The 72,089-nt window shown below is 39.2% G+C and overlaps 2 protein-coding genes across 5 annotated transcripts; both read right to left on the reverse strand.

Moving 5' to 3' along the window:
* Nucleotides 1-10,279: 10,279 nt before the first annotated feature.
* On the reverse strand, nucleotides 10,280-59,580 carry sh3pxd2b (SH3 and PX domains 2B). 4 transcript variants are annotated; one of them, XM_023266634.3, is made up of 15 exons: nucleotides 59,206-59,580; nucleotides 56,545-56,625; nucleotides 44,888-44,963; nucleotides 37,752-37,828; nucleotides 33,123-33,214; nucleotides 27,641-27,666; nucleotides 27,185-27,220; nucleotides 24,556-24,687; nucleotides 24,305-24,406; nucleotides 16,402-16,485; nucleotides 15,515-15,632; nucleotides 14,245-14,459; nucleotides 14,114-14,160; nucleotides 13,890-14,015; nucleotides 10,280-13,751 (listed from the first exon to the last, which is right to left on the reverse strand). In XM_023266634.3, the coding sequence occupies exons 1-15, from the start codon at nucleotides 59,275-59,277 to the stop codon at nucleotides 12,213-12,215; spliced, it is 2,823 nt and encodes a 940-aa protein (XP_023122402.2). In that variant the 5' UTR covers nucleotides 59,278-59,580; the 3' UTR covers nucleotides 10,280-12,212. The 4 variants fall into 4 exon arrangements, with proteins under 4 accessions (XP_023122402.2, XP_023122403.2, XP_023122404.2 ...); XM_023266635.3 differs by lacking the exon at nucleotides 27,185-27,220 and having other exon boundaries at nucleotides 59,206-59,578; XM_023266636.3 differs by lacking the exon at nucleotides 16,402-16,485 and having other exon boundaries at nucleotides 59,206-59,577.
* A 1,195-nt stretch (nucleotides 59,581-60,775) lies between these two features.
* On the reverse strand, nucleotides 60,776-70,629 carry LOC118470057 (leukocyte cell-derived chemotaxin-2-like). Its single transcript, XM_055017412.1, has 6 exons — nucleotides 70,457-70,629; nucleotides 70,147-70,229; nucleotides 66,885-67,196; nucleotides 66,386-66,476; nucleotides 65,778-65,923; nucleotides 60,776-61,386 (listed from the first exon to the last, which is right to left on the reverse strand). Exons 2-6 carry the CDS (start codon nucleotides 70,187-70,189, stop codon nucleotides 61,220-61,222), a joined length of 759 nt encoding a protein of 252 aa, XP_054873387.1. The 5' UTR covers nucleotides 70,190-70,229; nucleotides 70,457-70,629; the 3' UTR covers nucleotides 60,776-61,219.
* Between the last annotated feature and the right edge of the window lie 1,460 nt (nucleotides 70,630-72,089).

A 72,089-nucleotide genomic window follows, 5' to 3' on the forward strand; every position in this document is an offset into this window, starting at 1 on the left:
AAAAAAAAACGCCTTACTATACTATGTCGAAAAAAAATGCGACTTTTCAAACATGTTGTAAAAACGTGCCATATGATGAAATAATGTAAAGGAGGGTGTGAAAAACACTCCTGAAAGGTTGTCTTTGAAAAAAAAAACATCATGAATTTTGGCGCAAAAAAAACGCCTTACTATACTATGTCGAAAAAAAATGCCACTTTTCAAACATGTTGTAAAAACGTGCCATATGATGAAATAATGTAAAGGAGGGCGTGAAAAACACTCCAGAAAGGTTTTCTCTAAAAAAAAAACCATCATGAATTTTGGCGCAAAAAAACGCCTTACTATACTATGTCGAAAAAAAATGCCACTTTTCAAACATGTTGTAAAAATGTGCCATATGATGAAATAATGTAAAGGAGGGCGTGAAAAACACTCCAGAAAGGTTTTCTTTGAAAAAAAAAACATCATGAATTTTGGCGCAAAAAAAACGCCTTACTATACTATGTCGAAAAAAAATGCGACTTTTCAAACATGTTGTAAAAACGTGCCATATGATGAAATAATGTAAAGGAGGGCGTGAAAAACACTCCAGAAAGGTTTTCTTTGAAAAAAAAAACCATCATGAATTTTGGCGCAAAAAAAAAGGCCTTACTATACTGTCGAAAAAAAATGTGACTTTTCAAACATGTAAAAACGTGCCATATGATGAAATAATTTAAAGGAGGGTGTGAAAAACACTCCAGAAAGGTTTTCTTTGAAAAAAAAAACCATCATGAATTTTGGCGCAAAAAAAAACGCCTTACTATACTATGTCGAAAAAAAATGCCACTTTTCAAACATGTAAAAACGTGCCATATGATGAAATAATGTAACGGAGGCCATGAAAAACACTCCAGAAAGGTTTTTCTTTGAAAAAAAAACCATCATGAATTTTGGCGCAAAAAAACGCCTTACTATGTCGAAAAAAAATGCGACTTTTCAAACATGTTGTAAAAACGTGCCATATGATGAAATAATGTAAAGGAGGGCGTGAAAAACACTCCAGAAAGGTTTTCTTTGAAAAAAAAAATCATCATGAATTTTGGCGCAAAAAAACGCCTTACTATACTATGTCGAAAAAAAATGGAATTTTTCAAACATGTTGTAAAAACGTGCCATATGATGAAATAATGTGAAGGAGGGTGTGAAAAACACTCCAGAAAGGTTTTCTTTGGAAAAAAAAATCTTCATGAATTTTGGCGCAAAAAAACGCCTTACTATACTATGTCGAAAAAAAATGCCACTTTTCAAACATGTAAAAACGTGCCATATGATGAAATAATGTAAAGGAGGGCGTGAAAAACACTCCAGAAAGGTTTTCTTTGAAAAAAAAAACATCATGAATTTTGGCGCAAAAAAAAACGCCTTACTATACAATGTCGAAAAAAAATGGGATTTTTCAAACATGTTGTAAAAATGTGCCATATGATGAAATAATGTAAAGGAGGGTGTGAAAAACACTCCAGAAAGATTTTCTTTGAAAAAAAAAATCATCATGAATTTTGGCGCAAAAAAACGCCTTACTATACTATACTATATAGTAGACATAGTATACTATGGCGTTTTTACAGTGATGGATCTACTATGGAACCAGTTTGACATGTTCAGGCATTCTTTGTGTGGAAACTCAGAGATTTCAAGCATCAGAAGGTGGTTTTCAACTTTCTTTGTTAACTTTCTGCTTCAACTTTAAGCTAAATTTCCTTCACGAACCCAGCCCTCTGGACTTCCAGGAAGCTGTGTTCCTATTGGCTGTCCAGGTGGCTGCTTGGTGTTATCAGGAACACCTGAGCAGCTTGGTGTTATCAGGAACACCTGAGTAGCTCAGTGTCTTCCTGCTTTATGTGCCTGCAAACATTTCCTCTGTTTCTCTTCACCACTGAACTGGGTTTGGCTCCATTGCCTTAGTTTGTTCTTTAGGCGTTGGCTTGCAGCTTCCAGCAGTAAAATCGTCTTTAATGTGTTTCTTTGTGTGTTTTAGGGCTTTGTACCATATAGTTGTCTTGGTAAATGAGGTTCTTGAGCCACAGTTAGCACATGGTGCTAATGTGTGCAGTGATTAGTGGATTTGGTGCAGCTGAGTTGTGTCTTTATCTTGGCTGTAGTGAATCTTCAGAGGTTTTTGGTCAGACACATTCTATATTCTTGTTTGTGATCCAGCGTTGGTTGTCCTGAAGGTAAGAGTTCCTGTCCTGATTCTCTGTTCTCAGAGGTTCTCTGGTAGGCTGCAGGAGACTTTAGCGTTTGGGTTGTACTAGTTTGGTTTTTGTATGGTTTCATTTGGAGGACTATCTTGAGGCCCCTCCATGTGTTTTAGTGAGGTTTTCTGGAACAGTTCTACAAAGCAACCTGCAGCAGAAGAGGCTTTGAGAGTTTTTAGGAAGTTCTGGAGACCAGACTTTAGAGCAGCAGAAACATTTGTCAGCAGTTTGAGCAGGAGAAGGTGATCTTCAGAGTAGAAATGACACGGAAACCTGCTTGACCCGTGTGGTGAGGTCCTGTACCAAGAGTTTGAGCAGGTTGTGAAGAGTCTGTAGTTCTTTGGTCTGAAAGCACAAGAAGAGTTGTCTCATTAAAGGAGAAAACAGGAGATATTGTTGGTTCTTCTGTAGTTTCCAGTTTCCTTAGACTGAATATCAAGTTTATATTTTAAATGATTTCCCATGTGAGCCCAAGAAGACTTCAATAAACTCCCTCCATCCCCTGGACACAATGTTTTTAAGTTTTAATCATAGTTTTAGCATAGCTTTTTTCTCTTTGCTTGTTTAGTTTTGTCATCTGTGTAAAAGGTGCTAAACAAATAAAGTTGAATTGATAAACTGAACAATTGAGTCCTGATTGTGACAACAGAAGTATTTTCATTGTGATTTAAGGGTTTGTTTCATTTTTTACGGTTGGGGTTAAAATCTTGACAGAAAAAGAAGATTAAAGAAATAAACTACATAACAAAAAGCAATTAAATCAAAAGACAAAAATAATACAATAAAACTTTTAAGAAGTTGTATTATTAAAAAGATTTAAGAAATTTAAGATGTAATTTTCTAATTAAACATTTAATTTTTTAATTAAATGTTTTGTCTTTTTAAAGGTTTAATAATCTAATTAAATGTTTTTCATTTTTTTAAATGTTTAATATTCTTCTTGTTTAATTGTATTTTTTAAATGTTTAATTATGGAAAATATTTTATCTGTAATTTTTAATATTTGTTTTAAAAATTTTGTTTAATTTCATAATGACATGTATCTTGTTGAATTATCTAATTCAATATTTTGTCTGTTTAATAGAGTGAAACATTAAATACAATTAAATTCTATTAAACAGACAAAATATTGAATTAGATAATTCAACAAGATACAATACATGTCATTATGAAATTAAACAAAAATTTTAAAATAAAATTAGCAAAAATTACAGAAAATATTTTCAATAATTAAACATTTAAAAAATACAATCAAACAAGAAGAATATTAAACATTTAAAAAAAATACAATACATTTAATTAGATCATTAAACCTTTAAAAAGACAAAACATTTAATTAAAAATTTCAATGTTTAATTAGAAAATTAAATCTTAAAGACAATACAACTTTAAATAGCAATTAAACAGAAAATACAATGAAGCCTTTAAAAAGAAACTTAAACATTAAAAGGTGGTAAAACATTTAAAAAGAAAAACCTTAAAGATTTAATCGAAAAATTAAATATTGGGAAAGAAAAACAAAAATTCAATCAAGCCCATAAAACATTTGAAAAAGCAATTAAACAAAACATTTCGAAATCAAATCAGACATTAGAAAAGAATAAAACGTGATGAAAAAAGCAAAACTAAACATTTAAGATGAATCAAACTAAAGACAAAACATTTCAAAAGACACCAGTTAGACTTTAGAAGATCAAATTAAACAGAAGACACAATAAAACGATCAAAAGGAACAAAAACAGATAAAGGTCTAAAAGCGTTTTCTAGTCTGAAATGAAAACATCAAGTTGTTTCTTCAAACATTTCCTCTTTCTATGTTCTTGGTTTGATTGTGGACAGATTTACTAACAACTCATTTCAGAAAACTGCTTTCCAGATAAAGTCTACTAGTAGTTGAAGGCATCGATCAAACTAATGTTACCTTCTGATCTCCACAAACTTTACTGTTCAGTGAAGAGAATCAAAGTTTGTTGAGAATTTCTAAAAAACCCACAGGTGAAAGTCTGAGAAGAACTCAGATGGATGGTCTAAATGTGTAATCAAGACTCGTGGTCACAAGTTTTAAGGCTTCTGTTAACCAGAAAGTTCAAACTAACAGAGAAGTACTGAGAAACTTTTAAAACTTCAGTCCTCAGACTGTCTGAAGGTTCAAACTAACAGAGAACTACTCAAGAACTTAGAAGATATCAGTCCTTGGACTGTCTGAAAGTTAAATCTAACAGAGAACTACTGTGGGACTTAGAAAATTTCAGCCCTCAGGCTGTCTGAAGGTTCAAACTAACAGAGAACTACTCAGGAACTTAGAGGATTTCAGTCCTTGGACTGTCTAAAGGTTCAAACTAACAGACAACTAGTCAGGAACTTAGAGGATTTCAGTCCTCAGACTGTCTGAAGGTTCAAACTAACAGAGATCTACTGTGGAACTTAGAAAATTTCAGCCCTCAGACTGTGTGAAAGCTCAGGTCCTGAGGACTCGGGAGGTGTGCAGGCTTTGGAAAGTCTTGGAACTGAGGGTTCCACCCTCCAGCACAAAGGCTGAAGCCCAACCTCCTGAGAAAAACGGTCGAGTCGAGACTCAAGTTAAAAAAAACTCGAAAAACGACAAAAAATAGATGATAAATGCGCAAAAAAAAGAAGAATTAGTATCTGAGCGAGTAGCTCAGGAGGATAAGAAGAGGACTACCAACTGGAAGGTCGCAGGTTCAAGACCCGCCACCGGCCCTTTTCTTTCTTTGTCTTTGTCAGGATTTTCAAAAACTTTAAGAAGTGTCTGGTCTTGAACCAGCGACCTGCAGCTCCATAGGCAAATCCTTAACTCACTGAGCTACAGATCAGATGAAAAGAAATAAATTCGTCGTCCCTTTGGCATCGTAGTTTCTGAAGTGACCACATGGGCAGAGCCAAGGCGGAGTCTGGGTGGAGTCAGGGCGGAGAGTAGGCGGGGAGGTGGGTGGCGGCCTCCCCCCTCTACTCCCCCACCTCACCCCACCACCCACCACACCTTCCCCCGCCCGACGAGTTTTTCGAAAATCTGACTCTCGACAGGTTTTCCCGAGTTTCTCGAGTTTCCACCAGGTTGGAGGCAGAACAAGTTGTCATGAAGAGGTGTTGAAGTCGGCCAGGATGGACTGACTTTTTACAGCGACTAGAAGGAAGATGACTAGAAGAACAGGTCTTTAACCACCATCCATAAAATCCATGGAGTCGGCTCCAGAGAAATCAAAGAAGGTCAACTTTTATCAACCTCCATCCAGATGTTCAACTCGATATCTTTACTTTGAGATTTTTAGCACCACAAACCTTTAGTATCACACTTTATTATCCTTTATTAGGACTTTCATGGAATCCACCAGCGGATTTAGTTTTCGTTGAGAAACTTTATTCTTGTCGTCATGGGACTGCAGTATTTAAAACTGTTCCTTCTATTTGACCTCATGTTTATTAGTTTTAGTGGAGAAATTTTTAATTGTCAATTAGTCTCTTAAAAACTAAATAGTAAATTGGATTAGTCAATAGGTTTAAATTTCTTACTTTGTCATATTTTAAATATGACAAAAAAATATAAAAATAAAGCCTCTTGAGACAATTTGACCTGTAATTGGCATTATATAAATAAAACTGAATTAAAATTGTATGTATCTTGTAATGGAGTAATTCAGCCATATATGTTAGAAAACACATTTTCTTTGTCCATTAATCTGTCATTTTCTCCAGTAATTCATTTCTTGTTTTGGTTTATAAAATGTCAAACCCAAATATATTCAGTTTATGGTCATAAAAACCAAAAAGATTTACATTCATGATGCAGGAATCAGGCAGTTTTTCACTTTTTATCTTAGTTTAGTCAGAAAGATAGTTGATAATGTGTGAATTGTTGCAGCTTGTGAGCTGTAGAAGGTTTTAATCTTTGGGGCCGAGTGTCAGAAAACAGTTAGAAACCAACATCAACAAAGCACTCAACAAAGGGAAATCCAACTTTTGCATGACAACGTCTAATTAAAGGACATTAATTTCCAATGTAAATGTGTGATATTCATCCTCTGGAGCTTTCTCTTCACATCGTCTTCCACCTGGACTGGTTTGGTCGGGAGCATGTGCAACAAACATTTGAAAAACTGCACTTGAACATCAATGAATGACACTGAAGTTTAATCTCTACATAAATGAGACTGAGTCTGGATGTGCTGCTCTGTCATTAACTCCTAAGTTTAGGGAAAGTTAAAACAAAAGAGGACAGTTCAGATAAGACTTGAGAATGAGCTTATTCTGAACAAACATCTCAGACTTTCTGAGCTTCAGCACCTATAGCAAAATATTTTAACAACAAGCCACTCAAGATCCAGAAGTTGGAGAGTTAGCTTTAGCTGAGCCAAAGAACATGTGGGACGCTAACCTAGCAAACATTTCAGATTTTTCTCTGTGAATTCTGAGAAATGATTTACTATTTAATGACAGAGCTACACATCTGAACTCAGTCTCATTAAAACAGACTCTAATTCAGTGTCATCCATCCATATTAAAGTGCAGTTACCCAAAATGTTTGTTGCATGAGCTCCAACAAAACCTGTCCAGGTAGAAGGCCACTTTGACAAACAGGAAGTGGAAGATTCCAAGCAGATTTATAGAAGAGGGAACTGGACTGTACTAAGTGTGGTCGAGTATAGAGGGGTGTTTTGTGGGTTTTTAAGGCTGATAATTATTATTTGTGAGACATTTGGAGTAGACATTCATTTGCAGGAAATGAAAGTATTTAAAATCTTGGAGTTAAACTTAGAACAAAGAAAACTTTGTTGATACATTTTTGTTTTGTTTACAGATGTTAAGTTAAAGGAGTTTTATTCGTAACGTATAACCAATCAAATCACTCCAGAAGACAGAGCGACCACAGGTAGATAAAGGTTCAGAGCCAAAGTAGCACCATTTTTAAATGTATTTATTACTGTAAATCAGTAAAAAATGAAATACCGATAATCAGTAAATCAGTCAGCCCACAATTACTACGATTCTACAATGTATGGCTCTTTCCTTTGACTTGTTATTTGTACAATCTACGATGTATATGATTGTGTTTTTTCATACCAAAGGCTATACTATGATGTTTTCTAAGAGACATACGATGCTACTCTGCTTGTTCTGGCCCTGGGCCACTGCACTCCTCTTCTGTTGTTTTCTGGATTGTACTCAGCTGCATGCCTTCGTCCACCCGGCCTCCGTTGACTCGTCCCGCCTGCCGTCTCTGGAGCTGAAGCTGGATTGGAACAGACCAAAGTACAGTTCAATCACGATGCCAGCTGCCTCTCAAAAGGCTCCTTCATCTGGCAGGTGGCGGCACTTCTTCTGAGGGGAAGCTGAGCTGGCCCGGCAGAACTTTGGAGATGTGTTCCAGTGGTTGGTGGATGTGTGGGGAGATAGAGAGGGACCTTTGAATTGTTCAGAAAGGAAAACAGGGAACCCATTGGTAGTTTTAGTTTACGGTGCTACTGCGGTGTGTTTTTGGGTTTTAAGAGGTGAACAGGAAGAGTTTTTTTTCGTATTGATTATCTTTTACTTTGTTCCTGGTTGGAATGCCCATCAATGTCAACATGAAGTTCACTTTTAGTTCTGTTGATTTATTTTTATTTTACTAACACCCATTTGTTTTTAACTCCCTCACATGTTGTGTTGTTGTAAACTTACTCTTTCAAATAAATTCTCCTCTAACCCTCTGGAAACCAGCGTTTGGACTGTTTTTGTGTTGCTCCTCACCTACTGACAGCTGTGGACTAAAGGCTATACTGTGACGTTTTTAGAGCGACATGCTATACTATGATGTTTGTTGGGCGACACGCTATACTATAGGCTTTTTTAATTGACATATTACTGTGACTTTTTTTGTTTTAGTTTTTCTTGTTTTTTTTAGCAACATAAGAATTCGAACCGTTTTAAAAGTTACTATACTTTTACTTGTGCAATGAAATTATTATTCTATGGCATTTTTTAGATGACATATTATACTCTGATGTTTTCTTGAATTACATACTATTTTGACAATATACTGCACTATGACATTTTTTGAACCACATATCATACATGACAATTTTAGGCAACATCCTATCATTTTGCGCTTTTTGAACCACAAAATAATCTATGTTTTGTTTTGTTTTTTCTTGCCAACATGCTGTACTATGAACTACAGGCCATACTATGTTATTCTTGAGTAAAGCATACTATACTTTGATGTTTTCTGAACTACATCCTATACTATGGCGTTATACACAGAGTGCTTTGGTTACATGTTGATTTATAATCTCGATTTTTTTCTGTTTTGTTTTTTGACGGGATTACCACAGACCTGACCGTGAACACTGTCGACACCCACCTGAGGGAGACGCTGCCTAAGATCTCAAGGCTACTTGGTCGTGGTCTTTCTGGCACGTACTCTTCCAAGATGAGCCGGGAAGTTTAACACTGATGGAATGACACCAGGTCTAAGCCGACAAACTTCCACTTCCTCCTCAACCCATAGTCTCTGGGAAACCTACATGGAGTAAGAAAAGTAGACAGAGAAGTAATTAAGTCTGTAGACAACATATTAAAAAGAAATCATGTTAATAAATTAAGTACAAAGAACCGAATTCGCCAATATACTGGAGACCAGAGCTATTTAATTTGATAAGTATAACCTTGTTTAGTAACATTTCAATTATTTGAGAGCAGTCCTAAAGAACTGCCTGTAATCCCAATCATAAAATGGGTTTGGAGGAAGAACATAGATGGTAATCTGGATATACAGAAGTTAGGCTTTATGACTACTATTGGTTGTATTGGTGGTAGTAATAGCAATGTGACTACTACTAGTAGCAGTGGTAGTACTAACTACTGCTGCTGATACTGGCACTGCTACTACAACTTGTAATACTATTACAAATGCTGATACTACTTCTACGACTCTAACAGCTGTTTATACTACTACTGCTGCTTGTACTTTTAGTATTACTACTACTGCTTGTACAACTATACTGCAGCTACTATTAATCGTCTGGTATTTGGTTGTCAAGCTGCTAGCTCGCCTTAGCGTTTTGCTAGTGGCTAACTAGTTAGCTCTCATAGACTGGAAGCTCTCAACAAGATTTCATAATGAAAAAAGAGCCAAAAAGTATTCTTACCTATGAAAAGTCATTCCAAGTTTCCTTGTCTCAATCGTACGACGCAGTGTGTAATTGTATGCAGCACAGTGAGACGGCATACTTGTTGTTTCCGTTTTCACGCCGTCTACATCAAGGGAATGCACTGAAACTTTGCCCCCACTAGCTTCGCCTCGCTGTAGCACGCAGCTCAAAGGGGCGTGTCCTATCTACTCATTCATATCTATGAGAACAACGATGGCTGCACATAAGGACGCCTGACGTTAATTAGCTGCGTAAATACCATTATATACAGTCTATGGTAAATACGTATGTGAATCGCATCATTGGCTGCAGCAGCCAGTCACCAGTCACTCACTGACTCACATTGAAAAATAGCACAGAATGAATTGTTACGTGTTTATTTTATTTACAATTTAGGTTGGATTTTTTTTTTCGTGTGCAGCAGATTTTCTGTGCGCGGAGACCGTGTCAGCAGTGCGCAATTGCGCACGCGCGCAGCTTAGAGGGAACAGTGGTCCCATGGATTTCAAAAGTCCCTCAATTATATATTGATCCATCTGATCTAATACACAACTGTCAGATACACTCATTATGTCTTCATGGTCTGCTGGCTGTCTGTAAATGGGAAACAAAGTGGCTCAGACTGATCCACACAACATTATTCCAGTGTTTCCTTGTGCCTTGGATGGGATAAGAAGGCGATAGGAACAAGTGGGATGGTAAATCTGGTACGTGCTATTTAAATATGCTAACTGGCTAAACATCAGCCACCTTTCTCAGAATCGCAGACTCCACCTTTAATTTTGAAACACTTTACTGTTCCCCAGCAAGTTGCTAACTTGGTTTACCGTTTGGTTCTAGGCCCACTAAATCAAACTGTGAATTTGCATTGAGCAAAAACAATGGCAGATTTCAACACAGTATGACATCTGAAGTGAAAAATCAGAAGCTTTTATTGACTTAAAGCAAAAAGCAGACTCATTGTAATGAAAAATACATAGCAAAAAAAGTAAATAGTTTACAATACTGAAACGACAACACCATTAAACCAAACATTTGCCTGGAACTGTACTGTACCTTCCTGTCCATTATCACATAAAATTCACTCAGACAATGCCATTTTAGGCTCATTTAAAATTTATTTTCCCCACTAGTTGGTAGCATACTGTCACCTTCTGTATAAAATATGGCTGGAAGGTGGTGTAACATTGCAGCAACTAGAAGCAGAACAGAATCAGTGTTACAGCTTGTAGCCTTGTCTAATTATATCCAGAACCACAGACATACATTTTTTTTGTTATTATTTACTTAGCATTATTACTTAATTTGTAAACCTAACACTGAATGAAAAAATCCTGGACCACTTGATGTAAAATTAGCAGCCAGTTGTATCACATACCTTTCTTAAGTGACCTACTTTTCATTTCTCTCTTGGCAGAAAGAGATTTATTCTTTATTTCCTGTAATTACCAAATCCCATAACTCAACCAACCAAATTCCTTCTTGAACCTTTCGTCTTTTAAGAAGCATAGAGAAAAAAAAAGAACTAAAAGATGGACCATTAAAGAAAAGTGACAAAAGATATGACTCTCATTATTACTGTACAATAAAAATAATTTGCTATACTGACCATGCTTGAGACCAGTCAAGCATTATTGTAAAACATTATTTTTATACAATGGTCATACTTAGTTGTTATTTGAGCACCAAACTTCGGTTAAGAACAGACTGTACACTTACAATTCTGTAAATCATTGCACAAATCACTGTAGAGCTTCAATTTGTTTGGTCAGATGTGCTCTGCAATTCACATTTTACAAATTAATTTACTGTGTGAGATAACATAAGTAAATATGATGTTAAAATATGTAGAGACATAGAGCTTCTGCTCGCCTTCTCAGTTTGGATAGTCTAGCCTTATCTTTACTTATTGTGGATTGAGGTGGATATTTCTGATATAGTGATAAAAAATAAAAACATGGCAAATAAATTGGCTTGTAAAACAATGAAATTAAAATGCACTGTGGCATTCTCCCCCTTTCCTTCAGTGTGTGCAAACCTTAAACTTACCTCAACTGACTTGACTAGAAGTGCACATCTGATACAAGTGACTGCAACATTAATTCTGCAGTCATTGAAGAAAAAGCGTTATGATAGCAGGAAAAAACTAATATGCATATTTCTAGTATAACAAACATCTTTTCTGCTTGACAAAGACATATCTTGTAGTATCGGCTAAAAGCACTTGAAAAGCCCAGATGTAGTCAATGAACTCCCCCAGTGAGTTCATGTGCAGTTTCTATCTAAGGGGTTTGTTTGTTTTGTCTACTGCTGGGAACGGCTGGCAGGATTTGAACATCTAGTCTATACTCCTGTGATGTAGAGTCTTGATTTTTAGTCAAACGATTTCAAGATTCCGACAAGGACTATGTCTACAGTTGCATACAGTTTATTAAGCACTGAAGCAATTTGCATATAATATTGAGGCACTATATCATAAAAGGCAAGGGTGTAGATATATTTACTGCTTTTCTAGTGTCTCGCCTGAGTAATGGCACCACTGACACAGACTGTGACTAGCATATGGCAACTAAAGACAGTAACGTTTTACCTAAGATTTCATACAATATCTAGATTAAAAACAAAAATAGGTAAACATCACAAAACCCAACAAGGTCATGTGTTATTGCTGGTTCAGTTGGTAGGTAGAATATTTTTATCAAAATGAAACATAACAAAATGTGTCAATAAAAAAAGGTACCTATAAATAAAACAATGCTAAGTAGCACGAAAATAGTGATTTTTTTTTCATTTAAATCCTTAGTTTACTTGTTTTTTTTATATTTGAGAGCACGTTGGCTACTTAAGGTTTCTTGCTCAGGTAATTCGAGGGGATCCAGCCCTCGACTTCTTCTCCTACATTTTTACAGAACCACCAGCCATTGCTGTTTTTTTCCAGGACCTCAAACACTGTACCCACCTTGAAGCTGGATGTTTGATCATCCCCTTCAAAGTCTGCGACAGCTAGATACAGCTCATCCTTAGTGGGCTCCTTGAGTAAAGGTGGAAGCTTGTCCCTGGGCGGTCCAGGCTTCTCACTCTTCAACTGGGGCTTGGGAGGAATCGGGACTTTATTTACTTTGGGCTCTTCTTTCTCTTTGTTTGGAGGTGGCTGAACAAACCCTTTGGGTTTCGGGGGAGGGGGTCTGCTGAGTGGTGGTGGTCCGACCTTGGCAACATCCTGGGTTTCCTTTAGAGCAGGTGGAGGTTTGGTTTCAGTTGGGCTTGATGGGTCAGTTTTCTTTGGAGGTGGAGGTCTCCTTGGAGCCATGGCAGGAGGTCTCTGAGGAGGTTCCTTGTGGGGGGGAACTGCTGGTTTTGCAGGTGGTGATGAGCTGTCCTGGCTATGACCATTAATGTGTTTTGGGGGGAGTTTTGGCTCATCAGAGTACTTACCATTATTGAGAGTAGGGATATGAATCGGGGGAGAGCTTGGAGGGGAACTTGGGTGAGAACTATTTACTGCTGCTGAGTTGTCATTCTGGTGGTTCACCTCTGCTGAAGCAGAGCCAGCATCTGCTGGTTTTGATGGCCTCAACTTGCTTCTCAGGTTGGTAATGTCAAGTTTGTTCTCTGCTGGGGGATCTGGCTTGGCAGCAGGCACAGGTTTAGGTCTGATCACTGGCTTGGGCTTCATCAACACTGCTGGGCCCGGTGCCTCTGGTTTCTCTTCCTGTACCTCTGACTTGGGTTTTGGTGGCTGTTTCGGTACAGGTTTCAGATTAAACTTCTTCACCTCTTTGGCAGAGACCTTGTGGCCACATTCAAGACCCATCTCATTCCGAAGGTGAAGAGCTTTGCTCTTATCTTCTTTCTTGGTATCTGAAGGTTTGTCAGGTTTGAAGGGGGTTGCCTTGGGTGTAACCAGTGGCATGATGACCCCAGGAGCTGGGGGTTTTGGGGGCAAAGGCTTGGAATTATCAGATCTTGGTTTCTCTGCCACTTCCAATTCAAAGCTCTTATTGATGGACTCCCTTCGAGGAGGCAGAGCTGGTTTCTCCTCAACAGGAGGGGCAGCTGGGGCTGGGGGCAAAGGCCCAGAGAAGGAAGAGGCCCCCTTACTGGCACTGGACTTCCAATCTCTCAGCTTAGGCCGAGCACAAGACTCAGGAGCTGTGGTTGGCTCATCTGGTAAAGGTTTAGACCAACTGTCATCTGAAACATTGGATGAACCATCATTTTCCAGCCTCAGCTTCTCCATCTCATTGGGCAGCGGGGCAAGGAAATTGGGTCGCAGAGCATTACTGGTCTTCTTGTACTTGTCTATAAATGTGGCAGGTGCCCAGCCTTCTTTTTCGTCTATCTGGATGTACCACCAACCACTTGCATTCTTCTCTATCACCTAGAGGGTTAAAAAAATATGGTAACTTGAGGTTGAAAAGAAAAAAACAAAACAAGGAATAGATAACATTTACATACCTTTATTCAAACCATATTTTCATGTTTTATGATAATACAATTTTAGGGAGTCCTGACCCACCTCGACTTTGATTCCAGCTTGGAAGCTAATGCCATCAGGGATGGTGGTCTGAAAGTCGGCGATGGTGTAGAACTCTTCCTCAACCTGAGGAGGAATGGGTGGCTTGGGTAGGTTTGTACCTCGTGGCTGAGGGAGGTGAAAAAAATAAACACATGTTAAGTAGCTGAAAACATTTTCCATATGAGAAACTAAGACCAAAACTGTAAAAGACAGAATCATCTTACAATGGTTAGATCTCTGCGTGGAGGAGGTCTGTGTCGTGATCCTACTTCTGTGGCGGGAAAAGATGTAGAAGTAATGCTTACATATTTGTGAGACTAAATCCCAATCTGCATATTTTGTTGAGTTCACTTACTGCTTTTGTTGTTATCAGAGAAAAATGAGAGCCTGTTTTCTTTCTGGCTGTTGTCTCGGTTCTCTTTAGCTGCGTTGTTTTGCTGGTTTTGTTTGGAGAACCCGTCTAGGTCATTCGTACTGGCATGAGCAGAAGCACCCGCTGACTGCTTCTGGCCCTGAATGTCGGTCTTCTTTAGGTAGGAGGCTGGGGCCCAGCCCTCACGGCCCTGGTACCTGAATGGAGGAAAGATGTGCACTTAAATAGCTTTAGTTTAAGTAATTTGACTCTGGGAAGGCCATTCTGAAACCTTGAAGCACATGCACTACCATTCAAAAGTTTGGGGTCACCCAGACAATTTCATGTTTTGCATAAAAACTCACACCTTTATTCATGTGCTAACATAACTGCACAAGGGTGTTCTAATCATTAATTAGCCTTTCAACACCATTAGCTAACACAATGTAGCATTAGAACACAGGAGTGATGGTTGCTGGATATGTTCCTCTGTACCTCTATGGAGATACCCCATTAAAAATCAGCCTTTTCCAGCTAGAATAGTCATTTACCACATTGACAATGTTTAGACTGTATTTCTGATTCATTTAAAGTTATCTTCATTGAAAAAAAATGTTTTTCTTTCAAAAATAAGGACATTTCTAAGTGACCCCAAACTTTTGAACGGTAGTGTACACTCCTATTTTATTCTGTCTAGTTGTCTACACTGGTGGCACAGCTTGAGTTGTACTCAGACTATACACCTGTAAACATGAGCCAAAGCACATTTTTCTATTGAAAGACTGTTTTCTTGCATCTTAACTGCTTTGAATTTAATTAACATTTAATGTTAATACAGATGGAGCACGAGAGCTGCGTAAGACTTAGATTTTCTCCTAGATCATTGTCCTTGTGAAAGATCTACTTGCTTGTTGCTTTAATCATTTTTTTTGACTGATTTAAGTTTGCATTCAAATTCCTCCATATGTTTCAGCCTTTCCATAAATAACATACCGACTTTTATGCTTTGTTCTGCCCTTAGTGTAGTCTCAGAATTCTCAATACAAACTTTCTTCCATTAGCTCTATTTGGGTTAACTAAGGAATACAGAAAAATAACACGTCCTTAAAATCTGCCATCTTTCTGCACATGTTCTTATGGAAATTTATTTAGGTGCAAATTCCAGGACTGAATATATATACACCGATCAGCCACAATGTTATGACCACTGACAGGTGAAGTGAATAACATCAATCATCTTGTCATAATGATGACACATACAGATCTGACTTACCTTATCTTCCACCAGCCTTCCAAATTCCTCTGAATAACCTCCACAATCATGCCTCTCTCCAGGTCGATCTCATCCTGGTCCCTGGCGGAGTACGGGTAAATCACTGAATACTTCTCTTCTGGAGTTGGAAAAAGAAAACAGTGTTAAATGTAAGACAATGTCTGTTTTGAAGATCATGTGTGTATGTTCACAAATAGGGTAGCACAAAGAAACACTAATGTAGGGTCATAGCCGGGGAGGCAAAGCACAGTGACATATTTAATTAAAATTGCCATTAATGTTTCAGAGGTAAATTTGCAAGCTGTTGCTGTCCTGAAGTCCAAACAAAAACAAACAACATTATTATTGTTGATATGCACTAAAAACGTCAACAACCTTATGAAAAAGTTCAAAAACCTCCCTCCATGATCGTCTTCTTATGTGATTTAGGATGAAATCTTGAGTTTCTACAGACACATACTAACTTATTTAACAAGGCAAGGCTTGAGCAGCATCTTGTGGAGTAAGAAGACATAAGATACAAATGTGCGACACAAAACACACAGACATCCTACACATAAACTGACAGAACAAACTCGTTACTGCACAAGAAATTCAGTCATTTCTACATTTCAGACTTTTTTTTTCAATATTTCTATTATTTTATTCTACAGACATTCTATGTAATGCTACTGAGAGTGAACAATCAAGTGTTTATTAATGATGGTTAATTGAAATGTACTTATTTTATATTGTTCTTCAACACAAATTCACATCCATATTTCATGCGAGGATTTAATTTACATGCTTGGGTCACTCGTGCAACATACATTTCATGCATACACATGGACAAACATGCACACACGCGCACACACAGTATAGGGGGAAAAGAAAGACGTGCGCTCCACCTTGCCCAAAGCCTGTGCTGAATAGATCCCCTAAAGTTCTGCGACGACCCACGTGCCTTGGCAGTGACCAGAACCTCCGAGGCACTGACATTCCAGCACAGTAATTGGGGCAAAATAGGAAGTGAACATTACATATGCCATCTGGAGGATGTTTTCATCCCAAATGAAAGCATTTTCAGTAGTGATGGACGCAATAGTACTAGCTTGTGATTGTTCATCCACTAATGAATAACCCGTCAAGGTGTGTGCAAATTCTATTTTTCTAATCATAGTATTTCAGCTTTAATCTGTTCTAGTTTGTACTATTCCTTTCTGTTGGGATCCTTTTCCAGTCTCAAACCAGTGTGCTGTCATTACCCGCAAGTCAGTGATTGTACTGCACCAGAAGCAGCTTGGAACTTGTTCTTTTAATATGCTATAGACCAGTGTTTCTCAACTGGTGCGTCGCGACCCACTTTTGGGTCGCGGGGCCGTTTTTGGTGGGTCGCGAGCCTTTTTCTAAAAAGAGAGAAAAATAAAGATAATCCAATTTAGTCATTGTAGTTCCCCTCCGCACCCGCAGGGGGTCGTCGTGTCAGCAGCGACCGGTGAGGACACTCGTATTACTGTAGAAGAAACTGCATGTTTTCATAGCAACAGCAGCATGGCTAAACGCAAGTACGACAGCGAGTACGTTAAATATGGATTTTCCTACATCGAAGACAAAGGAGTCCAAAAGCACGCATCTGAATAAACTTTTCGAGCGGTTTAGCGACTACTTTCCCGATAAACAACCCGAGGACGACTGGGTGCGCGACCCGTTTGGAATAAACATGGAAAGCATCACGTTGCCTAGCAGCGATGAATGTCAACTGGTGGAGCTATCATGTGACCGCACTCTCAGAAAGAAATTCACAGAGGTAAGCCTTTCCCAGTTCTGGTGCAACGATGTGATGAGAGAGTATCCCTCCATTGCTAGTCGAGCTGTAAAAATCCTCCTACCATTCAGCACCACATACCTCTGTGAATGTGGCTTCTCAGCTCTTGTTCAGCTGAAAACAAAATACTGAAATAAACTGAACATTGAGCATGACCTCAGAGTTGCTTTATCATGCATACAGCCAGATTTTGAGACTCTTGTAAAGGCCAAAAAGCATCCTCAGCTAAGCCATTAGAACTTCATGTAGTTCTGCAGTACTTTTATTGTGACTTGTGACTTTTGTTTATTTTGCACACTATTTTTTTTCCCCAAATATTGGCTTTCAAATATAGTTAAGCCCTTTGAAAATGTTTTATTGTGTTTACATTTTGAGATTGATCAGAACATTAAGCATTTCTTCACTTTAATAATTTGTTGAATGCACTTCATCAGTTTTCATGTTTTGGACTCTTTTGCACATATTTCTATACATAGTTTCTCCAGCTACAACAGCAATGTTGCAGACTTGTGCAGTATTATGAGAAGCTACTGGTTTTGTTGAATTGCACTTTTTTTGTAGAAAAAAAATGCACTTTTATATATCCTGAGAACTACTTGAGGCTATTGTTCTACTTGTTTCAAAGTCCTCAGTACTTGACTTAGTATTGCTGCTTGATTTTGAGTTGTTGTGAAGTACTTGAGTTCAGGTTTAAAAGTTTTGTCTTCGAACGCTCAATCAATAAATTGTTGATTTTTGGAGAAATATTGTTTGGGTCACGACTTGTCATTTCAGTTTTATGGTGGGTCCCAGGCCCAGACCAGTTGAGAACCACTGCTATAGACCACAGATCAGGGGTAATTCTGAGCCCTGAGTTAGGTCTGGCACTGTTTAATTTAATCTTACTCATTAGTAGGACATTTGGAAAAACCGATGCCAATTAACAGCTTGACCATGTCTTATTATGCATTTACTCGACTACCAATATATAGGTTAGTACTGTATTTCTATAAATTTGTGATAATGTCCATGAATGTGGATGTTAAAAGAGTCCAACAAGGACAGAACTCCATGTCAGCTGAGTGTCGACTTTTAAACCACACACCTCTCAGGCTTAAAACCTGAGAGTAGATCCACAAGCATCTACTCGGCGCGGTACGCCTCGCCACTATTGTATTTGACTCGGCTCGTCTCGGTTTAGTTGTTTTTCCATATAGCCTCATCGTGGGTGGAGTCGTCATAGCACGGCGAGCTGAAAATCCCTCAACGTCATTTGTGTGCGACACAAACGCAACATGACGGAGGCGATGGTTCACCTGCTGCTCGGTCTGTGGCTTTCTGTCAGATTCAAAGTAATAGAAGAGTCGGAGAAAGCTGAGAGCGGCGAGTTGAAACACTCAGGAGAGTTTGGGAGGCGATGCAGCAGTATCAAGCCGAAGACAACAGGATATGAACTAGATGACATATGAGGGTAAGCTAATGCTAGTTCCCTAGCTATCGTATCAGTCCTGTGAACGACCCTGTAATGGCTGTAGTTTATCGCTATTAGGTATTAAAATATGTATGCTGTGTATGTGTTTCAGATATTAAAATATGTATGCTGTGTATGTGTTTCAGATGCTCTCTGATGAGACTTCATGGGATTTACCTGAAGCAGCAGCACATGAGCCTGCAGTGGCACAAGGTGTAGAGGAGGAGGACAGAGATGTACAGGATGCACTGATGCACTACGTGTCATGCAAAAGTTATTCTTCTTGTTATACTTCTGTTTTTCTGTCTCCGGACCACTATTGTTTTCTTTAATGCAATTCTGACAATAAACTTTTGTACCTTTTGCAGATGTGTCTATGCTATTGTTTATTTGTGAAGGTTAGCAAGATTACATGACAAATTAAACACCAAAACATTAAAACAGCTGTTTTAAGAATATTCCAGTTTGATAAATCAGTACTGCTTTGGTGTAATTCAGTCAATGGAATTATGAACCATAAAGGAGTTTGTGTTAAAACATGTTAAATCCCATTACACATAAATGCATTATTAGGGAATACAGAATTGTTTGGTTCAGACTGTTGACTCTTTTCCTACCAGTGTCTTAACAGACAAAATGAAAAGTTATGATGCAATCACATAAGTCACAAAATAGTTTATAAGTCAGCAGCAAAATCAAAACTATTTACAATGTGCAAAGTACAAACTGTGGTGGGCCTCTCCTACAGTGGAGGGCTAAAAGTAAAACTATATACAACTAAATCTCAAGTCTCTGGGAGGTGGACTTGCTGGCTGCCCACTGCCTGCACCAGCTGCCCCAGTACACCCAGGAATGACTGGTTGAAGGCAGCATTCTGGGCCATCTCCTCCACTGCAAGGCCGCTTCATTCTCTCTGGCCTCGCTGAGGAGCAACCAGATGTTCTCATCATGCTGGCACAGTTCCGCTCCTCCTCAGCCTGCATCTCCACAAGTACGCTTGGAAGGTCCAATTTTCTGTTGCACCTTTTCCTCTTGCCTAGACCAAAGACAGAAAAGTGATCAGAATCACCTTTAATGGCGAAGTAAGTACACAACATACAAGGAATTTGGTTTCGGCTGTTGGTGTCACACTAGGAATATGGAAGAGAATAATAAAAAATAAAGAAACTAGAAAGGAACAGGGAGGAAAAAAAATAGTAGCAAAATTAAAACAATATATACAGAAATTTACAGCTAGACTGGAATAAACACATTAGCAAAGCGATAATTGCTATAAACACAGTAGTGCAAAAAGCAGAGAATGCTGTTCATGGTGGGAAAAAAAATGCTGTACATGTCCATTGGAATAGTGACTATTGTACAGGTGTGTAGGAATGGCTCAGCTGTTTATTACAGTGATGGCAGTGGGGAAGAAACTGTTTGTGTCTGGAGGTTTTTGTGTACAGGGCTCTGTAGTGCCTGCCAGAGGGGAGGGGGGGAAACAGTTTAATGTCCAGGGTGAGTGGGGTCTCTGATGATGTTTTCTGCAGTCCGTACTACACGCTGTAGTCTGTTTCTGTCCTGTTGTGTGGCTGATCCAGTGGTGCACAGGACAGATCGGATGACTGCAGTGTAGAACTGGATCAACAGCTCCTGCAGCAGGCCATGTCTCCTCAGCTGTCATAGGAAATACATCCTCTGCTGAGCCTTTTTCAGGATGGAGTGGATGTTCATCTCCCACTGCAGGTCCTGAGAGAATGTAGTCCCCAGGAGCTAGAAGGACTCCACAGCTATGATGTGATGTGTTTAGCCACCCATCCATTGATTTTCAATCATGATCATGTCTTTGATAGTTTTACTTTAATAAACGTTTGGCACTCTTTACTTTAACTGAAGCACAAACAGTACCTCCTCCACCACAACTAAAAACAACGCGGTGTTCATTTCATCTTGTACACATGGAGTTGCTAAGAACAGCTGTGTTTTCTTATTTCTATGTATATTTTCATTCAGTTTCAGTTACCCTAGTGGCTATAAGAAGAATGGTTGCAATACTACATTGCACGAAGTCCTTTGAGCGCCTGGTCCTGTCCCACCTCAAGACCATCACCACCCCTCTCCTGGACCCACTGCAGTTCGCCTACAGAGCCAACAGGTCTGTGGACGACGCAGTCAACCTGGCCCTCCACTCCATCCTGCAGCATCTGGACTCCCCAGGAACCTACGCCAGGATCCTGTTTGTGGACTTCAGCTCTGCTTTCAACACCATCCGCCCTGCTCTGCTCCAGGACAAGCTGTCCCAGCTCAACGTGCCCGACTCCCTCTGCAGGTGGATCATCGACTTCCTGACGGACCGTAGGCAACACGTGCGGCTGGGGAAGACTGTCTCGGACTCGGTGAGCATCAGCATCAGTTCCCCCCAGGGCTGTGTACTTTCCCCCCTGCTCTTCTCCCTGTACACCAACTGCTGCACCTCCAGCCACCAGTCTGTGAAGCTGCTGAAGTTCGCAGATGACACCACCCTCATCGGGCTCATCTCAGACGGTGATGAGTCCTTCTACAGGAGGGAGGTGGCCCGGCTGGTGTCCTGGTGCAGCCACAACAACCTGGACCTGAACGCCCAGAAGACAGTGGAGATGATCGTGGACTTTAGGAAAGTCACAGCCCCACCACCCCCCCCTCACCCTCACTGACTCTCCCATCTCCACCGTGGACTCCTTCCGCTTCCTGGGCACCACCATCACCCGGGACCTCAAGTGGGAGCTGACCATCAGTTCCCTCCTCAAGAAGGCCCAGCAGAGGATGTTCTTCCTGCGGCAGCTGAGGAAACTCAAGCTGCCCACCAAGATGTTGGTGCAGTTCTACACGGCCATCATCGAGTCCATCCTCACCTCCTCCATCACTGTGTGGTACGCTGGAGCCACCATCAGGGACAGATTCAGACTGCAGCGCATTGTGCGCACTGCTGAGAAGGTGATCGGCTGCAGACTTCCATCTATGCAGGATCTGTACGTCTCGAGGACCCGGAGGCGTGCAGGTCGGATCATTGCCGACCCCTCTCACCCTGGACACAGACTGTTCACCCCCCTCCCCTCAGGCAGGAGACTAAGGTCCATCCGGACCAGAACCTCCCGCTACATGAACAGCTTCTTCCCCTCTGCCATCAGACTGATGAACACTAGATGACTCTACGTCACACACACGTGCCTATGTTCAGCAGCTCAGCACCGACTCATCAACAATTACCACTGTTTTTTGCACTACAATATTTGCACTACGTGGTGGCCCCCACCACCTGCTGCTACTGGTCACTTTATTCACTTAGTCACTTTTTTGTTGTACAGTGTACTTAGTTGTTAGTTTTTATTATAGTAGATGTTAGCTTTTATTATAGTATTTACTTTATCTTTATCTTTATTTTTATCTTTATTTTTATCTCTACTATTTGTTAAATGTTTAATGTAGCAGCATTGCACCGAGTCAAATTCCTCGTTTGTGAACCTCATGAACAATGGCAATAAAACTCATTCTGATTCTGAAAAAAAAAAAAAAAGTAAATTAATTAGAGTGACTTGCTTGTTAAGTCAATGGAAAAAAAATGCAGCTGCATGTGTTCTGTTTGTGTGTCACTGTAGCTACATGTAGCTTTCATCGGGCGTTCCTGAGCTGGCATGGTGCACAGTTTGCATTTACACCTGCCTGAATTCTTGGTCGTTGGTCTCGTTGTTCTGATCATGCTTACAGGCATTTACACCTGCAATAATAATAATGCGAAAATCAACCATGCTCTCTGTTTACCGTGTCTTACCAGTGATAAGACGTTGCTGTTACGTGCTGGAGGTTGATGTTGACAGGGTCGGTGTCCAAGCTGGTACTGGTGTCGAAGCTGGTGCTGGAGAGGAGGCAGGGGAGCTGGGGGCTCCATGACGGAGGTGGAGCAGGCTTCGCACGTCGAAAGGGATTCTTGAACAGAAATAAACATTCATCCTAAGTACACGAAAAATACCACATTGTAACTTGTGAAAAAAATAAACCTTTAAGACCACTAGCTTAGTTCGTCATGCAGACTGATGTATTAGCTTCTGAGAGCTAAACGTTAGAAACAGCAGCACGAAATACAAGCGGAGCACGGAGCTAGCGCTGATGGCTAACTAGCTAGCGCTGATGGCTAACTAGATAGCGCTGATGGCTAACTAGCTAGCGCTGATGGCTAACTAGCTAGCTTATTGTCTGCTACAGGAGACAACGACGTTACTTTCTAAATATACTTGTTTGCTTAAAGGGAGCTTGCCACCAATGGGATAAACGATGTAAAAGTTTCTTGAAGTCACAAAACACTCACCGTCCTCGAACGTCTCCAGCAATGCAGCGGCTGTCTCCCTCCTGTTGCTGGCAGTGCGGTGCCAGTAAATAGCGTCCATTAAACCTCTTCCAACACCTCCTGGTTGACCCACGCCAGCCGTTGTGGTCCTGGGTGGACCAATAGTCATTTTTGAGCTTTTTCAGCTTCTCCCTACACTGCTTCTGTCCTCTTTATATACAGTCTACTGTATATGTGAGCGGCCATCCGCTCAGAGACCTCCTGATAAACTTTCTCCGTCCAGCTCCCTCTGTATTCTTTGGTCCACTACCAAAGACAGAAAAGTCTCGACCTCTTCATTCACCCATGGTACAGGTCTGGCTGTCATGCCGGTTTTGTTTTCGTGCTGGAGTCGCTCTCGTGTGTCGTCACTCCCTGTCCAATCAGTGGCCTGCACTCCTGTCCAATCAGTGGCCTGCACTATGTAGACGTCACATCTCGGCTCACTTCATCTCGCTTGGAACCTCAGCCGAGAAGGTGCGGAAAATCGTGCTTGATACCGTGCACTAATCCATATGGAAACGCTCGCAAACAAAGACGAGCCGAGCCGCACCGCGCCGAATAGGTGCTTGTGGAATCGCGGCTATATGGTCCGTCATTTTGTACCTACCTGGCACCTACCATGTGCCAGTGTTATTACAGAATCTTACAATATCATTCTTGTAACATAGACGTGTATGTTTTTAATACAAAGTCAATTTGTGCTGCAGATGACGGTTTTTTTGTTTTTTGTCAGTTTAAGTTTTCTTCATAACCTCTTTGCAAATATTATTTGCATTAGTAAGTGTGCTATAATTTAAGTATTCAAACATGTTTGAATTGCTGTTCTTAAGTGTAACACACACTATCAGAACCTTGGAATCAACATACATCTTTGCTCTCTGAAGAAAAATAGGAATTTTTATCAGATTCACTCCCCAATCTACACATAACTGATCAATTAATAACTGCACGAGCTACAGGAGTCTAACAGTGTGAACAAAACCGTACTGTAAGTGTGGCAAGGAAAAGACAATAGCACAAATTTGTTTAGCAAAATTGCATTAAAGTACTGTTGAATTCTGGGATACACACATTAGTCCAGCGTGTCAAGTTTAGCTACTAATTCATAATTTTTTTTTTTTACATCTTCAACTTTTTTTTAGGGGAATATTAAACCTAAAAAACTGTAGCACCCAGATGTAAAGATTTCTGTACCTTCTTCCCCTGGAATGGTGAAGTCATCGGGGTCATCCTGTGCCTCGAGGCAGGTGGCAGGAACCCAGCCCTGGGCATCTTCTGAGCTCACAAACCACCAACCTACATGAGCAAAATACAAAAACGCTGAAGGAATCTTGAGAGAAATTACTCAATTTAAGGATTTTTGAAAATCCATCGCTGAAATGCACAACTGGTATTCTGAAACAAGCAAACGTGGCACAGTATACTGAAAGCTGTGTAAAACTTACCAGACTCATTTTTTTCAATGACCTCCACCACCTGGCCCACGTGCAGGCTGATCTCAGAGCTCTCCTGCTTTTCGTAGTCTGTTACTGCCACGTACTGGTCGAGGAGGAGAGGGTCTGCTGAGGTGGAGTCTCCTGTTAAAGGAAAAAAAATAAAAAAATCACAAGAGAAGTTAATTTAGCTCCATCTTTCCGCTTCTTTCTTGGCCAGGTGAAGAATGAAATCTCAATAATGTGAAAGAAAAGCCTCCGCTCAAATCTTTGGGAATATTTGCTAATGTGATATTAAATGAACGTCCGTGAACTTAGAATCAGAACAAAGCATTTGTGTGCTTTTGAGTTACTGACCTTTAAAAGTTTTTTATCTCATTGACTAAATGGAATTTGGCCTTTTTAAAATGTCAGATTTCATACAGACTTTAAAGAACTTGACTAAAAACCCAATTTATGCAGGGTCTTTATACAATCCATCTGTCAAGGTGCAGTAAGTGAACAACTCACTTTTGATCAAATGCCAAGAATAATTCCAAGGTCACAATTTGCGCAAAAGCTATTAAGTAAAAAGGTTTAAGCGAGAGGAGGCTTATCTACAGTATGGAGAATCCAGGCAGGAGGCAGACGAGGCAGCGTACGTGATTGGAAAGATGGCGTGAAGGAAACAATGAGCCGACAGAGGAATAAAGGGAGATTTGGAGATTGGGAGTGAACGGTAGGGATTGGGAAAGCGTAGGCGGTTAATTTATTCATCAACATTGAAAAAAAAAAAAGATTCACTAAGACCCACCACCAATGTTAGCACCAATTTAGCATGAGAAAATCCTCTGTAACACATGAGGGCTCACAACACAACCACTAATGTAGAAACGACTAGAATAAACCCTGACAGATGCAATTAACTTTACATAAGAAAACAGCAAAGGAAATACCTTTTGGTGCGTCAAGATTTTAACAATGCTCCTACCTTTGCATTAAGGGAAATAGAGTGAGGGGAGATTAACATTCAGCACAGGTCTGCAGATCACTGAAGGTGCTGTTGGACACACTTTTTGACAGAAAACGGGTCTGGATTTTTGCATTTGGATCTTACAGCAGCTTAAAAGAATCACAGCTTGTCTTTCCATGCACATCCTTCAGTGAGCTGCAACAAGCTAGATGAAATGGGTTTGATCAACAGCTGAATTTATACCACTTAATTTGTGACAGATTCTCAATTCTGTATGTTAGAAAATAGAAAATTAGTAACGCAAATATTCCTCAAAACTAGGGAAACTAGCCTAAGTTAGTTATCCGACTTAAAAATAATATATTGATGAAACAATAGCATATTAAAAATTGGATGCAAATGATAGAAATGTATAAATCAGTAGCATGTACTTTCCGAATCCTTTCAATGTTTTAATTAGATCAAAAATAATGGTGTCTTCTCCTGGGTTTCAGCCAATTATTTCTACCTCTGGGAATCTTTTATTGGAGACTTTTTCAAGCTTCCCGATTTTGTCTGATGCTGAAAGCAGAGCTAAGCTACAAAACATGGCCCTAATGCATTCCTAGTATGCAGTGATTCTCCCTCATATATATACACAGTTAAATTCCAATCATCCTCTACAGTTGCATGCAAAATCATTCAACCCCCCTGACATCTCTGACATTCTAGCAAAATGAGCAACATCACAACTGCAGGCAATTACTAAATCATATAAGAGGTGAACATTTAGTTTATTGAAATATAATACCAAAGCAGAAATCAAGATTTAATTTATAATCCATCCAAAATTTCAATTTTTTTGCAAAAAGCAGGTTGCAAAATTACTCAACTCCCTCTAAACAATGCTAGGTAAATACAGATAATTGCAGTACAACTCAAATGCCGTACACCTGTATGTATACATTTTGAGGTGAATTCAACAGTGACTCATGCTAAACACTGAGTAATACTCATGTCTATAAAATGGGTAGACTTTGTGTCAATACTCCCCATACATGTGCTTGCTGACAGCTTCCTTTTTCGACCATGTAGTGTAGCCACAGTACTGGTGGCTTTGAACTTACGAATGATGCCTCCAGCAGTGTTTCTGGGAACATTCATGAACTTGGATATCTTCTTGTACCCATTTCCTTCCTTGTGCAAAGCAACTATCTCCTCTCTAAACTTCAGGGACATCTCTCTTGTCTTAGACATGTTGCTGAAGAGGGGGTTGAATAATTTTGTAACCTGCTTTTGCAAAAAAAAGTTTAGATCTTATAGATCTTGATTATAGCTTTGGCATTATATTTCAATAAACTAACTGCTCATTTCTTATATGATTTATTAATCGCCTGTAGTTGTAATGTTGCTCATTTTGCCAGAATATCAAAAATGTCAGAGGGGTTGAATGATTTTGCTTGCATCTGTACACTCTTCTGTACACCGCGACAACGCAACACACACGACTGCCAAGCTATGACATGAGCCTCATGGGTCCTCAAAAAACCCAACTACTTGCTTCCTTTACAGAACCAATGCAAAGCCCCGAAGCCTTCAACAGAGCCACATCCCACCTGCCCAGGCCAGGGGAGGAGAGGGGGAACAGGCCGCTAGCAACCCGCCGGATTACACACACAGCACGACCAAGCATGACAGTGTGTTTACTACCTCGCTTTAGGAAAGTGGTCGCTCTCTCCACAAACCCTGAGGGAAAGGAAAATGAATGGAGAAGAAAACTGAAAAAATAAAAAACTGGATGTAAAACAAGAATAAAGAGATGAACTGAGAGGATAAAGAGTGTCTAAAAAGAAACAGAAAAACTATGTTTAAGGTAGTTTCTTTGTCACCAGTACTGGAACAGTTAACTCCTGGAAAACATTCAAGATATTGTGTGTAGACAGATGTTTAACCTGTGTAAATCTCTATGGCCACTAGATGGAGATAAGGTCATATAATATACTACTGAGGAATAAAAGAAGTATTCAAAATGGAAAGAAGTACTTTAAGAGCAATGAAAAAACAAATTATCTGCTTCTTTTTCTCCTCTCAACAAATTAACACACAATTCCCAAGGCCACTGAAGTCCATTTTTAAATCAAATACACAATTAAAGTTCTGTCTTACCTGATTTCTTCTTTCCAATAGGTTCACTGTTAAAGAGAGGAAATCATCACATTACTGCTGGGAAATATGGAATGAGTCTGCAGAAGGAGATGCTCCTGATCAAGCAAATGCTTTCATCAGTAAATGTAATAATTCATGTCAACTCATGGATTTTGTCAAACAAAAAGCAGAAACCCTGATTAGTAAATCAGACTTACTCTCAGGGATTTTTGATATATTTTTTTAGCTACACTTTGCTGCAAAGAAAGGAATTTACTTTTGTGTTTCCAAAAAATGTTTTGCATTTACTTCCTCTTTCCTTTTCCTGGCACTCATGCTGCTTTTTAGATAAAGTTTATTTAATGTGATAAGATCAGGATATAAAGCTTTGTTATGGTGCCACAGACCGATCAACACATACATGAATTACTCAAACTACTCCTCAAATTAACTATAATTATTAACTTAAATGTATTGATATGCAACAGAGGAGAAGAAGATTCGTCTCTGCCTATCTCCAGTCTAGGCCAATGTGAATAAGGAGCCTCTAGATAGCTGGTATCGCTCTAAAAATTGTGCTAATGTTAAATTCAATACAGCATCTGCTGTGTCTGGCTTCGACATTAGCCAGATAAATAGACCATCACTCCTCAGCAGCAGTCAGGAGCTGATTCAACGACCAGATGCCTCAAATAGCCACCGGTGGCTGACGCTCAGCGCTCTCTCACTCTCCGTCTCTCGCTCTTTGTTGTCTAAATATTGCTCTCTTACTTTATGGCCTTCCATCGCCTTCCTTTTCCGTCTCACCTCTTCCATGTCTACTCAGCTCACTCCTTCATCTCCCCTGATCATTTTACGTGCCTTGGCAGCTACTCCTTGTTCGTTTCCCTGCATCAACACGAACACTCTCAGCCGCATAAAGCATTGTTCGATCGCTAGAACTGTTAATTGTGAAGACTTAAGTCTCAATAAATCTTTACCCATAAGTGTGTCCACTAATGTACTATTAAAATAAATGCTCAAGAGGCAAACCAAAGCACTACCAAGGATATTGAACACTAGAAGAATGAGTGTGTACCATAAGTGTATGCTTCCTTTGCTTAGCTTTTTTACTGAGGTGAAACCAGGGTCATATAATGCAGCGGATATAGCAGGCAACCTGGATCCTTGGTCTAACAGGATTATTTTAATTACTTTAGTAAGAGATCAAATGAATCCTCCCACCTCATGTCTTTCTGAGGCTGAGTCGAGATGAGTCCATTTCAATTCTTACTTACGTATGGCAGGAAATGACATCAGAAATAGGATAACAAACTATAACTGTAAATAAATTGTGAGAACACACAAACATGAGGTTTGCTGTTACAGAGAAAAGCCAAATGAGGTGACATCTACCAAGATCTCTACTACAGAGGAGCACATGGGTGTAGTCGCTCTGGGTTCATTAAAATATAAAACCTGAAGCCAAACTTTACACTTAACAAATGCTGTGTCACATAACCCTGAGCAGTGATTTCGGTGATTAATGAAATTTCTCCCTCCATCCCCGCCCTGTCACTTAAACCAGTTTCCCTCTGCATTAGTTTTATATGACCTCTTCATTCTTTCCTTCAATCTCTTATTCCATCTTGATCCTCCATCTAATTCTATTTTCTTCCCTTAAGATCTCCACTACTTTTCCTTTTCTTGCCTCATCCTTGTTGCAACGCTTCCTCTTTTCAGCAGATTTTTCTTCCTTTCTGACCAGTCTCTTCTGGCTCTGCGACCCTCTACCGTGCTTCCTCTTTACAGTTAAGTTTTCCTGTTTTCTCTTCTTAGGCTGCTCTTCCCTTTTTTCTCCCGTTTGTTTCTCTGAAGGAGAAAGTCTAACATGTTCCTCTCAGTGCAGTAGATTTATAGGTCATGATAAATCTTCTCCTACAGTGGCTGCTGTGTCTTGTTGTCAGTCGGCCAAACAACAGGCTGCACTAGCAGAAAGCAGTAATCCAATTTCAATAAAGACAAACCAAGGTCCTTCCTATATTCATCCACCTCACGTAAATTCTCCCTCGCTTCCCTGCCCCTTCCAACAAATGCTTGGGGTTTAGTATGAGGAGTAAAGAGGTATGTGTCCTTGGCAACCTCCTCCAAGGGAGGACAGAAGATGAAGTAAGTGTGTAAGCAAAGGAGAGCAGGAGACGGAGAGTCTGGGTGTCAGAAACTATACAGATCAACAGTCCACTGACAGGCTTTTCATTATCACAAACGTGTTGCTCATTTGGTATCAGACCTTTAAGAAATGTCGTATTTTAATCATGAAACTAGTAGACGGCCACTAGACTGAAAAGATGTTCCCCATATGAACTTTTCTTGACCGTGCGTATCGACAAGATGTGCAAATAAAAGTGTCACGTAAATTTCCTGCTGGGAAATGTTTTCAGATCCTTTATCAAAATAAACGCTGCACAAACTATGATAAGTGGAAATACAGACATAATATCAGGAAAACAATCCCTTAGTATAGATCATAGTTTCATAATATTGGTAATGCTGATGCATTCAAGTCTAAGCAATGTTTCATTGTTGTCATTTTATACATTTAATTTTATTTTCTATGTAAGAATGCATCATATTTCACAAACTCCTGACTGTTTTCTATCCTATTTTGCAAACTTACTGAACACTACAACTGTCATTAAAAAAAAAACTGTAGTAAAAATGTTAACATTTCAAGTATGGGTGTCGTAAAATTGATACACTACAGTACAGCCACAAAATATCAGAACTCTAATTAAGTACAGTACTTAAGTAAATGTACATACTGCCATTTTATAGCGTAATAATTTAAAGTGTCACATTTCCAGTCTTGTTTACGAGTTTTAAATCAGTCATAATAGCAAATGAAAGGATTTTTTGAAAACTAACATGAGTCTCTTATAATCATTTGCAAATCTACTTAAGTGATACCGAAGACACGTTTATGATTATGGAAGAGTTAGACGAGGTTATCGTAAAATTGTTGGGGGGAGAGTAACACCTCTGCTGAGTGACACATTTACAAAAATCTGATTATACTATCACAGGCCTGAGCAGTGCAGTAAGCTCAGTAAAGTACCTCGCTGCAACAGAAAGCACACTTCAAAGTGACATTAAATCTATCCACATTATAGATGACAATATGGCAGCCTGTTTCAAGCACCCATTTCACATCCAATCCCCATAGCAGCTATGTGTCCTGTTAATTGTCCTTGAACAAGAACCCCCAGCTGCTCACCAAGTCTAAGTCACTCCTGATAAGCACTTGAGAAATATCAATATTATGAAGGTAAATACTGTGCTGCTTTAGGCCAGATGTGTTAATAATTACACTATCGAATGCCGTTTGGAAAACTTTATAAGAGAGAAGTTTCAAGAATAAAAATGAAAGCCACAAAGTGCAGAATTTGGAAATCTATCTTATATCTCATAGTCTCATCTCTGTGTCAAAAAATAAGTGGAACACTTGAATAAAAATGTACACAAAGGTTTTAGGATATTTTTTAAAAGGAGCTAGTGGTATAAAAGGAAATCAAAAAGAAGCAATTTCATTTAGTACAGCAGCTATACTGACTTTAAATGTCAAGGGGACTGGCAGGACAATTGATTTAGGAAAGACACACACACCTGCTGACTACACCATGAGAATGAAAAACATAATAATTTAAGTACTGGACACTAGATGCGGAGTTCAAACTAATAACAAAATATATGTGAGAGTTTTCAAGTTACATTTTCACATGGTCACATTCATTTGAGTACATGACGATCATTACCCTGAGAATGGCTTAGTTTTCTGTGTTGGTACTTTTTCTTGATCACTGTCTAAGTCAGTGTGTCTCTGCCTGATATGTGCAACGGTCCATTTGGCTGTTACCATGTTCCAAAGGTGAAAGCAATATAAAGCTAATTGTATTAATAAACAATAAGAAGAGGAAGGGGAGGAGGCTGGAGGAGAACTAACGTCCAGACATAGAAACACCTTATAATGAGAGTGCTGGTGCAGACTGAGGGATACTGACTGACCCACTACAGAACAAAAGGTGCCATCAATCCAATAGCTAAAGGAGTATCTGGGCTACAAAATTTAAATGATTAGTCGCTCTCCCAAGTTTGGCGTTCGACACTTAAATGAACATTTTCGAGTGCAATATTTAAGTTTAAACAGCCTATGTAGATAATGTGGATAAATCTGACATTAGAAGGCTTTAATCCACTCTTTCTTTTCAAAGTTATTCTGGATCTCAAACACCTGTCAAAGTTGCTGCGCTGCAGTAACAAAGTGTGGTGACCAGAGACTTCTTCATGCACAACCCCCTAGCTAGCATCTAGTACGGTCTGAATGTGAGGCGTTCAGGGGGCAACGGTAAATTGTAGTGCCTATCAAGAAGCAGATGGTCGATAATTGAGGAGTTTAGCCAGTCTCCTATTTATAACCCTAGCTGTATATTGCAAATATAAAGTTTCAAGTCACTGTCAAACTTCACATTAATGCAAAACTAGGCAAACACGAGGTTGATTAACACCATGCTATACCAAAAAGAAAAAACAGGGATTAAGTAGTGCATACATATTGGTACATGAATATATATATTTGCAAATAGTATGCTTACAATCTGGAATATGTCCGATAACAACAAATATCATTAGTTCAGTATATTAGTATAATATAAAGCTTGTAGGACACAGTATTGTCGCTCACTTGTATGACCCGGATTTGGACTTTTTTCTATGTTATTTTACTGATGGCCCTACTTGCACTCCCAGCAGATGCTATTGGACTTATCAACTCAATTCCCTGCCTGCTGAGGCACCACCCATCAGTATGTGATGACAGAGGTTAAAACTAATGCCATAGCTGACAGCTGTTGGTGGAGAAAAACATCTCTAGGGTCAAACTGTGTGCCCCACATTATGGCCTCTCTGAAGTCAGCCATCCGTAACCCCTAATGCCCCGAAGGTGCCAGTAACCTCAGTAACAACACATTTGTAACCAAGGCTTGTGTGTGAAGTTAAGTGTGCGTCAGCATGTGATTGTTGGATCCTGGCGTCCGTCGCCCACCGATGTCTTAGCTTTGGCACGTAGTTACTGTCAGCGCTGCATGTGACGCTAACATGTTGAGTGAGATTTACAAGAGACCAGAAAGCAGGTCCACACGCCTTCACAGCAGCCATGCAGCCTCAGCTGTCTGGAGCCTGCTGGATGAACTGGGCTGCAGCTACATGCTGAAATGCAAACTCAGCTCTCAAAAAGGACCCAATTACATGTGTTTCTGCTTGAAAAGCCCAACAGGAAGTAGTGCAACAGTATGAAATCATATCCATTAGAGGGTGTAATGAATGCTCATTACCAGCAGAATGGAGGGTAAATGCTGGCGGGACGCGACATGACATGAGCCAGGGGAACAATGATGTGCCATTGTATGTGGGCCTCAGGGTTTCTGTTCTGTTGAGGAGACGTGTGTTTGTGTCCATGTGTTGTACTTACTCCTTGGGTGGGTTGAGGTCTTCAGGTCTGGTCTCAAAAAACACTCTGACCTCCTCGCACTGGGAGATGTAAACTGGCAGTTGAATGAGGGCCTGCATGTACAAACGAGAGCCGGAAACTTAATCACATAATAATAATCATAATAATCACACAAAGTGACAAATACAATCACTTCAGTACATACAGATGTCAACCAGGGACAGCTACAGTCTGTACTGGTCTCCATAGTGTCATAGAGCAAGAAAATACAACATTGTGTAGAGCATTTTAGATTCCTAACTTATTTTTTTGGCCTTTTGTTGGCTTCATTAGACAGGTTAGTAGGGAGGCAGACAGGACAGCAGGGAGAAGAATGGGGGTAGACCTGCAGCAAAGGGTTGTGAGCTGAAATTGAACCCAGGCCGCTGCGTCGGAGACTTTTTATAGGTAGCCGCTCAACCATTTCAGCTATCTGGGCGCCCTGTACAGCATTTTAGAACATTTTCAGAATAACCTCCTGTGCATGGACCAATGATACAGTAAATATAAAGTGCATGAAGCAGCTGTTCTTAACTCATTTGTTTGTTCATATCTTTTTGTAATAAATAATCCAGTCTGTCCCTTCTTGAAATGGAAATTATACAGATTCATTCAGATTATGTTTTTGGCTACATATGTTTTAGGTTTGTTTGATAGGTTGTTTACATAAATTTCTAATAAAGTGATGCATGAATGCATTATTTTTTTTTCTTTCTGCAGATTTATATGTAACCACTATTTGGAAATACTATTTATAAAGCACATTGCGCATATACAGGCACAAGTTTATCAATCTCAAAATCAAATTGCATCAACAGCAAATTAACCAAGTCATTTTCTGTTGTCTTTTTGCATTGTTTTGAACCACACCAGTTGATCTTACCCTCTTCTTTGGTCCTAAGCTCAGCTCATTGATCTGTCTTTCCTACTTTCCACTCTCATCTTCTGTCTCTGTGGAGGATCACTAACAACAGAGAGATGAGCCCTGACAACACAAACAGCCACATCTCTCTCTCTCTCTCTGCTAGTCATGTCATGGCACACGTCTTATTTTAAAGCCCTATTTTGTTCCATTCTCTTCAGTCTGTGTTTCGTCTGCTTCGCCTACTCATGTCTTTCACACACTCACAACCGAACCTGTAAAGGGCAGCAGTGAAACAGATAATCACCGCAACAGCTTGATGCACCCAATCCAGAAGACAGAATAACTGCCACCGGCGACCCTGCAGACACTATCTCTCTTACTTCTGACAGAGCTGGGCCACTTCTTTTCTATTTGCTGGCAAGCAAAGCTCAACGCTATCCATCAAGCTTTGTCTGCTGGCCCTTACCTCTGATTTTAATACTCCTAAGTGTTTCAGTTTTGTCCTTTAGCGGAGCAGAGTCTACCTCTCGCACTCTCTGACACACACTGCTATAACGTCACGGCTGATAGATATGGAATGGAAGCCAAAGACCCAACCCGAGTGACCTTGTCCCATGCGCCTCATTTGCCTCGTCATACTTACGACCACAGGTCCATGCCAGCAGCTTGTGTTTGAGAATGAAAGACACTACTACCATGGATGAAGTGTAGCTGCAAAGTCATTCGAAATGTAAATGTGGTCACATGCATGTTTGCTGATTCACGGTGCAAACAAGATTATAAAGCTTCAACAGTAGTGTTGTCTGTATCTCGAGATGCTAAGCAGCTCATTTAAGAGTTTATACTGGATTTAAGCTGCAGCCCAGAATCTCGTACTGTGCCTGAGGTCAGAGTGTGTCCTGAACCGGCTATCCTCTCCTTGGATTTATTTCCCTCCTCATGTCAGCCTGTGGCCCTTCCACTCATTACAATTCTCCCCAGGGAGGAGACAGGAGGGAGGCTCGGGGTACATTACAGCAAATGGACTTTATGGGTGTTCTTTACAGGAGGCCACATTAAGGTAATTGTGTGTGGCTGCTTGTGTGTGAGTGAGTGAGTGAGTGCGCATGCGTGCGTGTGCGTGTATTCTCCAAGGCAAAATATGTCATGGAAATGAAAGGTCTACTTCACACGAGGTACAGTACTCTGTGGCTGTATTTATGCAAAAATATCTTCTCACACATACAGTAAAACAGGCCTCAGCAACGACAGGAGAGATTTATGATTTTTTTGCAATGACAAAAATAATGATTTAAAAAATAACTTGACAATATTTCTCACGCACTTCGGGTAATTTTTGATGTGATACATTTCACTGAGCAGTGTGAGTTCAATAAGGGTCCACGCTCAGCAGATGTACTCATAGTTTAAGCAAACAACCTCTGATTCCGTCTTCTTTTTCTTTCCTCAAAACTTTTTTGTGATTGTGCTTCCTGACATGAATAAAAACATAAAGCAGGGAAATTCCATATGAGTCAGGTTGAAGCCTCAGCTGTGTAACAGAACGGCTGACTCAGCGCTTCCAAAGAAAAACATGAAGTTTCACCTTGTCAACCTGGATACATGTGGGGGTGGATGAAAACACTATTTCTGTTCCTACCGTGAAGTTTGGATTTTTTGATTTTCTGCTGTCAATGCAGTAGCTTTAATTCACTTCCAGAGGATTCTCATATCTGCTCTGCATGACGCTATGAGAGAATGTTTGAACTGTGTTTGAGTTTTTCTTGTTGCTCAAACTTAAATGCAATAAGACATGACAATGCTTTTCTCCACTCCACATAATGCTCTCACATCCTCTGAAGTGTTCTGTCTTGCACACCAGCGCATTTAAAGATACGCATGGTACCAAAAACTGGAGAGGATTCTGAAACTCCACACTTGATTTTGTTATTTTTTCAATAAAATCTAATTCAGTCTCCACTAATTTTGATAAAACTTGAAAATAATCCACTGTCCTTTAACAGGTAACAACTCCACTGATATAAAAATTGGCTCTTCTGCTCCCATAAACATCCACACCCACGGACGTGAACCAACAACTCTATTCATTGTACCCCCAAAACTCCTTATTTTTCACATAAGTGGTTAAAGATGTTCCCTACACCAGCTGTACATTCCTTTAACCCCAGCTGACACAAAGTCCTTCCAGTCCTCATTGTTTATCATACGTAAATGCTTTCCTCTTCACTCTGAAGCCTTATGAATTGTAGTTTGCTTTCCATATTAGAAATTAATCTGTAGTTTTGATGGGTTTATGATGAAGAAGAAAAGCAAGTCGATGATAAAACGAGACAGTTGAAAATACAAGAGGGCGTCAGCAAGAGTGAAGTCAGGAGTTTGTTTTACTTCTCAGAGAGACAGAGGGAGGTGTATATGGTTTAGAGCCCTGAGGCAAGTCTGTAAAATGTAGCAAAAACACAGCCTACTTGTGGATATGCTGACTGGAGCAAGCTCAGCGACGGCAAGCTTTTTGCCTTTGGCACAACTCTGCTGACAGTAATCACCACAACCTGAGATACAACAACAGCTTCCGAGCACCGTTTCACATTTGAATCATGTGACTTTGTGGCCAAGATTTTAGCTTAGCAGATGTCTGATGATACAAAATCATGGCCCCAGGCTGCAAAAGAGACACACCTTATAGTTACTGCTGATAAATTGTCATTGTTAAACTACTGTTTGAATTTATTTCAGACAATGTAAAAAACTTTGTCCCTACGTCAGTCATAATGTTTTCATTTAGGTTGCAGTGGTTACATTTCTGTCACAGTGAAGCTATTAGTTGCAAGCTATTGGCAGTTTTATGGTTGTATTCCTGCTACAGTGGAGGTGGAGAATGTACAGTTGCATTTTTACCTCTTTCTTGAGGCCAAGTAATTAATCTCTTTGGTAGAAAGCAATGTAATGGGCTGGATAATGCATAGGTTTTACACCATCCGTTTCTTTATTCTGATGGAATGAGCTGCAGTATTTCAAGTGGCAAAACAGACATCATCAACATGTTACATAAAATGTGAACGATCCTGCTTTTCTTTATGTCACTCACGGCAACCTAACAACACAAACATACAAAGCACATTTATCAATTCTGCTGGCTATAGGGATCATAAGGGTCTGGTGATGATGTCCTAGTATCATTTAGCTACATAGAAATGTTTTTTTTTTTTTAAATTTCCTTCTATACCACTGATCCCCATTTAGTGTGTGTCCTTTTGTAGGGAGGTCAAATCTTCAACAAAGCACCTGGGGAGTTTTTAGGACACCTTGAAAGGGTGGATCCCTGCTGTCACAAAGCTTGAAATGTAAATGTATAAATCTTGTTGTTATGCAAATGTTAGCATGACTATGAGCTTAAATTAACTCAATACTGAAGAGCCACATCTTTGAATGGTTTAAGTGAAGGTAACGGGGTACGAATCTGACAGATTTAGGCCTTTTGCTTGAATTTTCACAAGAAATAGTGCAAACCAAGACGTGTATTCGTACCCTCAGTGTAGCACTAAATGTGCTGAAAGAAACAGCGAATGGTGGTGCTCATATAAACAAACAGGACAAAAAAAAGATTATTTTCCATTTTCTGATTCATGACTAAGTTGATACAACTGTGGGTGGCGTACTTGTTCTTTTCTTTCCTTCAACAACTGTGCTTTCTACCTTCATTTTAGCTCTTAGGGCTGCACGTTTACAGATGGAATCAATTCACTCACCCTGCAGTATTCATTGATGGGCCTGAGCCTTTTCATTGCAACATCTCTGATATGGCTCCTCCTGAACAGAATCTTCCCTGGAACAAAGCAGAAAACATTTATCAATACAAATGTATGTTCATACATCTTTTCACGCCTAATATTCTAATATATTACAAATACGTTTTATAATATGTATGCCATGCTAACAAAAATAAATTTCCAAATCACTTTCGCAACTGAAGACAAAAGATCAGGGATACCTTGAAGGACAACAGGGACACGGTGAATTAGGAAATTAGCATGCAGACACAATACAGTCACGTCATCAATAACACTGACAGCACAATGAGGCGGGTAAAGAGCTAGGTGAATAGCTGGCCTTTCCAAGTCATGAATAAATGATTTTGGGAAAGCAAATTATGTCTGCATGACAGTTTGAATGCTACTCCCCCACTCTTATCTCTGGGCACACATAACTACAGGCACACACAAGCCCGGTCGCCATAACAATAACAAGAAAGGGCTACAAATAGGCCTCTTAAAACACTTTGCTAACTTAACGGCATGCAGGAAATCTGAGCGCCAGCATCTATTTTCTCTTCATCGGGGCTGTGAAGTTTCACCAGTAAATTCCCTGAGACAAAGACAACATATAAGCTCGGCAGGGAGTCAAGAATGTAATAAGATCCCGGATTCAGAAAGGGACATGTTTTGGAAAAGTTACTGTAGAAAGTACGGTGTTTGCTTTTGAATCAGACGTGCTGAAACATGAATTTATCTCAGGAGATTGCTGCTGAGCAATCAGCACCATGCAGCGCCACAGTTTCACCCTTGTTGCTACAATTGGCTTTTCTGTTTCCTCAAGCCACGCAAACCACAAGTGTCTGTTTTGTTTGGGTGAACGACAGAGAAGAAAATGCAGGTCAAAGCACACCAACGCAGTCTGTGATCATCAGTGTCTGATTATGAATATATAAGCTCAAATGTTGTTGTTCATCTTGGGACTCTGAGGCAATATGAAAGAAAATGCATGCATATAAAGGAAAAGACCACAGTGAGGAAATAAGTGAAAGTGTATAAAGAGGTGTAGACTGCTGAGTGGTGTGGATAAGTGTGGTGTAGCCTCAAGAAAATGCATGTCATGGATATTTTACACAATAACCACAACCACTAACACCCAACGTACAAAGACCCTCCCTCTGTGCTCCATCCAGCCATCCCTGCTCTCACTGCAACTTACAAGTTGACTCAGGTGGTTGACGGAAACCACAGGAATCATATTAATGTGAAGATACAGTAGCAGGAAGCTCACAGGTAACAGCGCATACGACACTGTCAAAGAGTCAGACTATACATGCTGTCATTCTTAATACAACCTTGAGCACCTATTAAGGCTGGCTGCTAGTCTGAACTAATATTATGGGCCGCCAGGACACTCTTATGAGAAAAGAACAATCTTGAAAATCATGTATGTTCCTGTATCTTCAGTATTTGTGACATTTATGGATAACTATTTATCTCATGCCACCACGCCGGTGACATTATTTCATTATAACTAAAATGCGTTGACAGCCATTTGATGGATTGCCATGAAATTTTCTGCAGATATTGAAAGACCCACCGTGCATTAATCCCAATGACTTTGTTTATCCAACCATCTAAAAACATCTTTCAAAGTCAAAGTTTCCACTTACATAGTGAAATGTCCAAACATATACTTCATGGATAAGCACAAAACTTGGTACCAACATTTATATGTCCCAAACAACGTGGGTTAATATATAGTTGCGGGACTTTTTGTAACATAGTTGACAGGTATCATAGTTAACATTTTTGCCGTTTTCAGGCCTAAAATCAACATGGTCGCCTATAATCAAACACCACATGGCATTTTTACAGAAAGATTCTTCTAAATATTATATATACAACTGAGTAAGATTGAAATTTATTTATAAAGATATTGTAGTAAACCTGTTGATATGAGATAAATCCACACTTGACTCACACACTACTTTATATTAAATAACTCAGAAAGCCTTGGAGTCTTGCCAGTCTTTCCTTCAGGAGGAAATGACATCATATGGAGCAGGTCATGTGATCTGGAATTAACACACTTCCTTGAGAGGTGTTTTTGTAATGGGTAACTTAGTTGAAAGTGATTTCCCGGACACAGATACAATTTATTTTCCATATAAAATTTGATATATTGCCAAAAAAGAAATAGCTGTCATGATTATCTCAACTTAATAAAAAGAACACAATCAAAACTATTTTTGAATAAGCTCATTTTATTATTGTTTAGCTAATTAGAAGGCGGTTGTTATTAAATTCGGACGGTTATTCAGTTGCCATTTTAGTGATATCCAGTCATTTTTTATTAATAAATGATTGTTTCCACAATAAATAATTACGGAATTTGCAAAGACATGATCATAATGAACATAAAAAAAAAATTGTTTTTTATTTTTAATAAAAATGTTTGCAAGATATATCCCATGGACTTCAAAAGTCCCTCAATTATATACTGCACCATGTATTGTACTGAGTTTGGTGATCCTTTAATCTAGTGCTACCAGCAGGTTAAAAGTTTTGGTTTAGAGTGAAATACCTCAATAATCATTTGAATGATTGTGTTCAAGATGAAGCCAAAAACAAACAGCGTTATTCACTTTACAAGCTAGACTGAAAAGGTAGCGTAATGCTATATTCATACAGAACAGTATAGTACAACTACGTAAGGGAGACTATAACAAAGAAGATTAACTGGATGATGAATGAGAGAGGACATTCCAAATCTCCAAGGTGTTGGCAGCATCTTGCCAGCTGAAAGGACACACTGCCTGGACAGCTCTTGAAAAACTAAAGAGATTTGAAAGTCAACCCTCAGACGCCTGCCTCTCCTCCTCCATTTCTGTCTCTTTCTTTCTCTCCTGCCCTCGTCACTCCGCAAACAGAAAGTGTTCTCGGAAGGTTTTCCAAAGCTCTCTGGGGTCAGAGGAGTAGCACTGACTCAACACTGCCCACTTTGTATGCATGGCAGCTCATGGATGCAGCCCATGAAAAGGGCTAGTTTGGGAGGCAGCGGGGAGGGGAGGGGAGGGAGAGCTGCTGCCTTGGAGCCACAGCCGAGGTAGAGCAGACTTTATGGCAAATCTCAGAGCCAACAGTGACCAAAAGTATCAAACAACTTTTGTCTCTGGGGAAGAGTGAGAGAGGCAGACGGAGAGAGGACACAGAGATGGTTGTTGTTACGAAACCTCACACACAGAAAACTAGGGGCAAATTCCACTTATTAATCACTGGATGACAAATGAACTACTCCTGCCTCTACCTTAATATGCCTCCATAGGGAGATTCTAAGTAACTAATACTTTAACATAACACTATTTGAGCTCTAGTGGAAAAAAAAGGAAGACTTGAGTCAAAATTTTGACTTATTTTGGGGTTTTGACCCAGTGAATTCAATTCAATTCAATTCAATTCAGTTTTATTTATATAGCGCCAATTACCTTGACCTTAAACTCGTTTCTCTTGAGGCTTGTCACACATTTTTGGAGTCTTGACTTGAGACTTAATAGAAGACTTGAGTTAAGTTTAAACTCGTGACACAATTAGATTTTTGACATAGATTGTCAAAAATGTGTCATCAAAAACTGTCCTTGTCCAAGTTTAAGGGAAGACAACTTCATAAACTGCCACGGAAGACAGGTCTGCCGCTAGTACACCACATGTAAGCCGACAGGAGACAGAGATCGCTCTCCCCTGCAGACAAGAGACGACTGTGATATGAATGAGGCTCCAGCAACAAGGTCAAAGTAACTGTTCAGCTATTTTGTGTTTTTCTCGCCCTTCATAGGGGCCTGACTAAGGAATGCGAGTTATTCAGCTCAATAAAATAGTACTTGACCTGAAAACATATTGTGCCTCCTACTGTGCTGGGCAGAGAGATACCCAGCAACCCAACAGAGTAGCTGATGAAAGTATCTACTGTAGTTCAATCATTGGTATGAAAAGGAAAATCATGAATTCAAACTTCACATCTGGGAGAATATCGCCTCTTTTATCATCCAGGGGCCCTAAAGAAACAGAGCCACATTCCTTCTCGAGTCTTGTCTTTCTCAAAGGCGACCTGCTGACACTGTCTCAAAAGCATTTCTTAGGCCTCAGACACAAATGGAGTAAATCTATCATTTTATTTGAATGTCAAGTATGACCCAATGTAAGAAACCTTGCACTGTGAGAGGTATTCATGTGATAGCCAAAAGATACTTTACACAGACTGTGCAATCTTGAGACAACAAAAGAGTTTTCCTTCTGCATGGAAGAAAAAGAATAAGATAGGCGTTTTTATGGGCTTCATAGAAAGTCCTCCTTGAGAGAAATCCCCTTAGAGGTCGAAGAATGGACTGAAAACGCAGCCAAGATTTTGGTGTGGACACCTGGCAAAAAAAACAGAAAGAGCAGAAATTTTGCACTGTGTACACATACAGACAAACCACTTTGCTGATGTGGAGATACCAGAGGAGTGAAAACAGCTTGGAGCTCTGAGCAAACCAAACCAAGTAGGAGGAAACCACTTCCGTGCCTTGTTACGCTGGCCTCAGTCCATACTCCAGACTTTTGCTTTGTAAGTGAATGATGTTCTTGGCTGTCAGGAAACTTCCACAGTTTAGATGAATGCTAGCCTGGAATCCTTCTCAGAGAGGTGTCTGATCTGATCTGATCTGATCTGATCTGATCTGGGATGTAAGTTCAGTAAATCACCACTCATTCAGGCACTCAACAGCAACATCCTGCAACAGTTGCACAGCAGCATTTCTTGAGGTTGCCATTTAGAGACTTTAACTGACTCTAAGCAGTTCAACAGTAGCAGTCGGGGATTTAATCTGTTCTTCAGGATCACACAGCTTCTAACAGAGAAAGTAGGAGCGAGAGACCACCAAAATACAGAGTTTCAGAGGAGGTCAGAAGAGAAAGCAAAGACCCTTCATGGAAAGCAGACAAGAACTTTAAAGAAAATCTTGAATTTCAAGCTCGAACGCTAAAAGCAGGAAGGAAGCAGACAGGGTTTAATGCAGATGAGAGAGTGTAATGGTATCCGTGGTCAGTATGGTTTGTCTGGCTGCAAAAGCAGGATAGAATAAGAAGCAGTGTTTTTCTATCTCTCTTCACCTCCTCCTACTCAGAGTTCATCACACAGTGTTGAGTGTGTGTGTTTTTGTGTGTGTGTGTTCTTTCAATGAGTTCCAGACTTGCATGGGCATTTAAAAAAAAAAAAAAAAATCTTATCCCCCCCACCCATCACCAGCCGGCCGGGGGAGACGTGGGTGGGGTCTGTGGGTGAGGCTTTCTCTTCCTCTCATAAAGGATTACTTTCAGCAGGATCTCAAAAGTTGGTCAAGCACACCCAAAGCCCTTATTCCAAACAAACTTCACTTGCACACGTAGTAGAGTAACTAAAAAAAATAAACTGCAATTTTGGCTATTCAGGTTTCACACACACAATGATGATTCAACCAGTGCATGTGCAACTAAGTCAAGATTATAATCCATAAGAAGTGTTAGTTACTGTAACCTTCTAGAACAGGGGTGTCAAACTCATTTTAGTTCAGGCTCCACATTCAGCCCAATTTGGTGTTAAGTGGGTCCGGACCAATAAAATCACAGCATCATAACCTAAAAATAACCACAACTCTAAGTGTTTCCTCTGTTTCAGTGTACAAAAAAAGCACATTCTGAAAATGTTCACCTTTAAGGAATTATCTTTTTACAAAACATCATGAGCAAACTGAAATGTCTGAAGAAAAATAAGTTCAATTTCAACAACATTATGCCTCAGTTTATCATTTACACATTACAACTTACAAATCACAGTGTGTCTACAAAGACACAAAACATTCAGGCACAGGTATCTGGAAATGAACAATATAGTATTTGACTTTATGATGAAAACAACAAAAGTCAGACAAAAACAAGACAAAATATTACAAAAATTGACAAAAATGACAAAAAAATGACAAAAACAACATAAAAAAACAAATAAGAGACAAAAAAGTTACATAGCGACAAAAAAAGACAATCGACAAAAACAAGACAAGAAAATTACACAAATGACACAAACGAGACCAAAAATGACAAAAGCAAGAAACAAAACGACAAAACATGAGACAAACGACAAAAGTCAGACAAAAAAAGGCATAAAACAAGACAAAATTTTCCAAAAATGAGACACAAAATGACAAAAGAACAATGAGTAATCTAGTATTTTACTTTCTGATCAAAACAACTTGTCATGACCTAGAAATTATTTTAACTTTATAGTTCTGCAAATGTGTAATCTGCAGTTAATGTCTCCAAAGTCGTCCTGCAGGCCGGATTGGACCCTCTGGAGGGCCGGTTTTGGCCCGCTGGCCGCATGTTGGACACCCTTGTTCTAGATTTTTCAGCTAAATGAAACAATGGCAAATATGCAGTTCTTTTCTCTTTCTGGCATGCCATGTCTAATATGTCTTTAGGCCATGTGCTGACAGATCAGCTGGGTCAGCGCAATGTTCATAGACTACATGAATGAACAAATTCTTGCTTGGTTCACAGAAACACTCAGGCCATGACCAATTATGCTTACTTCAGATTGGGGTTTTTTGTGTGCAATATGCAATTGCAACAAAAAATCATTCATTCAAAGTTATCTGTGAGTCATTGTTGCTCAAGGATGGTACATTTTTCAGCTGGGAAGTTCAAAGGGACTAAAAATGAGAGGAACAAATACATGAGTTCACTATTCTTTCTGCATTACTTGTATACTTTAGCATAATCATAAGTTGACAGCAATTCCGAATAATTTTCATTGCAGAATCATGGTAAGAAGAAGAGAGAAATCAAAAATGTATTTTGTGCAGTATGAACCAGTTATAATGCCATAAATAATTGAAAAAGAAAAGAGAAACAGTTGGGGAAAAAAAGCTAATTTCTTAGATTTCTCATTTAACAACAAAAATAACAACTGAAATCAACATGTAGAACATGTACTAAAAAAACAGCAAACGTGTTTACCATTTTTCCTAATACAATATCAAAGTGAAGCTTCTACTATATATTCTGACAATCTGCTATTGTGTGAAGAGGCCTTGGGGGACACTGTGCTTAACTCTTACCTGGTAGGAATGGAATGATCCTGCGCTTAGGGTCTTTCTGGCCTCCTTCCACTGGGAACTTATCCAGCAACTCCATCTGAAACCCCACAATTAATTCAAACATATTAGAACACAAGGTATTTACACTCACACATAACAGTATGGACACATATAAATAAACAGGACAGCTGAGGGTGGTTAGGAAGGAACTGCTGACTTTTACAAATCAGCAGTTCCTAGAAGGAATTTGGCCAATAAGAGCAAGTCTGCCAATGATTAGGAATGTACTGAGCAGATGGTATGGTTTTCCCCTCTACTTCATATGTTGCTGTAGCTAAGGGGCTGTTAGCAGCAAGGCACCACTGACATAGTGGAACATTTCTGTTTCAATAATTTTAAAAGGCCAGCAGCTCCTTATTTCCCCTGATCATAATTTCTCTTCTTCTCCCCTGATTGTTCTTTTCTTTCTGAGCAGAACTCACTTTGTCTGATGAGTCAGTGTTTTGTTTGTGTTACATATGGTTATTTATGCACAAGTAAATGTGTGTGTGTGTGTGTGTGCACACATTCTCAATTCAACATGCAGCTGACACACCAATAAAATCACACCTGGACATATTGACCCATGAACTTATTCTAATGCATTTTTCTGATAGTGGATCTGCATTGCTTTCACTTATGGATTCTTGCATGGCGCTGGAGGGGGAAAAAACACCAGAAAACCTCCAAAAAAGATTCAACATTAGGAAGGAAAACACGATTCAACACAATGCTTTTTAAAGGAATGTTTTGAAATGTCTTTAATATTTAAAACACTATACCTCACATAAGGATATGCGAAAATATTCATTTTTTTTCTCTTAGTTTAAAGCTGCACAAGTGAAATCCCAATTTTAAATGTAAACTTTCACTCTTAAATGCCAGAAACTCTATTCCTGATAGTCCATAGTGTTATTTTTATCTTTTTGTACTCAGCTTTATACAGACCTGCCATGCATAGTCTCATGTACTAGAAATACTCACTATACAGCAACTATTCAACTATTTTCCCAGTGCTTAGCCAAGATTACTGGAACACATTATCAAATTATTATTTTGATGTCAATGATGCCATTATTAGGAAAGGAGTGCCTTATGGACTAATGTAGAATCCCTCAGCTGAAGGAGATCCCAGGTTAGACGGTTAAAGCTCATCTCTAACCAGGGTTGTTACATCTTGTGCTACAAGCTAAGAACAGAACATAGCTGAGGATCAGGTGGGTCTGCTCATACAGCTGGAGCTTGTATATGCGGACAACAAGATAACCAGCACACAATGAGATTAATACAATTTCTGAGCATGTCCTCTTCCATGTTAACCACATAAAGTGATTTATCTATCAAGGCTGTGTTCCCCAGAGGCATCTGAGGGTTAAAACAAACTGGCTCTCCAAATGTTCAAACCGAAGGTTTCTTTCATTCCTTTCACTGTTAAATATCTCAGAACCTAGAGTAGCATGAGAGACTCATTTCTAGAATGTACAGCACTAACACCCAAACAGGAAAGGTATGTCCTACAGATTGCTTTTCATTTTGGTGCCTCATTGCATGTACTGTTGCACACAAATGCCTTTATTTTAACAGTTTTCAACTAACTGATATGGGATCATATAGTCAAAACTTTTATTCTGTTTATGGCACTGATGCCAGCCTGACATAGCAAAAATAAAGTACTGTCTCTTACCAGTAAACCACAACATTCAGTAGGTGGCAGAGCTTTTCCTTTACACTGGAGACACTGTTTAGTGATGCTGCATGCTATCAGGATCTCATTGCAAAATTTTGTGCAACAAGAACAACAGCCAAGAAAACATCTGTGCACAAGAGCACATCAAACTCGCTGTTTGATTAATTATTCAACGCTTTCCGCTGCAAATCATGATGTACGTTGGATACTGACACACCAAACAGAGTTCTCAAAGTTCAATCAAAACTTTCAATTGAAACTCAGTGTTAGTAACTCTCTCTGGAATTACTAGTTTGTTTGTGTCAGTTCTCCAGAGTCAATCCACAATCTTCTTCTTAACAAGTCTGGCCAAAGCTTCATGTGGCGTTAAACATTATTAATTAAAAAACAAGCAGACATGTGGCTGTGATTACTAACATGATATGGTAGGTTACATTTTATAGCAACATTCCAAGAATAAAAGAATGTAGTTTAAAAACATATTTAAGGATCACCACCAGAATCACGACCATCACAACATGAAAACAAAGCAGAAACATCAATAGATCAATTCTGGTTTTACTTGGTTGTATTTAACTGCAGATTCTTTTGAATTATTGTGATGACAAACAAGTGCACCCATTATTACAGCAGGAAAAGATTAACATTTCAAATGTGAATTAAGCTTAAAAAAAGACATTATCTGCACATGATTTCCAAACTGATGGGGAGAGCCCTGTGTTTAAAGGGAATGAAAGCAATCAATGTGATTGATTAGTAACCTAGAATTAACACGACTAAAAATGTATGATAAAGATTATTTCTGATTCTGCCCCCTTTCTAAATCTACCACAGGTTCACCAAGTAGTCAACAAAGTACCATAATGCACTGGGGTGCACTTGAGCTCCAAGTCAGTAATACAAAAATAGAAACTGTGGTGTTTGTGTTGCCATAGTTTCACCCTCAACGGCTAAATTCAGGATCTCACAATGTGTCTACATCCATCATTCCTCTAAATGTCTGAGCCACACTATGGACATTTAATCTGTTATATGTCGGTTTTTCTAATTGGCTTTGTGGTGGTGTTTATCCCGTATTTGACCATGAAAACATCCAACATGCAATGAACACAAAACAAAAGCCACTCAAAATACAAAATGTGCATCACAGTGTAGATGACTGTATTATTTTTCAAAGGAACTCTGGTTATTCATTGAGGTTCTTTGGGATTTCAGTGATACAGCATTCCCCTGATGCTACTACTAATGGTTAACTTACTATGTCGTAATCAAACAGTTCTTCCAACGAGCTTCTGGGCAGTAAAAAAAAATCAAGTTGATTCATGCCGTCACTAAATGTACTTTGGTAAATTTGAAGGGAACAATAAGGCAGCCTGAGCCAAAACTAACAAAGCCTGCAGGAGATGTAATGTGAGGTGAAGGGATTAAGAGGTCATGGGAAAAGAAGAGACCGGTGCCAAACAGTATTTAGTAATGGTTTTTATGGACTGTCTCAGGCTAGTCAGGTGCCAAAGAGGTTTTGTTTCCTTAATGAGTTGGTATAAAGTTTAATCAGCCTCAATACGCTACTTTGAGGGAAACACTGATGGAAGAACATTTTAGGGGCTTGCTGTCTCTCTACTGCAATTCACACCGAGACAACCAGAGGACTGATTAAATGGCAAAAGCTAAAGCAAATTCACAAACAAATAGAAATAGTTAGCTTGATTTAAAGATGGTATCAATGTGTGATGCAATTTGAAATTAGTGGAGAAATATAACATCCAAAGTGTGAGAGTGGGAATGTAGCCAAAGATAATTACTATTGGACCAAGGTGTGAAAGGACCAACAGTTTCCGGTTAGTCACCAGTAAGAAAAAAGAAAGGAAAACACTATTTATTTGTTTATTGTTCATATTTTATGCTGCTAGATTGTTGACAAAGTTACGATATAATCTTTTTCCACATGAGGAAGCGCAAAAACCTCATTTTAACCTAATTTAACCCCATTTAATGAGCTTTGAAAGCCATCGTATGAGCCCAACAATTTTTAAGCATGCCAAGAAAAAAAGGTTTTTCACTAACTCATCCTAATCTGATGGCACTTTTTATTTTCTTTAAATTGTAGCTGAGCTTGGCAACAATATTAACAGTATCAGTTCACTGTACAACAATAAAGTTACTAAGACCAAGATGAGCTCTGGTGATAATTCCATCTCAGAAACTTGTAGATTTTTTTTTTTTTTTTATTCAAGTACTTTTTTAATGAGGAGGAATGTTTTTTTTTTTTTTTATGAGGCTAAAGAAAAACCTTAATGCATGGATTTCAAGTCTGGTACGACTACAGTGAAATGATTTCTCATTTGCCCTGTTAAAACAATAAAAAGCACAGGGGTATAAAGTAACCTTTTTTGTCTACAAAAGCAAGACAAGCAAAAGAGGTGAGTCAGTCCGCTTCCATGGGTCTTGTGGTTTCTTAAGATGCAACAGAGGGCAGCGAAGGAATTTAGAAAAGGAGGGGGAAAGGCACTGAACTCAAGAGGCATCAATCTGCTTAGCTTAAGAATCAGATGCTTCGTCAATGACACAGTACCACCTTAAGAAGGGCAGGATAACCACAGAGATGGCCAGACAGAGAAAGAGAGAGAGAGAGAGAGACAAACACAGAAGAGCCAATACCCCACACACTGTAATTGTTCCCATGTGTGTGACTGTGAGTGCAGACACACCCCAGTCTCTGCGTCTACTCTGAAACTTGTATCTACTCTGTAATCAGAGCCACTGAAACGAGAAAAGGCATGTGGAGAGAGGAAAGTCGTCTCTTCAAAATACCAGTTACATCATGCTCTTAATATTAAATATTCATGCTATAGAGACGGACGGAGGATGGCAGACTGAGGTGGAACACAGTCAAGCTCCACATGGCTTTCCAAGGCTATTCTAAAGTGTGTCATTTTAAATTATATGCTGCTGAGTTCATCTCTGCTACAAAGAAATACAAGTCACATTGTTACTATACAGACAGTACAATGCCAGATGCTATCAACACCAAAAAGCTCCATATGTGCTGCATTGCTGTACTTGTGCCACTACGGTCAGGAAATCTAAATATTGGAAACTGTGAAAAGTTCCAATTTGATCCAATTATTGATTCAAAAACTAGCGTCTCATTTGCATATTCTCTCATTCACTGCAGCCTGATAAGGAGATTTTACTTTTGTTCTCAACAATGCTTGGTTGACAAAAATAAAATAAAAAAAGGAAAATTCTGCAAAACTTAAGTCTGCCAGGAAATTAAAGAATGGAAAGACTGAACACACTCAACAATCTCTTAACAACACAAAGTTTAACTGTTAGTTGGGGATGTTTCTGTTACAGTTACTGTCTTTAGACCAACAATTCTACAGCAATGATGTAAGTAAATGTGTTGTTCAGCATCACATCTCTCAGATCTCAGCTGAGCATCACAACGTCATGCTCAACGTAATCTTCCAGTAATTTGTCTAGCCTATATCTGCTTTAACCGCATCATCAGCATTCAAATAAAGACTTATTAAAGAAGATCTGAGGAGCGAAAGGCTGTTGAATGAGAGCATAAAAAAGGTCCATGAACAATGGTTGCTCTTATTGCAACATGTGTGTCTCAACAGTCCTGTGATTCTTGTACTGGGTTCACTGTACATTCATGTCTGAGGTCATTTTTAACCCTTTGCAGACAACCAAACTGTTGGTGCACCGATTAAGTGGTGAGAAAAAAATATAATACATGAGGTCTGGCTCTAAATGCTAATCATTTAGCATAAAATTATCAACTGCGCTAACTTAAATTAAGTGAAAACGTGCTGTTGCAAACTGGAAGCTTCTTAAATTAATCCAGAGAGGCTCCGTTCAGAACTCTGCTCATTTTACTCAACATTTAATGGTGTAGTTACAGAGGAACACGTGTACCTTTAGCAGGACTTACTTCTTGTTCATTTCAAAATAAAAGCACATGAAATATATGCACCTCCTGTTATCACACTCACATGAAATTTACCAAAATAAAATCATCTCTTTCACTGAACTTAACATATGAATGGATAAATCTTGTAACTGTATAAATGTAGGAATTTTAGCACTTAAACTAAACAATTCACAACACATGCACAAGATGGATATCATTGTGTCTGCTGTCTGTCAAGCAGCCAACAACAAAAAGCAGTATTTCTACAAGTGTGTAATTCTGGTAATTTGACAGATAACAGAAAATCATGGTGACCAATCCTTTTCAAGATATTGTAGCTCAGTGACCTATGAGGATTCAAAGGGTGAAAAAACAAAAACCACAACTCGCATTCCCCAGTTTTTGTGAGCCAAACAAAAATATAAAAAACCATAAATATAGTGATATACAACACCCAAATTTTACAGATTTGTGAAAATTCAATCTCAGCAGTAGTCAATTTTCATCTGTAATCAGTGCAACAGTTCTAAACAACCAGTTTGATATCCTTTAACTAAATGATACAACTAGGTGAATAATTTAAACCACTGTTGATTTTTTTTGTCTGTCCTTCCATGTGACCCTCGAGCTTCAAAAAATCTGTAAGCTATAAAAAGAAAAACAAAAAAAAAAAACACTCCAAAAACAAGAAAGACCTGCTGCTTAAGGTCTCAGTATTTTTTTCACAAACTGCCAAAGTTACAGTACACAAAAATGAAATTAGCACATTATTGCTGCTTTGTGAAATGACCACAAGAGGCAATCTCACTGTTCTAAGCAGTCTGCCCCCTCTTTGAAAAGTTCTGTCACTCGATTACTGCACATGGAAAATATGTGACAGTTGAATGACTGAATAAGTAAGTAAAGAGCAAGTAACAACGTTTTTTCCCCTCCCTACAGCTTTGAAGTTGAACTGTATCCTGTATCTTAAGTGACTGGGAATGCTGGGAGTCTAAGCCTGTGAAGTAGAGTGGACACGTGTGCAGTATGGAAACTGTTCTTAGTGACACGGAAATAAAATTGCAAAGCTGTTAGGATGACCCAATGGTGGTTTTTAAAAAAAAAAAAAAAAAAACCCTCTGCACTTTCCACATAGTTTCCATCTTCCAGAAGCAACGGTGCAGTTTATATTTGTTGATAATATAACACTCTGAAACAGGGGGAACATTCCAAAATGCTGATTTTTTGTCATGCTTTTTAATGGGAGGCAGTTACAACATTTAGAAACTCCTGTTTAGATGTTGTAGGAAAAAAGTGGGCCAGAAGCAGCAGAAGTATCTTGGGCAAGAAGAATTTCTGGCTCTTGGTCAACTATTCCTAAGAAGTGAATGCTGTGACATGCAAGACATCAGTAATTAGAGAGAAGTTGAGCCACTATGTTGCCTTGTTTGAAAGCAGACTGTGCATTTGATGTGGTGGACTAAAAGGCGGAGTCAGCATTTCTAATCCAATAAATGTTTTGTTGAATTCAGCAAATATATCCCCACAGTCCACTAGATGTTCAATTTAAATATGCACTAGTGAAAAATCTGGTACATTTTAATGTATCCTGAGCATTTTATACAAGGTCAAAAGGAGTGCAGCTGGAGGTAACGTAATTTTAGCACACAGTTATTCTTAAAATTCTAACTAAATGACAATCTATCACCAGAACTGCAGACCCCAAGATCAACATTTGAACTAGTATTTGTATATCAACTCCATAAACAAGAAAATGCTTTAATCTGACAGAGGGATCATTGCTATACAAGTTAAGGCAATACAATTGTTTTTTTTTTTAAAAATCTAACGGCACACTATATATGTTTTTATCCTAGTCACTGGGCTCACTTTCTGACCGAGGCTTTGCGCCCAGAATCAGTACACTGGGTCCTCAACTTACGTCAGAGTTCCGTTCCTACAGGTTGATGGAAGTTGATTTTCACCACAAGTCGGAACTCCGGCGAAAATGTACTCAAAGCCGTTACGTGCATCAAGACATTGATCCGTTCTTCATAAAAGTCATGAATACCAATGACTTTCATGCATGCATGAGTCATTTTACACAAAGATAACAGAATATGTTGCACTGTTTTTCCAACTTGATCTAATAATGCTGATGTTCGTCGGTGTTTTGCCCTGTTCCAAACGTTTTATTAAATCTGATTTCACATCCGTTGTGTGTTGCCCTTAAGACAAAATTATCGATGTACTTTTATTTTGAAAAAGTCTTTAGTTTGAAGTTGTTTGTTGACAGTTGTCACTTCCTGTCCACTATTTTGATGTTTAGCTTTACACATGTACGTGCTTTTCTGGATGCACGGCTCTCTGGTTTGTAAACGCCACAGAGACAGTGTCATAAGTAATTAACTTCATTTTTGGACTTACTGGTGAAGTTAAAAGGATTTATTTACATGTATTTATGTTGTTTTATTCTGTTTTTGTTGCAGTTTTCACTCTGTTTGTAATGTATATCAACAGCCACAGTAAAGAAGTCAAGTTTGCTACGACTCACGATTCATTTTGCAAGCAAGCACAAGTTTAACTAGTTGGATAGCTGCAGGTTTTACGTTGCAGTGAAGACAGCAAACATGGAGATGGTTTTCCTTTTCTTCGAAGCACTACCATCAGAAGAGTCTAACTTATGCTTAGGAGCCATAATGAAAGGCAAAAAGTTAGGTGGCGTACAACCGGTGAATGTAAACAAAGCCGTCTTATAGCGCTGACCGCTCCGCTCACCAACTAGTTCCGCTAACCAGTTGTGACGTAACAACGAAATACCGTACATCGAGGACGTCGTAAACCGAGGACCCCCTCTATGTTTTATTTAACAAAAAAAGTGCAGTAACATCCTTTAAAGTGATGCTAATTTGTTCGTGTTACACAACCGATAATAGACTTTAATAAAATTCTAAAAGCTAGTGGGATTCTTCTTTTGTTGGTCTTGCACATACATCCAAAGTTACTGGTGAATGTTGTTCAGCTCTAATGAAGAAAATTGCTTCTGAGTCTTGTTTTAAAAATAAACTTTTTTTGTCTATATTTCCTATTACTTAAGTCAACAGACGCAATCCGTGTCACGGATCACACAAAAAGCACATGTTGACGTCAGCTGCTTTGGTCAGCTGTGTGGACAGGATGTGGTGAATAACATTTGCTGTCTGGCTCTCAAGACCTGGAATGACCAGACTCTTCATGTGCTTTAATATCATCTATCCTCATTTTATATAAAACACCTCCTGCATCACAATACAACCACATCAAGCCACAGAGAGAGAGATTATCAGACCAGCAGGTAGGAAAAAGACAGGATGAGAGGGCGAGAAGCAAAGGAGGATGTCGGGAAATGAGGATGCAGTAATGAGAAGAGTTGAATGATTCAGCTGTAAGTCACTATCCTGGCTGGGCACCTGGGGTGATGCCTGATGAAGTCAAACTACTGCGTTATTCCTCATCATAACCCACACTGCAACAGATTAAAATGATAAAAAAAACAACCTTTTGAAAATATTAGGAGAAATAACTTTAAATACATTCCACAAGTGGCGCATAAACCTTATCATAGTGAAGTTGATGCAATCTTGAGCATTCCAACTTGACACTTTTCTGTAGGACCACCACAGCTTCGAGGTGGCTTATGTTAATGCCAAATCTAACAGGAGATAAGAGACATTTGTAATCTCTCCAATTAGGTTTATCTACATCTGCTTCACCACTGAGAGCCCACCCACAGGCTGCCAACACAGCAGGAAGCAGCTGAACGGCACGGCAGGGATGAACACCAGCGGGGAATGCCCCTGCTGAAAATACCCTATGCATATTCATCTGATTCTATAGCACTGGAAGGTATTGTTTGGAATAATTCTGATGAAGCAATTACTTCATGCTAAGATGTTTGGCTCAGAACTGACATTTGAAGGTCTCCTCCATCTCTCACAAAGCCTCCAGCTAAAAACCTAAAAGCAAAGTAGTACTATGGCTGGATAAGGACAACAAATTCATTGGATTACTGATGCTTTTTTTTTTTTTTACTTTAATTGATTATACATTTATTAACCCTCAGAACCCTAAAAGGTTTGAAAAGCATTATCTTAAAAAAGTAAAATCTCCAAGTTGTCAACATTTATAAGAGCCAGAAAATGTACAAAAACATCCCCCTAAAAAACAAAGAACCACCGGGTTTTCAATTTCCCATAATTCCCTGAACTACTTGAAAATAAATTTAATTAGTGCTTAAAATAATCCTAATTCCTCAAAATTACTTTATTCTACTTTTCTCGTGTAAAATTAACCAAAAGAAAACTGCCTGAACTAACCAGATGCTGTAAAAAACCCACACCTCATCTCAACCAGGAAAATATGATTCACTCAGCTGTGATGAAACGGAATGAGACAAAAACTCAGGGACAATTCAGCAGAAATAGGTTGAACTTCAGGCTGTGTTTCCATAGAACAAATGGGACACAAGTATGAAAAATTTTCCACGTATTGGTAACGCCTGCGGGCACTTAATACTTGACTTGATTTAAAACCTTGAATTTCCCTCGGGATTAATAAAGTATGGGTCATTTTTCAATGAATGCAACATCTTCTTCAGCATTTTGCGCTTTAATAAAAGATAGCCACGAGTCCTTCAAAGTAAGGCTGCATAATAAGCTACTGGTCATATCAGTAAAGCTAAGTGTATTGAAATCATAACAGAATGTTTTAAAGCCAAGTCATCAGAGGAAGAATTTTCAAGTTATTTTATTTGTCATAAGTTCTGTAGTGTTGCTTTAAAAGCTGTACAAGTTATGTATTTGACATATTTGTTAACAAGGGAATATACAAACTGTGAACTGAATGAAGCATAATTACTACTCTATGCCATAAGGCTGTTATATCTTAGGCTTGGGGTTCAAAGGATGAATCTATACATCAAAAAAAGACAACAAAAACATATTTTACATTTAGTGATAGAGATAAATGTTACCACTTACATTACTTTGTTCAGCCATAACATCATTTTTAGCACCAGTGTACAAAATCTACACGTCACACGTCTCCTCGTATCATTTTTCATTTGCTATAACTCTTGTCTCCTTAATGAAAAGTGCAACTTTATTGTTTGTGTGAGTGTGTCATGTTAGACCACAGTAATTAAGGAGAAAGAGGGACAGGGTTTGCACTCGTGTAGGAAGAGAACAATAGGCTAGATGACATAGTATCCATAATAAAGAGCAAACAATAGTCTTTACTAATCATTTTTAGCCAATCTGTGCTCATTACACAGCAAATATTACTTTTCATACTTGTACATTCTATTTTACCTTGAGGTGTAACAAACCATTGAGTGTAATATGAGCTGATGTGTTCTGTTGGCACTACTGGCTCAAGACAATCTAATGAAATTAGCAATGAAATACTTCACATTCTTTTAACATTGCATTTGCAGCCTCAGAAAACCTTAGTGGGGCAGTAAAGCCCTTCATTTCATTGCTCATGCTCTGACCATCCTAATCAATTAAAAGGAATTTAATCCAATTAGGCCTGACAGTATGCCTTGCCTAAATTGACTACGTGCTCATTAAAAGCTATTGCCTTTCTGGATTTCCTGGAGTCCGCGCTCTTTAAGCTCAGATGTGGCCAGGCCCCCAGATTCATTACCTCCAAAAGAGGAAGGCAAGCTAGGATACTAATGACATTCCCTCCTTGTGCAACACACACCACCAGCGTGACGTTCAAGAATGATTCAAACATTTCTGTGGTCATCAGTGCGGTCATCGCATTCATCACTGTCCTCTATTAACTTCATTTTGACGTTTTCCGACTCACTCTTGCACAATATAATTACCAGTGTCATCTGGGTGGAGCAGGGAGAGGCTGCCAACGAGTACAACGTCTACAAGGGGACAGTCTTCTATGACGGGGACAGTTCTCTCACTCCCTTCCTGGCTTGTGCTCATCTTTGCTGCTGAAAAAACTCCTTGCCCCCTAAAACATGTAATTCCACGCACCAACACATTTGCTTACCTGCAGGTCAAAGAACTTGCTGTAGCGTCTGTAAATGATTTCTGTGCTGCCATCGCTCCAGGACACTTTGATGATGTAAACCTGGAAGAGCAAAAAGACAAAAATAATTAACAAAACATTATTGTGAGCCGCTTGGTTTCTGACTCATAGTGCCATTCATTGGGAAGTGCTGTAAATCCCACTGAGGGGCTGCATGAGCGAGGGCAGACAGCAAACTTATCTGGCATCATCAGGCGGCAGGCGATGTCATCATCTGTTCGCATGAAAGCAACAGGGATATCCGATTATTTCACTTCCTAGTGTACTGGCATCATATCCTGCTGATGAGGGCATTATTATCCTGCAGGGATGCAGCAGACTGACTATGTTGTATTTTTAAAACTGTGTATCACTCAGGAATATCAGAATGGCAGGCAATGTCAAAAAGAAATGCAAAGATATGTTTTTATCTCTGTAACGTGGTGGACATTCGTGCAACTACATGCTCAACCATCCTCATATAAAAGATGGTAAAATGCCACAACACGTCTAATCACTGCAGTCCGGAGGCAACAGATACAGGGTTTTTTGTTTTTTTTGTTCTCAAATGTAGAGGAGGAAAGAGGTGAGGAGGTGATTGGAAACTCCCCGGTGGCTTGCTGTGTCTGGCTGAATGCTGCTGGCCTCACTCCCAGACCTGCTCTAGCCTCTCTGTCAGGGCGCTAGAGTCACAAATGACCACAGATGAACCAGCTACAGCAGCTATTTCCTAGCAGGGTTACAATCTTCATTAAATAAAAAGAGCTAGATCCCAGAGGAGAATAGATTTACCCAATGTAAACTCAAAGCATGAGGGAGATCTTTACATTAAGATAGGTTATCATCTCTGGCCAACTACTAGAATAAATATATCCCAAATTAAGAGAATGAATTATTCTTTTTGTTGCCACGGTGCTCTTTAAACTAAATATACATCATCTGCTACAGCAAATGAGGCTAAAGCCGTTAAAACTGGCTCAGAGGAAGAAAAGTAAAGCTGTAACTTTTCCCATCATAGCTCTTCTGGTCAGTGGAACACTACTATTGGCATAAAACTGCTCTCACATAAACGTCTCTTGAGAATTCGATTTGTCAGGTGTTTTTTTTCCCTACAGGATATGTTCAACTTTGACGAGCAGATGAGCTTTAAGCAGCTTCTTGTTCTCTTTACCACCCCTCAGGGTTCTGGAAGATTTAAGGTGTCGGGCCTGCCATGTGTGGAGAGAATACCAAGAGCAAATGAATAAATTTAAAAAAGCAGCAACATGGGCTGCACCAAAGAGCAAACAGACAGATGGAGAAGACACAGGACCACAAGAACTCGGTGTCCTTGACCGCTAACACTCACAGCGGTACAAAGGTCTGTCGGTCCTTCATTTTCACACATATATGGATGCAAACCAACAAATGCATATGAGCGCATACACGGACACGCACACCATGTACATGGAAATAACACAAACACCTGCTAGGGCCTTGGCTGTGGCTCTCACTGTTGGCGCTGTACATCAGATGATGTCATATGTGTTACTTTGCACTGACTGTCTTTGCAGGAAAATTCACCCACATTTAGCTCCCACTACTCACTTCCACACAAAAAGTCATAAAAGCGCCATTGTTTATGAATTGCAGAAAAGCTAGAAATGAAGCTTTGTCTTTTTGATGTTCTCGTCTCCCACACAAGCTCTGCAGAGAGGAAAAATATCCCCACGGCCTTCATCTTTCTTATTCCAGCTCCCCCTGCACAGTTAGCAACTGAATGCCAGCAGAAAGACACAGCTAATGAGATAATCACAGCATTATCACTAGACATCTCTCACACATCAAGCGATTATGAACTTCCAGGAAAAATTATCAGTACAGTTGATGTGTGATCAACTGCGCTGCAAAGCTGAAGTCATAAAACTCCAACTGCTGCATGTGTTAATGTTTAGACCCATCCCGACTGCAAACATCGCTTCAGTGCGATGACCTTAGAAAATCTGTTAGTTACACCTCCTGGTTACCAGTGCCTGCAGGTATGAACTTTTTTCTGAGTAAATTGAAGAGCCTGAGGCGTGACAAAGCCGGGGTGGTCAATTTGAACCCTATCCACATAGAGATGAGTCTGGACGGCGTGTGGAGAGGACTGATCTGACTGCAGGCATATGAGCAAAGCTGGAAGAGATTCTTTTGTCAGATTCAGTCTCTGGTTGGGAAGGTAGGACAATGCCTATATTCACATATATACATGTGATACTGGGAGATACTTGAAAACATGCAGGCTGAGGGAGGGTTAGAGGTCACCTGAGCCAGATACACCTAAAAACAACTACTGGGACCTCAGATGGTGTAAACAGGCTTAGAACAAGACTGTGAAAGCCTTAATGAACAGCCTGATGTTACTATCTTTTCTTCACTTTATAGGACTTTCAAAATAAAATCACTATTGATCTAAATAGCCTGAGCAAGTTTTCAAAAAAGAATCTTATGGTATGAGAGTCTACTTGTCCATTTCTGCTGGCTTGGTTAACTGTAATTTGACACTCTCTTTGTTTTTACTTTTCCCAACAGGAAGATGAGAAGAACTGCAGAATAGTCTCGATCTGTTGCTCACTCCAAGCAGCAAAAATGTCAAAACGTGATCATTTAAAAGCGGCTTACGTAGTGTTTGTTCGGATTCCTTCGCTTCTGGACATCTTGCACGGTTACTTCGTGCACGGTGCGCCGTGGCATGATGTCCTCTTCTTTGCGGCTCCGTTAAAAAAGAAAACACAGAATTCCCTGCTGGGGCTTTCAGGAGCGATCACAAAAAAAAGTTTCCGACGCGACGCTCCTTTGTCATCAGGTCCGAGCTCTCTGACTGCAACAAACGCCGTTTTCCGTAAAGCTACGCTTTCCTGTCCAACATTCAGCCGCTCAGAAGTTAAGAGTCGCTCGGGTTTCTTCGCTTTCCCCCCTCTTTTTCTTGTGCCTTGTCCCGATCCGCTGACGGCTCCAACCAAACTCCCAGCCTATCCCAGCTCGCCCACTCCCATTTGAGCAGCTGGGACGCTCCATTATGCTCCAGCGGACCAACCCTCCAGCGTCACAGCAAACCACAGGCTGCAGGATCCACTCAGAGACGGAATCAATCCACTCACTTAAAGTCGTATGACAGCAGGATCTGAGGAGTGGGGAAGCTAACTTCATTAATGGTTACCATGCACTCATTTACAAAAAAGTGTTAAAATATTATGATTGAAGTTCCGTATTTTTCCTTTGTCTTTAATTTGAATTAAAAGGATATTTTTTCTGGCTTTTTTTTTTCTTTTTCTTTTTGAAATTAGCACTCAGCTTATTCTTCTTTCCTCGCCATGATGTCCTGCTAGTTGACAAAGCAGTTGGGTTAGTGGAGTAATTAGATGCAAATGTCAGGTGGGATTTTGGATCAAATTGACTTGATAAAAGTATTGAACTCGGGAACAATGTTCTAGTGTCCTGATTTATTTAGTTTTTTGTTGTAATGATGTCGGCTAATTATGGGAATTATGGATATATTTCTGATTATTGCTCACACATCATCACTTGTGCTTCATTTTATTAACAGAAACACAATCTGCTTGTCATCCTAAATCCACCACAGGTTTTCTACTATCAGTTAGGTAGAACGGTAACTATTTACTACAATAAATAATATTGAAAAATGGAAAAAGAAACTGTGTTGAAATCATCGAGCTTGACTCATTGGGCTGCATCACATGATGTCCCCATGTCTGCGGGTTGATGATGTCTGTCAGTGAGTGGTGAACTGGAAGTGTGCCAATTTGGTTTTAGAAAAATGTTTTGTGAGGATGATGTTGTCACTGTTGTGTGTAATGCCACAGATTATACAACTACCTGTAATAATTTTATTAGCTGGTGTAACTACAATTACATTTCTTATTGCTGATGTTTGTACAGTCCAAGGCCAAGTTTGAGATTTTATTTGCAAGAATAGTTGCAAAATAGCTCCATCTTTTGGTCTGTTGTACTCATTACATGAACATTGTATATGTGGCAGTTCTGTCCTATCTGCAGAAACACAGCCCTTACAAAGATGAATAGAAATTTATAGCAGCATTGGGGGGAATAATTCAGTATTGTCATAGTAAGCAATTGAGTATACAGCAATGAGAAAGCAAAAATTTTTTATGACATCCTACATTTTCCTTTGAGCAGGGCTATGACAAAGAAAGACTACTTAAAACAAAAGCAGAAATGAAAGTATGAATTTATTGCAACTAAAGGGTTACGTGAGTTCATGCTGTCGGATGTAATATTTTTCACAGAAAACGAGAAGCAAAAAAAAAAAAGTATGTTCAAGTCCTAGTTTAAAAATGTTTTGGTTTTTCCAGTTCATTTTATGTGAGGTTCTGTAGAAAATGATAACAGGGACAATACACAAAGTTAAAAAAGGCTATAAAAATGAAGAAATGCAGATAAAGAATCACCAGTTATACAAAGGTCTGCCATCACAAGCTAAAAATGCTGAACTATGAATACGTTTCCATTATTAAGGTAAAACATAATACAGTCTAGTTCTCAAAATGTGAGATATTAGTTTTTAAATGCTGCATATTTCATAGAGATTGGTGAAATGAGTGAAAGGCATTGTGGATGAAGATTGAACACTTATATAATAGATGAGAATCAGAGGTCATATGAAAGGTGAAGGGTCACTACCATCGCACATTTGCAGCTCCAGATGAGATGTGATGCCAGAGAAACGTTCCTGAAGTGGCAACAGATAACCCAGAGCTTCTCCCTGAGCCACCGGGCCTAAGTAACGGTAAGGATGGATGTTGAAGATCTTCACACAGTGCACTGGAGGAGACAGAAACAAATATGAGGCTTTTAATGCCTTAATATCTGCCCTCTTTTGTTTGGAAAACTCAATTAAAAATGTCTAATATACTGCATCTAACTCTTTTTTTTTGGTCAGAGACGGCTGGTTCTAAATATCAACAATGACTCAGCTAAGTTTACACACACATTTCAGAGTAGTTTAGAAGAATCAGGCGAAATTTACATCCATGAAGTCAGCTTGCTTACATTATTTTACTTTCATGGAGACAATTTGTGGGAAATGAAGCCACATTTTTCTAATCATTGGATGCAGCTCAGTTGAGACATGTTAGGAGAAAGCTGTTTGGCAGGTAAATTAATGTTAAACAGACCAGTCAGTTGCTTATTACCTAAATAAATCATTTGTGTATATAGGAAAAAACAAGGGAGACTTTAGCAAAGCAGTTTAAGAATTTGCATGAACGTATAGCACACCTATGGAGATGAAAATGCTCTTAGGGTCTCCATTAACTTTCAAATGCAGAGATAACTGATGTATAATTGCTCATTTAGAATTCTAAAAGTCAAGACCCTAAATTAAACCTGTCTCAGCATCTTCCTTTCTCCATTCTGCAGACAAAAACAAACAAACCGCCAACTCAGAAGCAAACAACCTAAAAGTAGGCTGGTCTGCAGCAAACTCCACACCGTCATTAAATCCTACGAGCTCCTAATGATCAGTGTCTCAGCATTAATGTGGGTATCATGGCGAGGTAATGTGTCTCTGTGATGTCTAATCATGTCTGTGGTTTACCCGGAGATGAAAGGACCTGACGGTACATGTGTTCTTCTGATAATACAGTTCAATTAGGGGTAGAGGCAGAATGAGGACTAATGATGTTTACTCATCATTCCAGCGCCTTACCAACTCACGACAGTCTCTAAACACTCACACGAGCACAAAGGCGCACGCACACAAATACACACTGCGCAGGCATGCATGGCCCAAGCACAGATGTGTTGCTTTGTTCTGTAAGAGTGGCCCTTATGGGGGTCATTACGCATGAACAGCCTTTGATGGGGGGTTTCACATGAAGATGGGTCCTGATGTTAGAGGCAGCCGTGAGTTCAACGGAGTCTCAGCACATCATCGAACACCTTCACTAATCCCCGTAAATCTGTGCTTTCCATCCCCATGTAATGCCTTCACCATAATAACCTCGCCTTGCCTTTGCCCTAGCCGGGGCCCCATACAATGTAGATTACACGTATTTACTCACAGAGGTAAAAGGTTACAGTGGTGTGATTAAAGCTCTTTGTCCATATTTGCTGTTGTTCCAAAAATCTCCAATTACTTGTAGATGGATTATTTTAAGCAATTTTTGGTCACAGTTGAAAAGTTGCTCTGTGGATGGTCCACTTGGGTTCCAAATGAATTTTCTCAACAACTACTGAATGGTTTGTCATTAAATTTGGTTCAGGATTCCCAGCAGTGGTGCCAAAATGGGGGGACGAGGGTGGGGAGCCCAAAAACCTCACTGGCCAAACCAGATCCAACATATCCTCCTGAGAACCGAGGGAAAGAAGTATCTTTCAAGTTAACTTTTTGGGGGGATGTCCTGCCTTTTTGGAGCGAAAACATCTCACAATATAAAAACTATTTTGTTTTAGATTTTCCAGCACGTCCACTGTAGTGGACGAACAGGACGGGAAAAAAAAATAAAACAGCAACACTTTGAAATCAAAATAGGCTGACAAGAAAACAAGAATGCCAATCCATTTTCTAATGAAACTTTAACCCTCCTGTTATGTTGCAGGTCAAACTGACCCATTTTAAATTTAAAAAAATAAATCGATTTCTCACTCAGAAATTGTGAAAATTATTTTTCAGTGACTCAACCATAAAATGTGTGAGTTTCGTCAACTAACCATGGTTAGTTTTGACGTTTCAACCGAAAATATGGAAGAGGAGTCCGTCTTTTTCCAACTTCGGAGAAAAGAGAAAGTTTGATACATTGATTGGTCAAATGTCACAATGTCATGTTCTGTAATGTAGAGTGATCTTCAAAGATTGCCTGGGTGAAAACCACATGATCTCAACCTCACTGAGAGGGAGGAGCAACGTCATAGTTAATGTGTGCAGAAGTTACCAAATATGATCACTTTCCCCATAAAGGAAGTGTAAACAACACATAAAATGAAAATGGTTCATTGCATATATTTGCAAACTTCAACAGAAGAGGTGTCCTGTGTTCATTTATCAACTCTATGAAAAGAAAAAAATTCAAAATGTGAATAAAATTTTACAAAAAAATCAATGTCATGTAAAACTACTGTATTTTATAAGTAGGTCTTTCGAATGTACATTAAAAAAGCTTCAACATACTTTTTTAAAAAATGAAAAACTAGCAAATTATCCTCGTTGAACCATTGACCTGTGAGAGGTAAAGAATGCTGTGTTAAATACTGATAGAAATGTTTAGTAATGGAGTTAATAATGAGATATAAACAGTGTTTTTGGGGGAATTTTTTGGTTTCTGTCACTTTTGGATAATTAAACATGACCCAGGAACATTTCTGATATTCCTGAGAAACGAACCTAACAGGAGGAGTTAAGAAACTAAATTAAACTGAACATGAACATAAATTAAACTCTCAACAGTCAGGAGGTCTGCATTTTGTCTGAGCATGAAAACAAAGTTCCCCTCATCCCACCCAATCGTGAGATATGATTGGAAATGCTGGGATGTCCTCTAAAGAGCACATCAGCATTTAATAGGGTAGCTGAAATGAGTCAAAAGATATCGATCAGAAACAAATGTTCACTACAGAAGACATAAATGAATGGCCAGGTCTCAGGAGGATATCAGATTCATTCACTGAAACTCCAACGTCCAAGTTTCAGTGAATGCAACTACAGCGTCCACGTTTAAGTGAAAGCACAGATAAATATAACAGTAATGCGTAGGCGCCAGCTCTCGGCTATGCAGCTCGTCTGTTAACATCACAGAGGGTTTAAAAGACACAGTTTACATACCGCTATTTGACAGAAGGTGCACACAGATCTAAAAAATGTCAACAGGAGCTGAAGTGTAGTTTGTTGCTTCCAGCTGTTTGTACTGAGTTTATTAAATAGCTGCAGCATCAGACAGCAGCAGGAACCGTATGAGCGCCTCCAAAGCAAGGGAGGTATGCACATTTATGCACACAAAACAGCACGACACAACACAGCGGTAACTTTATTAATTATTTGTCGCTAGAAATGATCACCTGCATGCAGACAGGATCGATCAGGATGTTCCAGTAAATGACACATTTTCCTATACTTCAGACAGGTGAGCTGTCGCACACAGCCACAGGTGATCAGTTATAGTTAAATTATTTACTATACAGCTAAATCTGGGGCTTCATCACAGATGGAAATTATTTGACTGTAAAAGTCTAATTGGTTTATTAATGGCAAAAAAAAAAATGTTCCGTTATATCTACTTGTTTTCATTTGGAAGGTTTTTTATTTCACTCCTGGATAATTGTGACATTATTGTGAATTTGGATTCGTTACAGAATGTGACCTCTCTAATTAATAAAGTAACTACCCAGTTATGGAAACAAGCAGCCATGTAACAATAAAAACATATTTCATTGCACCATAAGTTACTGTTGTTAGATAAACTACCTACACAAATGGACAATCCTCAGTGTTGAAACCAATTGCATGTGGTATCGCAGATTTTTCGCTATATCACATGATTTTGCAGTCTATAGATATTTTTGATATATTTATTATTGTGGGAAGCTGCCACTGGAAAAAGCTTATCTGCCTTTTATGCACTCTGCAACTACCAGATGCTTTTATTTTGTTTTCTTCTTGGTAAAGTTTTTCCACTCAAATACAGCAACATGTTCTCCTGAGCTATTTTGTGAATTAGGCTGATCTAATGACAAAAGTTCTCACTCTACCTTAAAGAAACTATGAACATCAGATTATTTGTATCATTAACTACAAAAGAGGAAAGTCAGTGTGCGAATTTGTAACTCTCATATTGGCATTGTTTTTTTCATTTAGGCTTCATTCTGCAATAGAATAATAGAATTCCTGAAATGAATTTATGGCTTTTGCTTTTTGTGCGGCCCTCCAAAATTTTCCACAGACTTTTTTCCAAGTTCCCCCAGCATTTTAAACTTCCCACTCATTAATTAAAACATCTCTACAATGACCACACAGAATAACTAAGACCCCCCTTTGGATTTGTTATATAGTATGAGGAAGAACTGCACTCAAAGTGTTGATTTTCAGTCAGTATTTGTTGACATACATCACACTCAAGGCTTGATCGTATCATTTTAAACAGCGATTCATTATCTCCAGCAGTTCATTTTCCTTGCTGCACTCACTTTTAGGTAATGAACTGATATCTTGTCCTTCTTACCATCACTGAGAAGTTTGACCCCGTCGTACTGATTACCAGCTGGGTCTTTCTGACTCACTGGACCCGCCAGGGAGCCTGAGAAAGGAGCGTTGATGATACCGAAGTCATCACACACCAGGTCCACTGCCTTATGGAGGCCATTAACTCTGCGAGAGGAGTGATAGAAAAGACTGGCATTATACTGCCATCTTGAAAGGCCTCTTTCAATTTGTCATACTTCATCAAAGTTGTCAAACAGAAAATCTAATGGATAAGATGGATTAGTGCATCTCTGCCCACTGAAATCCAGCCTTCCACCCTGACAAAGCTTGACTGACTGTCAGTAAAGCTCTAGCACAGACTGATCATAAATTTTGCAGGTAAAACTCGGCCAAACTGTGAAATGAAACCTAAAATTCTTATTTCAGCTTTCTCCGTAATGTGAGGCTTTTACAGTGCCAAACTACCCAATAACCAGTTTGATCAGACATCAGATCACGACAGAAGCCACATCGTGATCAGGTTGGGAGAGTATGCAAAAAAGAAACTGCTGCATTATTAATATCTCTGTGTTGCAGCATGAGTAATCCTCTGAAACAGAAAAAGATCAAAATGACAGGCAAAATCACCTTTTGGAATTGAAAGCTCCACAGCCGTGCGAATCGCAGGCCCTGATTCTGTTGTTGTGGTGACCAGCACAAAGGACACTCCAGGCTCCAACTAGACAAAGATGTAAAAGCAACATGTTAGTTAACACTTTTTCTTCCCAAATCACACCATGTGAAAAGCTGCAGCATTGCATACCAAGGTAATTTTTAAAAAATATGTTTGAAAATCCACTGAGTCTGAGTCACCTCATGTTCTATTCAAGTGGAAATAAGGCCAATTACAGCAAAAAGGCACCATTCAAATGTAATTTACTGATGTCTTTTCCAACAGCGGTGTGTCAGACACTGATACAGCCACACACCCACCATAACATTTTATTGAGTCAGACACTAAAGAACGGCACAAGACCCTTTTAATTCTGGCTTTGGAAAAGAACTGCAGTGTTTTTGTGACTGTTTGTGTCTGATAAAGTTTAATGGAGGTTTATCTAGTGTCATTTTTGCATATGTATCACTGTACCTTGCATGCAACACTGCCGCGTCTTAGCCCCCGAACATTTGTCTTTCAGGTATCGGCCTTGGCAGATGAACCGGTTTGGCTGGCAGATGCCTCCCAGTCTGGTGCAGCCGATGTCATTTCTTAATGGCACGGAAACTCTCCTACTTCCCGCCTTTCTGACCTTCTTTCTTGTAGTCACAGCCTGACGTCTCCCATCACTATCGGCAGTGTAATTTCTCTTCATCTTGGGGCTGATGTCAGCATTCTTGCCAGGGCTTTGAAACTCTCTACTTTCCCTCTTTTCATGTTCTAAAGCACAACTTAACAGCACATCTTAGGGAGGAGATGAAAGGTACAGAGAGTTCAAAATAAAGGGAGTTAAGGAGGGAGGATTAAAAAATGAGAATGACTTGAAACAACTTTCGAGGTTTAAGGATTAAATCCATTTTTTTGTGAGATTGATAGTGGGGAGTACTTTCAGTTTAGTTTTTTTAGATAGAAACTAAATCCACGATTTTTCTTACTGTTTAGATAACGCGTACAAACTATGATTCAAATGGAAACTGACCGATTTATATACATCACAAGTAATTATATATTGAAGTGCTATTAATTCTGAGCTTAAAAAAACATTCACTAACCAATCACAAGAAATTCACATAATAACAAGAAAGAAAACTCCACTGGTTCTCAAATTGGGTCATTTCTAAAGCCATGCTTCACAGATAATTGCTTCAAAATGCCCCCGAATCCCTTGAAATATCAAAAGCAAAGGTCAGAAACACATCTTCTAGTGCTTAACAGCTGATTGGTGCTAAAGAAAAAACTTGAAAACTACTTTTGATTACGTCTATGATGAAATACTTTCGGGAGACGTGGTTACTTGTGACATTTTCCTAACTAAGTCACCAGGTAAGTCTCAGCTCCTTGCCCGGCCACACTTGTTGAGAATTGTGTTCCTTGTCCATGCAGACACAGAAAGTCATAGTTCAGTTACTCAGAGTGTGTTTAATTCTGACAGCATACTAATTATCCTGCCCAGACATGTGTCTTTGATCTTCATTAACCTCAGAAGCACAGAAAATATTTCAATCACGCTGCCATGGCACAGGAACACACACTGGGCTCAGCGATTGAAAGAAGCTGCTTATCACTAGAAGGCCTTAATGACTGAGAGACAGTCGGGCAGAGTGGCTGGCTGTGGCATGGAAAAGCAATTTTCCTCAGCAAGACTGAGGAATTTTGTGACAAAAATGTAAGTGTGTCCGTGTTGTGGGATTTTAAGATTGAACAAATGTTAAAACTAGGAAAATAGAAATCAGACTCAAGTACAAACAATGATAAAACTGGAAAACATAACGTCTAAACTGAATTCATGTATGCACTGAACAATCCTGTGTCAACTGCAACCCAATGGATACCAATATACAACGACAAAACTGAAAGTACAAGCTCTCTCTCCGTCTCTGCACTCATGAGTTGACACCAAGGTCATGCTGACCGAGCAGAAATAAAGAAATGGAGGTGGTCAAACTTTTGACACGATTACATCACACACCCTTGATATCCTGATTGGTTCTTAAGAAGGATGGGTTGTTGTTTTCCAAAGAGGAAAATTTAGAAAAAAAAGTTTGGAGAAGTATATGGGTCAATATATAATTGTGGGACTTTTTGTAACATAGTTGACATTTTTTGCTGTTTTCAGGCCTAAAATCAACATGGCCGCCTATAACCAAACACCACATGGCATTTTTACAGAAAGATTCTTCTAAATATTATATGTACAACTGAGTAAAATTGAAATTGAAAGTTAATTATAAAGATATTGCAGTAAACCTGTTGACATGCTATAAATCCACACTTGACTCACACACTACTTTATATTAAATAACTCAGAAAGCCTTGGAGTCTGGCCAGTCTTTTCTTCAGGAGGAAATGACATCATGTGGAGCAGGTCATGTGATCTGGAATTAACACACTTCCTTGAGAGGTGTTTTTGTAATGGGGAACTTAGTTGAAAGTGATTTCTCGGACACAGGTACAATTTGTTATTTTCCATATAAATTTCATATATTGTCAAAAATTAAATCTGTCATGATTATCTCAACTTCACAACACAATCAAAATAATTTTTGAATAAGCTCATTTTATTATTGTTCAGCTAATTAGAAGGCGGTTGTTATTAAATTCAGACGGTTACTTAGTTGACATTTTAGTGATAACCAGTCATTTTTTATTAATAAGTGATTGTTTCCATAACTATGGAATTTGTGAAGACATGATCATAACATAAAAAACATTGTTTTTTACTTTTAATAAAAATGTATGCAAGATATATCCCATGTACTTCAAACGTCCTTCAATTATACATTGATCCATATAAGAAGATGCAACTTTTTGTGTAGTCAGTTAAGAGCTCGAGTTTTTGCTCATGTTTGTTCTTAAAGTCTCTGTATTGAACAAACTCTTTCTTGAAAATTTTTCTGAAGACTCCAACATTTGATCCAGAAGTCATTTTTTGACTCCAAGTTTGACAAAGCTGCCTGATCATCACTGGCCTTTAACTGGCAGACTGAGTCACAACATCCGTTTTCTTAGCAAAATCAGCTTCGACAAGGAGTTTGCTGACTAATTTGCTGAATCACGGTTAGGTTGCTCCTACATTATGGGTGTTATTACCACATTAGTATTACCAGTTAACCTGAACAGATGAACACAAACAGAGACAGACATGACACCGACTGGCTAGCATGTGTCCATTAACTCCACTTGACTTGGTACCTCTCGTGGACCTGCAGAGTTGAGCCCGCTGCGTGGCATGAATCATTTTTATCTCAGTAACAGGACGGCTGTCTCATTTTCATGTCGCTCAACAATCCCCCCAGAGTAAGAGCGCGCCTTAAGCTTTTCCAGTTAGATGCAATGATGTAATGTCGCATTAAGCATTCAGTCATGCTTTAAATGTGTCATCCACTTGCGCCAACTCACTCCAGCAATAGGCCCGAACCCCCCAAGGTTTGTGTTTACAGGAGTTTACAGTCTCTTAATAGGGCTCAGTTCATGCTAATTTGCTGGGGCAGGGGGACATTTATGCACCATTTATTGTTTCCATAATAGGAATCTTATTAGTGTACACTGCTGAAAGGAAAATTGTAGTTTGCCTACAAATGCATGACTGTAGTATGTGGCTGTAAGTGGATATCTCGTCGGCAGCATGAATGTCAGTGTTGGTGTGACTAACTTTACATTTTTGCAGCAGGGAGCAATAAAGCAGACTACTTACAGCGTATTAGAAGTGCTGCTATGAGACAGATCCTCAACAGCATTATCAGATGATCAGGACAGAACTTTAGAAAAAAGAAAAATCTGCAGAATAGACAAAAAAAACACAAGAAAACAAACATAACTGTGTTAGGTAATGTCCAGCATGAACCTGAAGAATCAAATCAAGTATATACAGGCACACCGACTCCACTTTTTATAGTAGAAATCCTGTCACAAAACTCAAGGGCATAACAGCAGCAGATCAAATACCCATTACTAATGGAATACTACCCAGAATTTCGAGTGGGAGAAAATGAAAGTATACGTACCGCTCATATGGAGAAGCTGCAGTGTGGCTGCAGGCAAAGTGGATAGAATCACAAAGCAGCGACTGTTGGAAAACCAACCTGCTGTGGAAGCTACAGGTCTGGACCGCAGGACGTTTCCCCACTGTCAATATTGATACTGGCCTTTAGAAAACACCCATTTACTGCCTGCAAAAGGGAAACTTCATTGACTTTTTTGTTGCTATACTGAATGGAACTCAGAAGTGGTTGCTTTTCTGTTTGCTTTGCTTCAGAAAATATACATTTTAAATCACAGAATCCTTACATGATATAAAAAGATGCATTTTTAAGCAATAAATTATATATTTTTCTTGAGGAATTTCACTATTATGATTGTATTGTATAGAAGAACCACCAGGTGATATAATAATTTGATGTAATTGTATTTTCTGGTAATTTTTAACTAATGAGTCAGAATATTGAAAGCGCCTACTACTGTGTAAAACTGCTCCCAATCGTTGGTGCATGGGGCTGTCCTGTGTTGTCTACCACTGGGAGTGGATCCTTTGGGTCCTGTGGGTTGCAGGGTGAAGTCTCCGTGGATCAGATTTGTTTCTGAGCATCCCATAAGTGCTCGATCAGACTGGGATCTAGGGAGTTTGGATGCTCAGTCGTCAAAGTAATACATAAATGACAGGAATCAAGGTTTCTCTGCAGAACACACCACTGTAACAACAGGACAAAAGTCATTTACTTCACCTGTCAGTGGTTTTAATGTTATGGAACTTCAATGTTAGTCCTTTGTCATGATGTGTACTATGAACAGCTGCAAGCTGGTGAACAGCAGTTTGGACTTGCCTACAGTCCAAGGAGCCGTATATGGATTGGTCCCGGACATAAAACCTCCTCCAATCATGGTGCCAGGTGGACCTTAAAAGGCTCATTCATGCCAGCGTTTGGCAGCAGTTCATAGGAGTTGAGCTGTCCACTTAGGGATTTAGGAACACTAATTGTTGTGCTTACTGCTCACGTGAGCTAAATGCTAGTGAGCAGATCTTTGGTAGATAGGGATGCTACTGCCCTGTATTTTGGTTAGGAGCTTCCTTTGTATGAATTACATTTTATTTTCTTACAGTGGGATAACATCAACTTGTGAGTAAAGTTCACTTTAGGTTATGTTTTGTTCTTTTTTTCCAGTAGCATCCATCTGTATTTAACTCCCTCATTTTTTGTTATTGTTTTATTGTGAACCTACACTTACCAAATACAATTACAGCCATTCACTCTGTAACTCTGCATTGGTTTTGCATTCCTCTGTTGCCATCTGGTTACCCTAGACAGCCAGGTCGCAACAAGTGGGGACCCATCTGGGATCTTAATGGTTCTACAGCAAAAAAAGATGAAGTAACTGCTTAGTAACTTGTTTGTTTTTGAGACTGGTTGTAGGTAAGTTGGAAGCTGACAGCACTATCATCCAGTTAGGCATGTGAAGACCATGCATTTGCAGCTGTTGGCTTGAAGAGTAAGTGTGGTGATATTGTGTTATTGTGTACAACACCTAGGGTTTGTATTTTTAACATAATGTTTTCTTATCTTATATAAAGGGACATTTATTTCTTGAAGTTCTATAAGTTCTCCCAGAAATTCCGTTTCTACATCAGTAACTGGTTTTGCC

Source organism: Amphiprion ocellaris, chromosome 14 (assembly GCF_022539595.1).
Source record: "Amphiprion ocellaris isolate individual 3 ecotype Okinawa chromosome 14, ASM2253959v1, whole genome shotgun sequence".
Classification (NCBI taxonomy): Eukaryota; Metazoa; Chordata; class Actinopteri; family Pomacentridae; genus Amphiprion; species Amphiprion ocellaris.

Coding starts and splice junctions, on each gene's coding strand:
- sh3pxd2b (XM_023266634.3), bottom strand. CDS start 59,277: ATGCCACGGCGCACCGTGCACGAAGTAACCGTGCAAGATGTCCAGAAG. Junction 24,407..24,555: donor CATTGAAAAAAATGAGTCTG/GTAAGTTTTACA, acceptor TTGCTCATGTAG/GTTGGTGGTTTGTGAGCTCA. Junction 14,460..15,514: donor GAAGGCTGGTGGAAGATAAG/GTAAGTCAGATC, acceptor TCCTCCATTCAG/GTACCAGGGCCGTGAGGGCT.
- LOC118470057 (XM_055017412.1), bottom strand. CDS start 70,189: ATGCTGTTGAGGATCTGTCTCATAGCAGCACTTCTAATACGCT. Junction 66,477..66,884: donor GCGGCAGTGTTGCATGCAAG/GTACAGTGATAC, acceptor ATCTTTGTCTAG/TTGGAGCCTGGAGTGTCCTT. Junction 61,387..65,777: donor GGTCAAACTTCTCAGTGATG/GTAAGAAGGACA, acceptor TGTCTCCTCCAG/TGCACTGTGTGAAGATCTTC.